The following is a 63,763-nucleotide window of genomic DNA, read 5'->3' on the forward strand; positions in this document are numbered from 1 at the left end:
TGCATCCCAGCATTTCTTTGTTTGCTGTGTATTACATATTTTTATGTTGCTCCTGTCTGTTTCCCTTTTTTTCATGGTATGGACGTATGGCTCTCAGAAATTCTCCAAAAACCTGAAAATTTAAAAACACACCAGCATTGGACACTTATACTCAAGTAACATAGATTCTTCGTCTATCAAAACATCGTTTGCAGGTGCTAATGGAAGTTCAAAGAAAAGCAGAAGTGAAAAGAAAGAGTAGTCAAGCGATGTTAAAGCTGGGAATGAAGCCTGTTACTGGTGTAAGCAGCAGGGTCACCATAAAGAGAGCCAAATAATGTTTAAATTCTCTGATTTTCTTTTCAAGTATGTGGACGTGATGAGTGGTAAAACATTAACCTAGTTTCTCTTGGATTCAGCTTCATCTCAAAAACAAGCTTTCATGAGGCAATATGCAAAAATAAAAAAATATATGTATATAAACTCTTGTATATTACAACAACTAAATAGATGTACTCATATCATAAACATCAGCACTCAAAAACATAGCTGCAGCCCTAACTAGGTACGATCCTCGAAAAGGGGGCAAAAAAAGGGTGATGTGCTACTGTTAACTATACACAACGCAATAAGTAGCATCAAGTTACAAGGCCTTTGGTGTGCTAATCAAAACTATAAACAAGATTAACATCACAGCTACCCGAAAACCAACAGCAAATGGTTTACGTGAGTGATGCACTGAAAACACCATTGACCACCGAGATGAAGTCTCTTTACGAGCTGAAACAATGGTCTTTGAACCCAAAACAATGCCGAAATCAGCATTACAACTGACAGTGATATCCTTTTCCACTACTTTTTCCTCCTGCAAGGACAACTTAATAAGGTTGGATACATATCTGGATTTGATAGCGGTTTTATACTACATCAGTCAAAAACTTCTTACCTTTGTAACAACTGATTTTGAATCATCTTCTATCTCTACATCACTCCGGTTATATATTGCATTGTCACAGTGAAGTGAGTGGACCTGAAGTTTACACTGCAGCCGTAGTCTTCTTGATGCATTACCCTGTGCCAAGGGGTTCTCAGAGTCCAGTTGACTTCGAGAAGGGCGAGACCTGGTCCTGATTCCAGTGATAGCACCATCAACATCACAAGATGTATTCATATGATTGCTAAATAATTCTCCATCACTATTTGGAACATTATAGAATGGCACTGTGCCAGAAAAGTAAACGTCCTGCATGCAAATTGGAATTCCACAATCTTGTGCGGTCCCTAGAGGAGGAACCCCGTTGACAGTGTCTGTCCCAAGCTGTAACAAAACGGAAATTCTTGATGTTAATATAAACAAAGGGTTTTACTTAATGGTTGAAAATGTAAATATGCATATCATATGAATGATCGTAATTCATACGAGCATGAGGCATAACACTTGAATGATCTTGATGCACTACAATGCTCAGTGGAAACTAGAAAGAGTATGATAAATGACATGTAACTAGTTTGCCTCTACTCACCAGCACTTGGGTCACTTCAGAACCAGATTCACTGCAAAATCCACCATCCTTGCCAATGGTCATGGTTGTATGGGTCTCAGATTCTGAATTCTTCTGACTACCAGTGTCATCACCATGGTAGTCATCCGAATTTTTAAGTATAGACTCCAGGAAGTTAGAAATATAAGGATCATTTTCGTTTGTGCCGTGTCCAAATTCCACATTGGAACAGTTTCCCACATGATCAAACATCCAAGGTGCCTGCTCTGCTTCAATCTGATTGTGTAATGGAGAAAATAGTGGCTCCATCATGGGATCGTAAAAATGATTCAAAGCTTCCTCAAGTAGATCCACCTGAAATTGAATAACATAAGTACTACAGAAATGGTGACAAAATCTAAATCAAAATACAGTTTTCTTGTTCCCTCACCTCTGCAGGGGCTATTTCAGCCACTTGGTCTATTTTATTATAATAATCATGGTTGTCACTATTGCCCTCGACTATGGGTGCAACAGCATTTGAAATCACTTCATCGGGCAAACTGGCAAGACATGTTTCACTGGTATCGCAGGCTTTCTCGGCTTCCTGTTTTACAGTAGGAGAGTCTTGAGGCACTTCTAACTCCGACACCATGTCTTCAGTAGGAGACAACACAGATGGATCAACTTCATCACCATTTATATCTTCAATGGTCTCATCTTGTTTCTTGAATAGACGACAAATTACAAAAGCATTCTGCAGGAAAAACGAAGAATACATGCAAGTAAAGAACTTCTGCTTGTACAAATTAGCAGAATTGAACTACCAATTATATGAATCAAAAACAGAAATTGATGCAAAGGGGATTCGAATTAGAATCAAACGAGAGGTATGAGAAAAGGAGGAACCTGTCCAGGTTTGGTACCATCAAGCTCATCGAGTGTAGTACGGTACTCATGCATAACCCAATTGGTTCGTTTTCCCCTTGGAGCCCTCCCGTTGTAAAACACCAGAGTTTTCTTCATGCCGATCAAGGTGGAGCCAGACTTGATCTTGCGGTCCTTACCCGTAGCTTTCCAGTAACCAGCATCGGTAGCCCTATTGAGCCTGTTGCCGGTTGGGTACTTCCGGTCGAGTGGGCAAAAGAAGAACCACTCCGGATCTTGGGTTTTTATAGCAGATAAGTCAGGCAAATCCCAGGGCTCGCATTTGCAAACATCAATTTCACGAATAATTTCAATCTCATCGTTTCTATTTCCGTTTATCTTAGACCGTAAATAAAAATCGATCAGTTCCTGGTCAGTCGGTCGGAACCGGAACCCTAATGGGAGTGAATTCAGTAAGAGAACACCCATTGCTAAAATGCTGCTAAAATGAAAAGTGAAGGGCCAAAAACATAGATTTTTAGGGAGATTTTCGAAACACCCAATAACTTTTTAATTATTTGTTGATGAAAAGAGAAGATTCAGAAAAAGGAAGAAACGGGAGATTAAATTAGTAGTTAGAAGGGTTTAGGGTAAGAGTTTAAATGAAAAGGAAGATGGCCCATTCGTCTATTCAGAGGATACTGTGAAGGAAAACGATAGGAAGGAGCTTAGAAATTCACCCTTTGATTACCCGCGCCGCGTTTTATACGCGGAATTTGTAGTTTGGATTTTGGTTACTTTTATTTTTTGGGTAAACTGCACACAAAGTCACAGATATTAAAAAGTTTACACTTTAATCATTAAATTTTAAAAATTATACGAGTAAATTCACACTCAAAAAAATAATCATTAGTAATTTTACGCTCAAAAAGTTACTTAAAGATGTTACTTTTATTTTTTAAAGCCTTCAGAATATTACGTGGTTAATATATATTATATATGATAAATAATGATTTAATTGCATCAACCAATTGTTAAATGACGTAATAATTTAGTGACTTAAATTAAATTTTTTAATAATTTAGTGATCATTTTATAATTTTTTAAAATTAAGTAGCCGAAATTTAATTAAGTAATATTAATTGTAATAATTACAACACTAATAAAATATATATTATACATTTATGAATACTTTATTTTATTAATAAAAATATGAAAATTTATCTTATACACTATCTGTTAAGTTTTTTTTTGGTGAATTATCTATTAAAGTTTTTTAACTATTCATAAGTGTCTTACAGAGTGTAGTATAAAAAATAAAAAATTAGATATATAAATAAATATGACATTTGTCACATCTATTAAATAATTACCCTAAAAATTAGGCATAATGAATTTTTTTGCCCTCCAACTTTATAAAAAAAATTATTTTTGTAACGCCCCGTACTCGAGACCTTCGCCGGAGTCGAACACGAGGTGTTAATAGACTTAATTCATTACTTAAACAGCTCAAATAATTTATTTTTAAAATTTCCAGACAAGCTGGCTAACTGCATCACAGTCGCTTTAAAAATCATATCTCAAGTTCCGAAACTCGAAATCCAATTCCATAAATTTTTCCTAAAACTAGACTCATATATATATCTAGTAATTTTTCTAGAATTTTTTGGTCGGGCCAATTAGTACAGTTTATTAGTTAAAGTCTCCCCTGTTTCAGGGTTCGACTATTCTGACCTCTGTGTATTACAGATCAGATATCTCCCTGTACAGAGCTTCAATGACTATGTCGTTTGTCTCTAATAAAACTAGACTCAATAATGAATCTGTACATATAAAGCATGACTTCTAATTATCTTTGTAAAATTTATGGTGAATTTCCAAATTCAGAATAGGGGATCCAGAAATTGCTCTGGCCCTGTTTCATAAAAATTTAAACATCTCATAAAATATAGCTCATATACCTGTTTCGCTTCTTCCATATGAAAATAGACTCATCAATCTTCGATTCCATAACTTATTCATTATTTAATTCCATTTATACTATTTTTAGTGATTTTTCAAATTCATGTCATTGCTGCAGCAATATTCTGTTTTAAGGCAAATTTCATCTTTTCATGAGTTGTTATGAACTAGATAACCTATTAAACTTCCATGATATCAAACATGATCTAAACTTAACCATCACCATGACTTATAAATATCAAACATTTTCTCAACCAATCATGGCCATATCATAAAATTATTTACACAAAATAAATATATTGCTATACATGCCATACTTAAGTTTTACAAGCCATTTACCCAGATGAAAGTCCTTTGGATAGTGTGATCGAACCTTCGACCCGTCCCGATTCCCGAGCTGGCTTGTTCAAAACTACAAGGAATGAAAAGGAGGGAGTAAGCATAAATGCTTAGTAAGTTCACATGCAAATAGCAAGTAGCATAACTATATAAGCAAACATAAAACATCATTTGCATAATCATCACCGAGATATTCATATCACATTTTCATTTATCATCTTACCATATTGTTGTTATATCGAGTTTTCAACCCGAGGGTTAAATACATACTTGTTCAAAGTATTCATTTCACAACACTTACCAATACGTCCTTTTCATCTTGAGTATTCCTCCATTTCAGTAGAACTTTACCCGTTGAACACATCGGAATATAATTCGGATACATGGAAAGTTTGCACATAAGTGCCACATATGTAGCCAAGCTACCATGTAACCCGCCCATAAGTGAACTCGGACTCAACTCAACGAGCTCGGGCGTTCGCATCCATAAGTGAACTCGGACTCAACTCAACGAGCTCGGATGCCTAGTTACATCTCTCGAACTCGGACTCAACTCAACGAGTTTGGACATTCGCATCCATAAGTGAACTCGGACTCAACTCAACGAGTTCGGATGCCCAAACATCCTAGTGACATGTCACTTGTATCCTAATGCATTCCTAAGGTTCAACGGGACCTTTTTCCCAATCATGTGTCTCAACAATCTCCTATGGAATGTCGATACCGATACTCGGTAGTATTTCACATTTCATTTTCCAAGTATATCACATAATTTGACATATTATCAAACAATTGTCACAAGTATGATATTTCACAATAATTATCATATCATTTAAATAACATAAAAACATTTAAAATAATAACTATGTTACCAACATTTACATATGAACTTACCTCGTATGCGAAAATGGCTACTTTTACCATTTCGTCCACAACTTGGTATTTTCCCCATTTTAGCTCGAATTTTAGTTTTCCTTGCTCTATCATTTAAAATATAGTCTAATTAGGACTCACATTATTCAAATTGACCCAAAATCATATTTTGACAAAATTATAGTTTTGCCCCTAAACTTTTGCATATTTACACTTTTGCCCCAAAGCTCGTAAATTAAACTTCAGCCTATTTTCTTATGTTTTATGACATGCTGATCATTCTTCCCTTCTATGGAAACATCAAATTCTCACTCTAACATGTACTTATGACTATTAGGTATTTTTACCGATTAAGCCCTTTTGCTAATTTTCGCTTAAAACCGAGTAGCACAAGTTGTCTAACATAATTTAAAACCTCATATTCTATCATAAAACACCAAAATACACAAATTTCACCTATGGGTATTTTTCCAAATATGAACCCTAGGTTGAATTATTGCTAGCATAATCGAGCTACCGGGACTCCAAAAACGTAAAGAACTTAAAAAACGGGGCTAGAATGGACTTACAATCGAGCTTGGAAGCTTGAAAAACCCTAGCCATGGTTTCTCCTTGCTATATTCGGCCATGGGGTTGAAGATGAGCAAAATTGGCTTTTAATTTTGTATTTTAATTTATTTTACCCCTAAATGACCAAAATACCCTTACTACTAAACTTTCCAAAAATTCCTTCCATGTCCTAATTTTGTGTAACACCCCCAAGCCCGAAACCGTCACCGGAGTCAAGCTTGAGGTGTTACTAAACTTATCTTACCTTTTAAACAACTCTAAACCACTTATTTTAATTTTTAGAATAAACTATTTTTCTGCGTCATGGTTGCTTAAAAATTCATTTCTCGGGATTCAAAACTCAAAATTAAGATCCGTAAATTTTTCCTGAAACTAGACTCATATATCTATCTACTAATTTTTTTCTAGAATTTTTTACTTGGCCAATTAGTACAGTTTATTAGTTAAAGTTTCCCCTGTTTCAAAACTCAACTACACTGACCTCTTCTTACTACGAGCCATGTTTCTTCCTGTAAAAAATTCATATGACTAAGACGTTTGTTTCTCTCAAAACTAGATTCAACAAGGATTCTAACCATATAAATTACACCTTCTAATTAGTTTTGTAAAATTTATGGTGAATTTCCAAATTTGAAATAGGGGATCCAGAAATCGCTCTGACCCTGTTTCACTAAAACTCAGATATCTCATAAAATATAATACCTTTACCTGTTTTGCTTATTCCATAAGAAAATATACATAATAAGATTTAATTTCATATATTATTCATCTTCAAACTATGTTTCTGCAATTTTTAGTGATTTTTCAAAGTTACGTTATTTCTGTTACTTGAATCTGTTTTTAGGTTACTTTCACATTTTTCATAATTTTCATGTGATAATCATCAATCAATCATACATATTAATAAATATGTATATCATCGGCTATTTTATTAGCTAATAACTAGCAAGTATTTACACATCATTCATTGTTCATATTATACCAAAAGTAGCTAAGTTTCTATACATGCCATACCCAAAACAAAACGTCTAGTTATACCGAGTTATTTCTTTGATAGTGTGATCGGCCTCCGGCGTTTCCTTCGATCCCCGAGTGACTAGATAAGTACTATAAGAAGAAGAAAATAAAGAGATTAAGCACTAGGCTTAGTAAGCTTACAAGCAAATAAATCACAACATTCAACATAATGGATAATTATGCATAATATCATCTAACATCATAAATTTCTTTACTTCTCAATTTGTATCTTCTTCTTTATTCCCTTACCTTCTTTCTTACCTGACCTTTCCTTTTTCATAAGTATAATCTACTTTTCCTTTGCTGTTAATTCACTGTAATTTAACTCGTATCCTGACCCGTTGAACCACTCGGAATACTAAGGATACTAGGGTCGTTCCTGTCTATCAATATCCTGCCAATGCCATGTCTTTGACATGGACTTACATGAATTATTCCTGTCTCCAATGCCATATATAATATGGACTTACATGGCTCAATCTTGTCTCCAAAGCCATATTTCTAATATGGACTTACATGGCTCATTTCTGTTCTGTCCTGTCAACTCTAATATCCTAACATTCCTAGGGTGCAACCGGGGCTTTCTAACACTTTTCCTCTATCACTCCACCTTAAATTCGACTTTACATATTTTCATAACATAAGTATATAAATGCTGGAAATTGACAATAATAATGTAAAATAAAAGAATATTGCATTTATTTACTGTAACTTACCTTGATACAAAATGTGACTAAACTTTACAATTTAGTCATTTACTTTTTCTTTTCCCCGATCTACTCTCGAATTTCGTTCTTCTTGATCTATAATAGAAAATTTAACTTATTTAATATTCAAATTTATTAAAACAGTCCTTGACCCAAACTTTTTCAAAATTATATTTTTACCCCTAAACTTTCACATATTTACACTTTTGCCCCTAAGGCTGTAAATTAAACTTCATCCTATTTTCTTATGTTTTATGACATGCTGATCATTTTTCCCTTCTATGGCAATATCAAAATCACACTCTAACATATACTTATGACTATTGGTATTTTTTTCCAATTTAAGCCCTTTTACTCGTCTTCACTTAAAACCGAGTAGCATAAGTTGTTTAACATAATTTAAAACCTCATATTCTATCATAAAACACCAAAATACACAAATTTCAGCCATGGGTATTTTTCCAAATATGAACCCTAGGCTGAATTATTGCTAGAATAAGCTTAATCAAGTTACCGTGACTCCAAAAACGTAAAGATCATTAAAAACAGGGCTTGGAATCACTTACTATGAAGCTTGAAAGTTGAAGAAACCCCAGCTATGGAGGAGAGCAAAACTCGGCAGAAACTAATTGAGAAGATGACCATTTTTGTGTTATTTTTCCCTATTTAATTCATTTAATATCCAAATTACCAAATTACCCCTCCTTACTAAACTTTCAAAAATTCCTTCCATGTCCTAATTTTTGTCCATGAACTTAAAATTGGTCAAATTGTTATTTAAACCCTCCTAATTAATATTCCAAAGTAATTTCATACTAAAAACTTCTAGAATGCTAGTTTTGCAAATTATTCAATTTAGTCCCTAACCTCAACTTAAGCACTTTATGCATGAAATTTCATCACAAAATTTTCACACAATCACGCAATCATACCATGAACCTTAAAATAATAATAAAATAAATTTTTCTACCTCGGATTTGTGGTTTCGCAACCACTATTCCGTTTAGGCCCTATTTTGGGATGTTACATTTCTCTCCCCTTTTAGAGATTTTCGTCCCGAAAATCTTACCTGTGAAGAGATTTGGGTACTGTTTTCGCATAGCCTCTTCGGGTTGCCATGTAGCCTCATCTACCCCGTGTCTATTCCATAGTACTTTCACAAGTGCAATACTTTTATTCCGTAATTGCTTTACCTCTCGAGCTAGAATCTTTGCCGGTTCTTCACCGTAAGTCATGTCTGGCTGAATCTCAACCTCCGTCTGAGAAATTACATGTGATGGATTTGAACAATAACGACGTAGCATAGACACATGAAATACATTATGAATCTTCTCTAACTCAATCGGCAAAGCTAACCGATATGCTAATGGTCCGACTCTCTCAATTACTTCAAACGGTCCAATAAAACGTGGACTTAGTTTGCCTTTCTTGCCAAATCTGAGAACTTTCTTCCACGGGGATACTTTCAGAAAAACTTTGTCACCAACTTGATATTCGATCTCTTTTCTTTTTAAATCTGCATACGACTTCTGCCTGTCTGAAGCTGCTTTTAAACAATTTCTGATAACTTTCACTTTTTCTTCTGTTTCTTTAACTAGATCAACCCGTAAATCTGGCTTTCTTTAAGCTCTGTCCAATATAAAGGTGTACGGCATTTACGTCCATACAAAGCTTCATAAGGTGTCATCTTCAAACTTGACTGGTAACTATTATTATAGGCAAACTCTACCAATGGTAAGTATTTTTCCCAACTACCTTGAAATTCTAATACACAACATCTAAGCATATCTTCAAGTACCTGAATAACTCTCTCTGACTGACCGTCGGTTTGAGGATGGAAAGCTGTACTAAAACTCAACTTTGTGCCCAAAGCCTCTTGTAATTTCTTCCAAAACCGTGAAGTAAATCTTGGATCTCTGTCTGAAATAATCGATAATGGTACCCCATGTAGCCTGACTATATCTGAAATATACAACTCCGCCAACTTGTCAAGTGAATAATCCATACGAACTGGGATAAAATGAGCCGACTTCGTTAACTTATCAATCACAACCCATACTGCATCTTTCTTTCTCGGTGTAAACGGTAATCCTGTCACAAAATCCATAGTAACTCGATCCCATTTCCATTTCGGAACTAGCACAGGCTGCAATAATCCTGAGGGTACCTGATGTTCGGCCTTTACCTGTTGACAAATCAAGCATCTAGAAACAAACTCTGAAATATCTCTTTTCATTCCTACCCACCAATACAATTTTTTCAAATCATTATACATTTTTGTACTGCCTGGATGAATAGATAAAGGACTGCTATGTGCTTCCTGTAAAATCTTCCGAATAAGCTCATCATTCTTTGGTACACATATTCTGTCTCTAAACATCAAACAACCATCAGAACCAATCCAGAAATCTGATTCTATGCTTGACTCACATTGAGCTCTTTTAGCTTGTAACTCATTATCATCTTTCTGAGCTTCACAAATCTCTTCAAGAAATACCGGTTTAGCTCTCAATTCAGCTAAAATAGAACCATCATCTGACATGGCTAAATTGGTATTCAAAGCTCGCAATTAAATAAAAGTTTCCTACTTAAAGCGTCAGCAACTACATTTGCCTTACCTGGGTGATAATCAATCACTAACTCATAATCTTTAAGCAATTCCAACCATCTTCTTTGCCTCAAATTCAAATCTTTTTGGGTCATCAAGTATTTCAAGCTTTTATGATCGGTAAATATCCGGCACCTTTCACCATACAAATAATGTCTCCAAATCTTTAATGCAAATACAATAGCAGCTAGCTTTAAATCATGTGTCGGATAATTTTTCTCATGTGGCTTCAATTGTCTAGAGGCATAAGCAATTACCTTTCCTTCCTGCATGAGTACACAACCGAGCCCATTCAAGGATGCATCACTGTAACTCACAAATTCTTTACTCGGTTTCGGCTGTACTAAGATAGGAGCTTCCGTCAGCAATGCCTTTAACTTGTCAAAACTTTGTTGGCACTTCTCAGTCCATTCAAACTTAACATCCTTCCGTAGCAGTCTCGTCAACGGGGTAGCTATCATGGAAAATCCCTCCACAAATCGTCTATAATATCCGACAAGACCAAGAAAACTTCTAACTTCTGATACATTTCTAGGAAGCTTCCAATCAACAATGGCTAAAATCTTGCTCGTATCAACCTTAATACCTTCACCTGAGACAATATGTCCAAGAAAACCAACTTCTCGTAACTAGAACTCACTTTTGCTGAACTTGGCATACAACTGATTATCTCTCAGAATTTGTAAAACTGTTCTCAAATGCTCTGCATGCTCAGTCTCATCATGAGAATAAATCAAAATATCATCAATGAACACAACTACAAACTTATCTAAATACGATCTGAAAATTCGGTTCATTAAGTCCATGAAAATGGCAGGAGCATTAGTCAAGCCAAATGGCATCACAAGGAACTCATAATGACCATACCTAGTCCGAAAAGCAGTCTTCAGGACATCTGACTCTTTAACTCACAACTGATAGTATCCGGATCTCAAATCTATCTTGGAAAACACAGTAGCTCCCTTCAATTGATCAAGCAAATCATCAATTCTAGGCAATGTATACTTGTTCTTTACTGTTACCTTGTTAAGTTGCCGATAATCTATGCATAATCTCATCGATCCGTCTTTCTTTTTCACAAATAGCACTGGTGCACCCCATGGTGAACTACTGGGTCTTACCAAGCCTTTATCTGTTAATTCTTGCAACTGAGTTTTCAATTCTTTCAATTCCAACGGAGCCATTCTATAAGGAGCAATAGAAATAGGCGTGGTACCTGGAATCAACTCAATACCAAACTCAACTTCTCTAACAGGAGGCAAACCTGGTAGTTCTTCCGGAAACACATCGGGAAACTCACATACCACAGGCACTGATTCAATTTTCAATTCTGGATCTTTAGTGTTTAACACAAAAGCAAGATAAGCTTCATACCCTTTTCTCAAACATTTCTGAGCAGACATAACAGAAATTATGAGAAATAAACTATCTGACTCTTCTGAATTAACCCGAAGAATTTCACCATTTTCACACTTCATCTCAATGAATTTCTTTCCACAATTCACTATCACATCATGTGTAGTCAACCAATCTATACCAAGAATCACATCATACTCATCAAATGGCAATAGCATGAGATCAGCCGGAAAACAGTAGCCTCTAATCATTAAAGGACAATTTCTACATACTTTATCTACTAATACATGCTTGCCTAATGGATTCGATACTTTAATCACAAATTCTGTAGATTCTATAGGCATACTTATACTAGGCATCAATTTCATGCAAACATAAGAATGAGTCGAACCCGGATCAATCAGAGCAATGACATTAATATCATGTAGAGAAAATGTACCCGTAATCACATCGGGGGAGGATGCCTCTTCGCGTGCACGAATAGCATAAGTCCTTGCAGGGGCTCTAACATCTGGTCTCACAGCCGAATCTCTAAAGGTACCTCTGTTACTTGCTCCTACTCCCGGTTGCCTCGGTGATCTGCATCTAGTAGGAGCATTTCCGGATCTAGCACTCTGTGTTACTTCTCGGCTAGCCACTTCTGGACATTCTCGTACACAATAATCTGGAGCACCACATTTATAGCAAACATTTTCGCCTGCCCGACAAGGACCATAATGAAGTCTACCACACCGTGGACACCCTGATCTACCCTGTCTGACATTACCTACACTCGTAGTCGAGGTGGTCTGAGCCTTCGGATCCTTAAATCTGCTACCTCTATTCTGACTAGATTGCCCTGCCGAAAAGCTAGATCTGGTAGAAAACTCTTTGGGCCTCTTGGGTGTAGCCTGAAATGATCTGCTCATCTGTCTCTTCTTTGTATCTTGTGTCTCTATCTCAACTTTGCCTTTTCTTTTTAACAGCTCCTCTGCCTTACAGGCTCTCTCAACTAAAATAACGAACTCTTTTATTTCTAGGACACCCACTGATAGTCGGATATCATCATTTAACCCATCCTCAAACCTTTTACACATGATAGCCTCTGTGGACACACATTCTCGAGCATATTTACTAAGCCTGACAAATTCACGCTCATAATCGGTCACTGTCATAGTACCTTGTTTCAATTCCAGGAATTCCTTTCTCTTCTGGTCAATAAACCTCTGACTGATGTACTTTTTACGAAATTCCTCCTGAAAGAAATCTCAAGTGACCCTCTCATTTGGTACAACTGATACAAGTGTCTTCCACCAGTAGTAGGCTGAGTCTCTAAGAAGTGACACTACACATTTCATACATTCCTCGGGTGTACAAGATAATTCGTCAAAGACTCTGATAGTATTTTCTAACCAAAATTCTGCTATTTCTGCATCATCATCTTTTGTTGCTCGGAACTCTTCTGCCCCTTGTTTCCAGATTCTATCATCTGGTTGCTTTTCTCTTACCACTGTACCTGTGACTGGGGAAGCTTGAGCTACATGGGTAGCCTGAGAATCATGAGGGAGTGGAGGTCTAACTGCCGGATTCGTACGAACGAACTCGGAAAACAAATCATTCAAAGCTCGGAAGAGAGCTTCTCGAGTCACTCCTCCCTGATCAACTATTACTAGCCTATTCTCAGATGGCGCTGCCCCTTCTGTGGGAGCAGGCGCATTACTTTCTACATCATCATCACCAGCTCGTCCGGGATCCATTACTATAAAACAAAATATTTAAAAATCGTCAGGAGTCGTCACACTATCAAAATACAAGTATGGCATGTATAGCTAGACTTTTTCTCACACTAACTGTTCCAAGAACCGACTAAACCTGCTCTGATACCAATAATGTAACACCCCACGCCCGAAACCATAACCGGAGTCAAGCTTGAGGTGTTACTAAACTTATCTTACCTTTTAAACAACTCTAAACCACTTATTTTAATTTTTGGAATAAACTGTTTTTCTGCGTCATGGTTGCTTAAAAACTCATTTCTCGAGTTTCAAAACTCAAAATTAAGATCCATAAATTTTTCTGAAACTAGACTCATATATCTATCTACTAATTTTTTTCTAGAATTTTTGACTTGGCCAATTAGTACAGTTTATTAGTTAAAGTTTCCCCTGTTTCAAAACTCAACTACACTGACCTCTTCTTACTACGAGCCATGTTTCTTCCTGTAAAAAATTCATATGACTAAGCCGTTTGTTTTTCTCAAAACTAGATTCAACAAGGATTCTAACCATATAAACTACACCTTCTAATTAGTTTTGTACAATTTATGGTGAATTTCCAAATTTGAAACAGGGGATCCAGAAATCGCTCTGACCCTGTTTCACTAAAACTCAGATATCTCATAAAATATAATACCTTTACCTGTTTTGCTTATTTCATAAGAAAATATACATAATAAGATTTAATTTCATATATTATTCATCTTCAAACTATGTTTCTGCAATTTTTAGTGATTTTTCAAAGTTACGTCATTTCTGTTACTTGAATATGTTTTTAGGTTACTTTCACATTTTTCATAATTTTCATGTGATAATCATCAATCAATCATACATATTAATAAATATGTATATCATCGGCTATTTTATTAGCTAATCACTAGCAAGTATTTATACATCATTCATTGTTCATATTATACCAAAAGTAGCTAAGTTTCTATACATGCCATACCCAAAACAAAATGTCTAGTTATACCGAGTTATTTCTTTGATAGTGTGATCGGCCTCCGACGTTTCCTTCGATCCCTGAGTGACTAGATAAGTAAGTACTATAAGAAGAAGAAAATAAAGAGATTAAGCACTAGGCTTAGTAAGCTTACAAGCAAATAAATCACAACATTCAACATAATGGATAATTATGCATAATATCATCTAACATCATAAATTTCTTTACTTCTCAATTTGTATCTTCTTCTTTATTCCCTTACCTTCTTTCTTACCTGACCTTTCCTTTTTCATAAGTATAATCTACTTTTCCTTTGCTGTTAATTCACTGTAATTTAACTCGTATCCTGACCCGTTGAACCACTCGGAATACTAAGGATACTAAGGTCGTTCCTGTCTATCAATATCCTGCCAATGCCATGTCTTTGACATGGACTTACATGAATTATTCCTGTCTCCAATGCCATATATAATATGGACTTACATGGCTCAATCCTGTCTCCAAAGCCATATTTCTAATATGGACTTACATGGCTCATTTCTGTTCTGTCCTGTCAACTCTAATATCCTAACATTCCTAGGGTTCAACCGGGGCTTTCTAACACTTTTCCTCTGTCACTCCACCTTAAATTCGACTTTACATATTTTCATAACATAAGTATATAAATGCTGGAAATTGACAATAATAATGTAAAATAAAAGAATATTGCATTTATTTACTGTAACTTACCTTGATACAAAATGTGACTAAACTTTACAATTTAGTCATTTACTTTTTCTTTTCCCCGATCTACTCCCGAATTTCGTTCTTCTTGATCTATAATAGCAAATTTAACTTATTTAATATTCAAATTTATTAAAACAGTCCTTGACCCAAACTTTTGCAAAATTATATTTTTACCCCTAAACTTTCACATATTTGCACTTTTGCCCCAAGGCTCGTAAATTAAACTTCATCCTATTTTCTTATGTTTTATGACATGCTGATCATTTTTTCCTTCTATGGCAATATCAAAATCACACTCTAACATATACTTATGACTATTGGTATTTTTTTCCAATTTAAGCCCTTTTACTCGTCTTCACTTAAAACCGAGTAGCATAAGTTGTTTAACATAATTTAAAACCTCATATTCTATCATAAAACACCAAAATACACAAATTTCAGCCATGGGTATTTTCCAAATATGAACCCTAGGCTGAATTATTGCTAGAATAAGCTTAATCAAGTTACCGGGACTCCAAAAACGTAAAGATCATTAAAAACGGGGCTTGGAATCACTTACTATGAAGCTTGAAAGTTGAAGAAACCCCAGCTATGGAGGAGAGCAAAAATCGGCAGAAACTAATTGAGAAGATGACCATTTTTGTGTTATTTTTTCCTATTTAATTCATTTAATATCCAAATGACCAAATTACCCCTCCTTACTAAACTTTCAAAAATTCCTTCCATGTCCTAATTTTTGTCCATGAACTTAAAATTGGTCAAATTGTTATTTAAACCCTCCTAATTAATATTCCAAAGTAATTTCATACTAAAAACTTCTAGAATGCAAGTTTTGCAAATTATTCAATTTAGTCCCTAACCTCAACTTAAGCACTTTATGCATGAAATTTCATCACGAAATTTTCACACAATCATGCAATCATACCATGAACCTTAAAATAATAATAAAATAAAATTTTCTACCTCGGATTTGTGGTTTTGCAACCACTATTCCGTTTAGGCCCTATTTTGGGATGTTACATTTTGTCCATGAACTTAAAATTGGTCAAATTGCTATTTAAGATCTCCTAATTAATATTTCAATGCAATTTCATAATAAAAACTTCTAGAATGCAAATTTTTCAACTTATTCGATTTAGTCCCTACTTTCAATTTAAGCACTTTATGCATAAAATTTCTTCACGAAATTTTCACGAAATTTTCACGCAATCATGCAATCATATCATAGACCTTAAAATAATCATAAAATAATTATTTCTATCTCAGATTTTGTGGTCACGAAACCACTATTCCGACTAGGCCCAAAATCAGGATATTACAATTTTAGCCATCAAACTTGCATTTTTATCAAATCACCTCAAAATAAATGAAAAAGTTAACGTCTTCTAACTTTGCTAACGTGATACATATGTAGATTACTATGTAAATGACACACCAGCATTTCATTACTTAATTTAATTTTAAAATATTAAAAATATTTTATAATTTTTATACTTCTTAAACAATTTTAATAAATTTTTAAAATTTTTAAAAAATAATTAAATGCCAACGTGTCATTCATTAGCAATCCACGTGTATATCTAATCAGCAAAGTTAAAAAATATTAACATTTTCATCTATTTTAAATAATTTGACAATAAATACAAGTTTAAAATTAAAAAAGAGAAAAATTAAATAAAATACTAAAATATTACATATTTATCAAATTTGAAACTTTTTAAACTTGAACTATGACCCAACCTAATCCATAAGGACTTCTATTATATGCGTTAATGACTTAAAAGTTTTTGTGTGTACATGATTTTGACATAAAACAATATAACATTAAAATGGTATTGGATTAAAATGTTATGTCAAAATTTATGAAGATTAGGTGAGACCGTAAGAGTCTTTTATATGTTAATCAGTAGTTGAGAGTTAGTTATTTGTCTTATATATAAAGTAATTTTAAAACTCATGATCACTGTTTACCCTTAATAAGCCTATAAAATGCCTAACTTTTATTTTCTTTGCAAATCACTCCAACCACTTTTATTTAACAATCATAAAATTTTAAAATAGGTGATGATAACTGAAATCAGGGGCATAATAAGGGGGTTGACAAGGCCCCGATCCCGTTAAAATAAAAAAAAATTATTTAGGTTACTTACAATTTTTAAAAATTTAAATTAATAAATATAAAATTTCATTTTAACCCCCTTAAAAATGTTAAATTTTAATTTATTCTTTTAAAAAATATAAATATTAAAAATATTAAAAAATAAGATTATTTAATTTCCGCCCTAAATATTTTTTCTTGTTAGGCCGCTGATTCAAATGTGCGTTTCAATTCGACCATTCATTTCATTTGTAGAGCCCATTTTCACTCCGAAACCTGAAGCCAAACCAAGGAGCCGACATGGAAGAAAATGTGGAGAATTAAGTAATCTATCCAATAAAGCTTTGAAATGTGGAAAAAATTGTCATACTTTAAAAGCGTGGCTTCTACACAACTTACGTGGCTACCTAGGAAAGTGCAACGAACCTTACATCCCCATTGAATTGATCCGCTGTTTTTTTCTTTCTTCACTTTCTCTTTTTATTTTATTTTACTTTTTCTTCTAAACGAGATCTTTTATAATATGTTCTTGGGATAATGGCACATATGTCCCTATACTTTAGTGTATTTTTTTAATATGACATTTGTACTTTTAAAATATTCAATTTGATACTTAAAAGTTTTAGCTGATAATTATTTGGTACATTGACTGTGTAAAATTTTAACTCTATAAGTAAAATTGAAATAAAATTAAAATTTTGTCACATGTTATACTCATTTATTTTTAAAGTTTTTAAATGCAACTTAAAGATATATAACAAAAATCTTAACTCCATTTGTGAAATTAAAAATTTCCATTATTAATATACCAAATAATTATTATTAATCTAATATGTAATTCTAACTATGTCAATTTTTTTAATGATGTGACATGCATGCCAATAAAAAAAGGCAAATATCTTTTTTACTTTTGACGAAATAGTTTAAGGGTATTTAAATAATAAAATTTTAATGTAATGCTTTTACTTTCAAAATGTCTAATATTGTATCTAAAGTATAATTTTCGTCTATTAATTTGGTATCTCTTCCAAACGGGATTAATCACTAATGTCTATTGATTTGGTACCTCCTCAAAACGGGGTTAATTACTGACATATTTGATACGTGGCCCAATCATGGGCTATCATGTGGCACTGTGACAAAAAAAATCAAAAATCAAACTTAAAGAACTTGAAAATAATTATACCAATTTTTAATTTAAAATTGAAAAATTTAGAACTTATTATTTTTATTGTAAATTTTCCCTGCATTTTTTTGAGTAATTAATTTCCATTTTCTTTTCCTGATACCCTTATATTCTTCCTTCCACAACCACGCCCCTGCCTCCGCCAGCTACGGTGACCGGCCTTCTTTTCAGCCCGACAATGGCACCTAAGTGTCTCCAAACTTCCAGTTCAGCAAGACAGCACACTCCCATGGTAAACCCACCAAGACTACAAGTGAAAAATTGTTTTTATTTTTATTTTTATTTTTTTTATAGATAAAAAAAATTATTAAACTAATTTCTTAAAATTAAAATTAGGCTTACAATTATAATTATTATATTTAAGAAATAATTTACTAACTTTAATATAAAACTCACTTTCTTAACTTTTTTTTTTGGAAAATTTACTTTTAACTTTTTGTATATAATAATAGTTAGATGAAACGAATTAGTCTATATAAACACTAAAATAATTAATCTATCATTTTATTAAGATTATTTTTAAAACATATATATTTGTTCATTTAATTTAATTTAAATAAAATAAATTCTATGCGGAAAACTCAAACCGAACCCAATTATATCATTTGAATGATAACATCAACCCGAAACAGAACTAAATAATACAAAACCTGAATCCAACCGCATATATTAGTTGGAATCAATTTTTCGATATTTCAATTTCTCAGTACTAATTCACACTTTTTTTGCGGTCTTTTATGAGATTGGCTCATATTTGGGCCCAATTATTTAACCTTAAAAAGGAGACCGTCAACAATGGCTGAAAAGACGTTTCAGCAAAAAGCCCAATCTTGAATAAATCCAAAACTTAAAACAAAACAGGAGAAAATGGATGTTGTAGGAAATGTAGATCAGGGTCAGGCAACAATTCCAAAGCCTTTTCTTTCTCTTGGTACTCGAGGAAATTACATTCGGAAGTTGTGACGAAATGGAAGGAGGAAAAGAGCAAGGAATGTTGGTGGTAACCAGGTTGATGGCTCAACAAAACCCACTGGAGCAATTGCAAGCCAAGTTCAAGGAAGTTGAGAACGGGTTCAAGCTTGGCTAGACAAACAGTCCATGCCAGTCGAGGCGGCCGTGGTAACCGCCACAGGCGCCGTTCAGGGTGCTGCTATTGGTGCTTTAATGGGCAACCTCACCAAAGATGTTTCCTCTTCTTTTCCGACTCCTCCTCAGGCTTCCCTCAATCATCAGGCAATGGCTTCTCTCAAGCAAGCCCAGGTCGTTTTCCTTTTTTATTTTGGCTCTACTTTCATTTCTTATCTGCAATCATGATATTTTAAAGAACTGTAATTTCCACATATCGAAAAAGAATATGCATTAATTGTGAAGGTTCGGTTTTGGGGAAGACCATGTTCTTAGTGCATGCTAATTGAGTTCTGTTGACTAGTGTTGTTTACGAGGGATTAAATCACAACTTACAACCACTGAAGGGTTTTCTAAGTAGCATTTAATTATACATGTTTACTTTGATTACAGGCTCTATCAGGAGCTCCCTGGGTACAAGCTCGTAATTTTGCTGTGATGACTGGTGTCAATGCTGGCCTAGCTTGTGTTATGAAAAGATTGAGAGGGAAGGAGGATGTTCAATCTAGGTGGACCCTTTTAATCCTGATTTTCTTTATCTTCATTGTTTTTTCATTCTGTTGTTTTACAGCTGGTGGATATTGTTAGTTCAATCGGAATACGACATGCTAACACATGCATACAGTACAATTGTTTTTCTTTGTGTATTGTTGTTTGATTATGCTGTTTCAGAGAGATACTGTTGAGATGGGAAGAAAATCTTTGTCTTTTTTTGAGGGCCAAATCAGTCTTAGCTTACAAATGTTATGGTCAAACAGGTTTTTCCAGACCATGGAAGTGTTACGGTCATGTATCTGTGTTGGCTTTTTCTCTTTTGCTTTGGTCTAAAAGTAGCAAGTTGGATTCATTAACAAAGTAGCAAGTTATTCTCATTTGTTCCTCTGGTTTGTTGTCAAGCCATAATGTGAAGGCATTTTTCTCTTTATTTTTCCCTAAACTCTCAACTTGTTGTCTTTCCACCTTCTGGAACCAACTTAATTTCCATTTCTAGTGAAAATAGCCTGAAATTTGCCTACGTGGAGATCATGGTCCCTTTATTATTTTAATCTCTATGCATCTAATGACTAGAAACTCATCTGCAAATATTTTAAATGGTTAGTTAGAAAGGTGATCAAACATTTTAACTGGTACAGCTAGAAGGTGATTAACTGATTATATATTTTATTTTGTAGCAATTCTGATAATAGTGAAGAGCTTGCCATTTCGAACTAGCTTATTTTCCTTCAATGTAGAAACTTGGAGGTGCATTTATTGATGACAAACAGACACTAGCTTCTTTTTTTTTTTCCTCATTTGTGTAGATTCCACCTTTCACCCCACTTCTATGTTCTGCTTACTTGACCTCCTCTCTCCCATCATAAAGTAGAATTGCAATATAATTTATGTTTTGTTGAGCGTTGTAGATATTTGAGTTAGGTAAGCCGAAGATGAATAGATGATCAAAGCTTGTTGTTTGAATAAAGAACTGTAGACTTCATTTGTTTGTTTTAATATTGGTTGGCTTTATACCTTTGGTTTTCACAGTTGTTTAACGTAAATGTTCTATTATTGCAGCATGGTGGCGGCTTTTGGTTCTGGGGCCATGTTTTCTCTAGTGAGTGGCATGGGCGGCCCGAATCAGGCTGCAAATGCAGTCACTTCTGGACTTTTTTTTGCGCTCTTTCAAGGCGTGCTTTTCCAGGTTAATCAATCATCTCGTTATGCCAATCGATGTCATCATCTTGTTTTCAGCCATTTCCAGTTACTAACTGCTTAAAAAGCTGTGAATTTGATGTGCTGGAATTTGCTGAAATTTCTTTATCAATGAGCTTCTCAACTTAGTTTTCCCTTTTGACATTTGAGTATTCTGAATGAGTAACACTTCAAGATAGTGCTTTACTGGCCTGTAGTTTCTTATCTAACAGCTGTTTTTACGATTATTCAGTTTGGACAAAAGTTATCACAACCACCTGTCGAGGACATGTACTATTCCCGAACAAGATCGATGTTAAATAGTCTCGGGCTCCAGAACTACGAGAAGAATTTCAAGAAAGGCTTGTTAACTGATAACACATTGCCTTTGCTCACCGATAGGCAAGTAATTGGAGATTTTATTGTAACTTAACTTTCTGAGTAGTATTTTATGAACAGTGTCTATGCATATATTCTGATGGCCTTGAAATTGTCTAATGTGTTCCAGTGCACTTAGAGATGTGAAAATTCCACCCGGACCGAGGCTCCTTATTCTCGATCATGTTCAAAGTTTTAGCTCCACCTTCTAAGAAGGGTAATTATGACTGTCGAACTTGATCTCACTTTCATCAGGTTTGTCGTCTCTAGAGACCCAAAATTGAGAGAGAAGTGAGGAAGCCGTGGGTGAAGTTTGATCATCAAAGTCAGTTCATCATAAGGGGCGTTTTCATATATCTCGGAAACTACAGAGAAGGGGTGTGTTTTTTGTTTTGTTTTCATTGAAATGAAATTGTTTTTGTCATTGTTTTGATATATCTCCATACTAAACATAGGATGATATATTCAAGAGCTTGAATGCAACAATTTTGATATTTGCATATACGGATAAATACTTATATCCCACACCCCAAGTCTTATTCATATACGAATATCCAAGTATGGAGAGATATGAGACTCCTCGTACATAGAAATCTTGAAAGAAAATTAAACACACAGATAGCATCGAATGTATACTTTTATATGATTACCCCATGAAACTGCTTGATTAACTACACCCTCATAGGCTCTCAGCCAATACAAATGTCGTCGGAATATTGAAATTTCAAGAAATTTGGGTTCTGCAATCAATGAATATTCTTCCCTTGGAATAATTAACTTCTTATAATAACTCTGGCATTGTATATGAATAAAGATGAAACTATTCGAGTTATATTTTTACGATGAAACCATGTGACTTGTGCACACACATGTATTTATACATTGTGATCAAAATCAGCTATATTACTATGTAAGAAATTAAAATGAAAATATATGATTAAAATTCTATTCGAGAAGGTGGCAAATACATCAATCGTATCGAAATATTAATATCTATTAAAGGATGTCAGTATATAAGTGGGTCGTGGATATAGAAGGAAGGAAAGAAAGCAACCTATACCCAACGTGTTGCGCGGAAGCGTGTGAAAGAGTAAAATTATTGTACTGAAAAATCACACTAAGTTCAATTCCCAGGAAAGAGAGGTGGATCACGAGGATCGCTTACATACCAGATCTTTCCTAGCCAGAATATTCCTCTATCGTAATTTAATAGCACAATAAATCACTACAATGACACTTGCAAAATATGCAGAACAAAAATAAAGAACACTAGAATTTTAACGAGGTTCAGCAAATTTTGCCTACGTCCTCGGGCACTACCAAATATATTTCACTCCAAAAATACAAGTGAAAGTTTACAAATAGGGAGAGAGAACAATTGCCTTAAGTAGAGAATGGCAAGTGTGGGATGAAGAAAGTAAGAAATGGTTAGGCCTATTTATAGTTGAGGTTCAAGGATCAACTTGCAATGTCCCTATACAATTAGGGACCAAAATTGCAATTATCCCATGCCAACTTTTAACCCAACTTGCCAACCAATTTTACTTTCTACTTTCGGTGCCCACCCTTTTGACTTTTCAAACAATGGGTGGGTTCCACTAATCTCCACCTTGAAGATTTGATTAGGATAATCTTATCTTCACACAATTCTTTCTGCCTTTGACAACAATACTTGATAGTGCCTTCTTCAACTGTTAAACTTGCAGGATATTAATCAAGTTCAAACAATGTTCGAACTTGGTTGCTGTTACCACCTTGGTCATCATGTCTGCGGGATTATTTGCAGTCTTGATCTTCTGAAGACAAATTTTCTCCTCTTCAATAATTTCCCGCACAAAATGGAATCGTACGTCGATATGTTTTGTACGTGCATGATAGACTTGATTCTTTGCTAAATGAATAGCACTTTGACTATCACAATACACGTTAATATGCTCCTGAACCAACCCCAAGGTTTTAGCCATACCTTGTAACCAAATAGCCTCCTTTACAGCCTCTGTTACAGCCATGTACTCGGCTTCTGTGGTTGACAATGCAACTGTAGACTGTAGTGTAGACTTCCAACTTATTGGTCCTCCAGCAAGTGTAAACACATAACCGGTGGTTGATCTTCGCTTGTCCAAATCACCAGCATAGTCAGAATCAACGTACCCAATAACACCTTTACCAAGTGTATTATCCTGCTTGAACAGTAATCCAACATCCACGGTCTTCTGAATATACCGTAGAATCCATTTCACAGCTTGCCAATGTCCTTTTCCAGGATTATGCATATACCTGCTCACTATACTAACTGCCTGTGAAATGTCGGGTCTTGTACACACCATTGCATACATCAAGCCACCCACTGCATTAGAATACGGAACTTGCAACATGTATTCTCGTTCCGTATTCGTCGAAGGAGATAGTTGTGCAGAAAGCTTGAAATGAGAAGCCAACGGGGTACTTACAGGTTTGGTCTGCTCGTTCATGCCAAACTGCTGTAGTACTTTCTTCAAATACTGCTTCTGAGACAAGCTAACTCTGCCATGAGCTCTATCTCTACATATTTCCATGCCAAGAATCTTCTTAGCTTCACCTAGATCTTTCATCTCAAACTCGAGATTGAGTTGAGTCTTCAATCTCTCAATCTCAACTTTGCTCTTAGATGCTATCAGCATATCATCAACATATAAGAGCAAGTATATGAAAGTTCCTTCTTGTAGCTTCTGAAAATATACGCAATGATCAAATTTACTTCTTGTGTACCTTTGCCCTTTCATGAACTGATCAAATCGCTTGTACCACTGCCTCGGAGATTGTTTCAATCCATAAAGCGACTTTGTCAGTTTGCAAACCCAATTTTCTTTATCAGCAACATTGAATCCATCAGGCTGAGTCATATAGATTTCCTCTTCCAAATCACCGTGTAAAAATGCTGTCTTCACATCAAGCTGAACTAGTTCAAGATCGTATTGCGCAACCAAGGCTAGCAAAATTCGAATAGACGAATGCTTCACAACTGGAGAAAACACTTCATTGTAGTCTATTCCTTCTTTCTGAGCGTAACCCTTTGCTACCAATCTAGCCTTGTATCGAATTTCATTTTTACCAGGAAATCCTTCCTTCTTTGCATATACCGATTTGCATCCAATTGCCTTATTTCCCTTGGGCAGTCTCACCAACTCCCAAGTCCTATTTTTATGAAGAGACTGCATTTCTTCATTCATAGCTTGCTTCCACTTTACACCATCAGAGTTACTTATTGCTTCTGTGTAAGTGGAAGGAACATCATCATCTGCAATTGGAAGTGCATAGGCCACCATATCATCAAAGCGAGCAGGCTTACGAATCTCTCTTCTTGGCCTCCTATATGCAATTGAATCTTGTTGCTGTAGAAGTTCTTGGGTCGAAACTTCTTCATCATTTGTTCTTTCAATATTAGCTAGATCATCATTAACCTTTTCAAACTCCACCTGCTGCAAAGTACTACTGGTTTTGTCATCCTTTTGTGAATCCTCGTTCTTCATCATGGTTGATTCATCAAAAGTTACATCTCTACTGAAAACAATCTTCCTTGTATCAGGACACCAGAGACGGTATCCTTTTACACCACCAGTTATACCCATGAATAATGCTTTCTTTGCTCTTGGGTCTAACTTAGATTCTTTTACATGATAATATGCAGTGGAACCAAAAACATGTAAAGAATCATAATCAGTAGCAGGTTTACCAGTCCACATCTCCATAGGAGTTTTTCCATTTATTGCAGCTGATGGCAATCGGTTAATTAGATGGCACGCATATGTAACTGCCTCAGCTCAAAATTCCTTGCCCAATCCAGCATTGGACAACATACATCGAACTTTCTCCAGTATAGTCCGATTCATGCGTTCTGCCACCCCATTCTGCTGTGGTGTATCTCGAACAGTGAAGTGTCGCACAATGCCCTCATCTTGACATACTTGTAGAAATGGATCATTTTTGTACTCAGTACCATTATCTGATCGAAGTCGTTTGACCTTTCGACCTGTCTGAGTCTCCACCATCTTCTTCCACTTCAGAAATGCATCCAAAACTTCATTTTTTCTTTTCATTAGATACACCCATACTTTTCTTGAATAATCATCAAGAAAAGTGACAAAATAGTGCATACCTCCCAAAGAAGCCACTTTGGTAGGTCCCCACACATCACTGTGAACATAGTCCAGAATTCCTTTCGTATTGTGAATTGCTGAACCAAATTTTACCCTCGTCTGCTTGCCCAGAACACAATGTTCACAGAATTCCAATTTGCAAGAATTTGCACCTTTCAACAAGCCTTGCTTCGCCAAAGTCTGCAAAGCTTTTTCACCAGCATGTCCCAATCGTCTATGCCATAACCTGGTAGCCTCTGAATCTGCATCTTTCGCAGAAGCTGTTGATGTTGATCCAATAACTGTACTTCCATTTAAATAGTACAAGTTATTTCTTCTAGTGCCTTTCATCACCGTCAATACCCCAGCTACTACCTTTAGTAATCCATCTCTCAAAGTGATTGTGAGCCCTTTAGATTCTAGGGCCCCTAATAAGATGAGATTTTTCTTCAAGCTGGGTACATAGCGAACATCTGTCAGAACTTGGATTGAGCCGTCATGGTTCTTCAATTTGATTGTACCTACACCCATTGTCTTACAGGCACTATCATTGCCCATAAAAACAACTCCACCTTCTAGTTCTTCAAGACTAGAAAACCAGTCATTATTAGGACACATATGGTAAGTACATCCCGAATCCAATATCCACTCATCCGTTTGACATGCCATTGCCATGCCAACCAAGCTAAAGTCTGACTCCTCATCATGCTCCGCTACACATGCATTAGAAATAGACTTGCCCTTTTTTAACTTAGGACAATTCTTTTTCCAATGCCCTTTCTCACGACAAAAGGCACATTCATCTTTGGCGGGTCTCCCTTTGGACTTACCCCTTCTACCAGGTTTGCTGCTGTGTGAACGACCTCTTACTGTTAAGACTTCTGCAGTTGTATCTCTGTGATCTCTTTTATCTTTCTTTCGAGTCTCAGATCTATACAACGCACTACAGACTGCATCAAATGTGATTGAATCTTTCCCATGAAGCAATGTGGTGGTAAGATGATCATATTCATCAGGAAGGGAATTCAACAACAATAATGCCTTGTCTTCATCTTCAAATTTCTCATCCAAATTTAGCAAGTCTGCTAAAATTTTATTGAATGAGTTCACATGGTCATTCATCGACATACCGGGTGCATACGTGAACCGAAAAAGTTTCTTTTTCATATAAAGCCTATTTTCAAGACTTTTCGTTAGAAACTTTTCTTCCAATGTATCCCACAGCTTCTTCGCTGATGTCTCCCTCATGACGGAGTACTTCTGCTCTTTGGCCAAACATAGGCGGATTGTACCACACGCCTGTCTATTGATCTTGGCCCACTCCTTGTCATCCATCTTGTCAGGTTTTTCTTCAAGGGCTATATCCAGCTCTTGCTGACATAAGACATCCAGGATCTCACACTGCCACATACCAAAATTATTGGTACCGTCAAATTTCTCTACTTCAAATTTTGCATTTGTCACAGTAGTCCTTGCTGATGACGATGCTGCTGCCATTTTTCTCCTCAATCCCAACTACTGTATACGTGAACAGTACCGTATACGTGAATAGTGTCGTATATGTGAATAGTACTGTATATGTGAATAGTGCCATATACGTGAATAGTACCGTAAAAGGTCGTATTCTCCAAGTACGAACCTGGCTCTGGTACCAATTGTTGCACGGAAGCGTGTGAAAGAGTAAAATTATTGTACTGAAAAATCACACTAAGTTCAATTCCCAGGAAAGAGAGGTGGATCACGAGGATCGCTTACATACCAGATCTTTCCTAGCCAGAATATCCCTCTATCGTAATTTAATAGCACAATAAATCACTACAATGACACTTGCAAAATATGCAGAACAAAAATAAAGAACACTAGAATTTTAACGAGGTTCAGCAAATTTTGCCTACGTCCTCGGGCACTACCAAATATATTTCACTCCAAAAATACAAGTGAAAGTTTACAAATAGGGAGAGAGAACAATTGCCTTAAGTAGAGAATGGCAAGTGTGGGATGAAGAAAGTAAGAAATGGTTAGGCCTATTTATAGTTGAGGTTCAAGGATCAACTTGCAATGTCCCTATACAATTAGGGACCAAAATTGCAATTATCCCATGCCAACTTTTAACCCAACTTGCCAACCAATTTTACTTTCTACTTTCGGTGTCCACCCTTTTTAACTTTTCAAACAATGAGTGGGTTCCAATACAACGCAATAGATGCGAGAGCAAGGAAGTGGGCCAAAAAGATTGGTGGAGAAATGGATGAGGAAGCCACTGTCACTGTGCAGTTACTTGGAGGCAAAGGCAGATATGGCAATATCCCGTTGTTTGTTTTTATAAAATGATGTGGTTGGTGCGCTGTTTATATTAATGCACGCCCCTTGGTTTTCCCCCCAATGGAAGTTTCTGGTATTAGTACTGGCCATGGTGGCCCTCGTGGCTGCTCCACTCCACAAATCATATGTGGACCGTATTTGTCTCAATCTCCACACTCTCTGACACGTAATTATAAAGTTACTATAAAAAAATCATAGTGATTGAAATTGGATTGAATTGGAGATTAGAATAAAAAAATTAATTTATAAATAGATTGAATTAAATTTTATAATTTTTTAAATGAAATTAGACTTACAGTTGAATAAAAAATCAGTGACTTGATAATCAAATTATAATTTAAAAATACAATACGTAGTAAAAAGTTTTAACCGGAAAATTGCATTTAAAAAATGTATATATATAGTCTAAGAATTTTAAGTATTTCACATTATTGCCATTATTAAAGAAATAAAATGTGAAAACAGATTACATAATAAAATCAATTTTAAATTAGTATTAACTAATTTTGTTTGGGTAAAAATTTTGAAATATCATCCTGTATATGTGTGGACTAACTGGTAAAAGAAAATTAATTTATAATTTTTTTTTATAATTACATGAAAACAAATATAATCGTTAATTTTAAAATATTAATGCATTGAGACGTAGCGATATGTGGATGGCTACAATAGTAATAATGTTGATATAAAGGGAAGGATTGCTCTCTCCCTTCCGATTTCAAGTAATACTACCAAATTAAAAATCAGCAGTGTTTTGGAGTGCCCTCTTCTATAAGCTTATAGACCTTTCCCTGGGGTCCACCTTGTCTGAAAACCTCAAAAACACACTGTTAGAGTCCATCGCCCGTAGTTAATTAAAGAAAGACAAATGGCTATCTCTATGATTATGAGAGAGAGAGAGAATATGAATGAATGGCCGGCCATCGTCTCATAACATCAATGCATTCATACATTCTGGAAAATGGTGGAAGATGCTTCTTTAGATTTCACGTTGCTTACAATTAATTAATGTAGAATATATTCTATAGTAAGTTAGTGAGAAGGGAGGTGATTATTACTGCTTACGAATGAAAATTAGTGAAAAGAAGGGCCTTTTGGTTAGAAAAAGGGTCGGTCCAAGTCTAAGACCCCACCAGAATTTTTAAACAGCTAAAAGCATTTAATAATTGCGACAAGGGAATTGTGAAACCTCCAGTGCACGTATGCATTTTTGGATGCTAAATTATGGTTATAAATCCTCCTCTCTACTCCCCACGCAATCATTCATTCTCTCCTTTTTCTTTTTTTATCCGAAGCCAATACCCCCAGAATTTTCATAAACGAAATGAGACCGCAGCCGCAGGCGACCGGTGAGCGCCTGGTGCGGTTGTCCCCGCAGCTTTCGTCAGGGGAACCAGAAATGTCTTCCACTTCAACGTCTACGTGTAGCCCCCATACTTGCAGGTGGCGGTCTTACCCAAAATCGAATGACTTGGAAGCTAATGTAGCCACGGTGTTGATCATTCTCTTTTGTGGTTTAATATGCTCTTTGGCTCTTAACGCCGCCATCCGCTGCTTCCTGCGTGGCAGTGAGGGTCGCCGCCCGCGTCATTTCCGCAACGACATTGCGGAAGCAGATGAAGAAGTTGAGCAGAGAAAGCCCGTGGGGGAGGCAGGTGCGGCACTCATGGTGGCGGCGCCGACGCTGGTTTACACGAGTGGGATGAAGTTGGCGGGAGCGGAAGCTGAATGCGCGATTTGCTTATCTGAATTCGTAGAGGGAGAGGGAATTCAAGTGTTGGCAAAGTGTAACCATGGATTCCATGTACAATGCATCCAGCGGTGGTTATCTTCCCACTCATCTTGTCCTACTTGCCGCTGTAGTTGTCTTTCCCCACCGCCGTTATCGGAAGAAACCACCGAAAACAGTTCACAATCGACGATGCCGGAGCCGGAACCATAGCATATATCTTTCGCTGCTCTTCACAGCGTATGTATGTAAACTGTTACATTTAACAACAGTACAAATGATCGTTGGTTGAGCATAAGCAATATTCCTATCATTTATTCTTCATATTGGAGATAATTTTGGCATCTACATATTAGAGCTGCCCTTATTCCCTTTTATCTTTTCAAGGGAGAAGCTCTTCCGTTCTTGTTTTTATTTATTTATAAAGCTCGAATTCCAAATTTTATTCTTCCCTCAATTTGTAATCTAACCAAAGAATAAATGGTTTTTAAACAATCGATTTTTATTTTTTTTAGACCAAATCCAAAAGATTTAAATAAAGGGTAAATTATAAAAATAGCTATTTTTTTTGCCTAATTATATTTTAGTCACTTATGTTTGAGATGTTATGTTTTAGTCACTTATATTATCGTTTCGTTATGAAGTAATTACTTTGTCGTTAAGCTCCGTTACCTCCCTAACGACAATCCTACGTGATAGTCCAAATGAGTTTTAAATGCCAACTTGGATGTCCAATTGGGATGGGAATAATTTTTCAATCAAAATGAAAAAGAAAACTAAAAGAAAAAAGAAACGAACGGTTTTTTTTTCATTTTAAAATGTAATTAATTTAAATTTTTTAATTAATTAAATTTATTTAATTAAAAACTTATTCTCATCTCAATTAGACATTCAAGTTGGCATTTAAATCCTATTTGGACTGCAATATAGGATTACCGATAAGGAGGTAACGGAGCTTAATAGTAGAGGGATCACTTTGTAACAAAATAATAACGTAATTGACTAAAATGTAATCTGAGGTAAACAAAAGTGTCAATTTTTATAGTTTACCCTTAAATAAAATACAAATGTTCTATATTACTTGTGGCTGCTTTTTTCTTGTCCTCCTTGTATGTAAGAGGCTTTTCTTTTTCTTTTTTTTTTCTACTTCCCACATTTATTTTTTGTTTATTAATTGAGCAAAATTAGCTATATATATATATATGATAGAATAAAATGTTAATTGATGAATAGGTCAATTTTTATAAAATTTAGAGAAATAGACTATTTTTAGAGAACGTGTGAATTGAGTACATTTTTTTAACATGTTAGCAGAAAGCTCACCTAACTAAATGAGCTTTCACACACTTTCTAAAATGATGTATTTCCTCAAATTTAAAAAAAAAAAACAAACTCTTTTTTGACAGATATGGCCTATTTAACCTATTAATTCTTGAATATCTAAGAAAACTGAAAATACAAAAAATGATGACAGCTTGGTGTAGTATGCCTTCGGTTCTGGACCTGAAACTTTTACGTTATTGGACTTTGTGGCTGAACTTTTACATACATGATCAGCCCAATAAGGTAATAATTAAATGTTTAGATATTTTGAATTTTTTTAGTTTAGTAATTTTATAATACAATCAATCTTCTCTATAATAACTCCATTTGTCCGTTAATATTTTGTCTATTATTGAGAGAATTGTTATAAACCTGCCATATAATTCATATCATGAATTTTCATATAAGATTCAAATCAATAAAATTAAAAGATGTATAACATGTGTATGCGTTCTTGCTTTTATGCAATTTTTTTTTGTTATACATTCTTTCACTTCATTAATTATGAAATCCTTTTAACAAGTTCAATTAATCAATATGCATTATCAAATTAAATTGATTAATTTATCATGAATTATTAAATTCAAATAATTAATTTATAAGTTTATAATGTTTCAATTTCATAGTAGAATGTTTAATTAGAGAACTTAATAGTGTATTAAAATAATATTTTAATTAAGATTATTTTTATTTAGTAAATTATAATTAGTATGTTTGCTTATATGAAATATCTATATTTTTACTTAAAATTTTAGGTAATATGTTATTAAAAAAAATCAATTTAATAAAGAATGTACTTTATAACTATGAAGGTTATTATTATAAGTAAAAATATGATACAAAGGGTTAAAATAAAACAAAATAAATGAATTCTACTAGAAATTTGATTGTTATAACGAAATGTTATTATAAATGATAGCTATTATAAAGAAAATTACTTTTATAATTAATTGAGTTTCATCTTAACTATAACAATACGAATTTAAATGCGCTTAAGCTATTTTCTCAACTATTAAAATTATTTACGAGAGTATATAAAATAGTTTTATACTATAACTACATCTAGATTGAAGCTAAAACCTTTATTTTTATACCTTTTATTGTTTCACATACTTAGCAAGTAGCTTTTGGCCAATGCGAAGATCCTTTTGAGTCTAGCCATGCTCAAACCGTACTTTATAACCAAGAGAGTCGAATCGGAAATGTTGGTGATCTTGGAAATTATTCAGTTCGCCAAGCAACTTCATCCACTGATTCAGCAATGGGTAATATTGATAATTTGCAACAATTAGCCAGTCCGAAGAATTATATGAATGACGGTGGCGATCTCCGTACAACCAGAGTGAATGCTAGAGCCTACCAGCCTCTGCAACAATCAAATTCTGAAAAACTTCGGAACTGAAACTGGAATCAGGATTAGGATCCGTGGACCTCAGCAACGGCCAAGTCCAGACAACGTTGTAAATCAGGGTACTGCTCCAAGAAGAATACGCTTGCAAACAACTTTCTACTGGGCCAATGAAGGTGTCTGCAGGCTGTGCTGATGATGACAAAGTGAGAAGTGGCAGCCTTGATGAAGAAGAAGTTCAATCTGCTTTAACTGAGGTAGGGTAACCAGGAATAGCTAATATTGAAGTGTATTTATCTTACCTTTCTCTGCGTTTTGGATAAGATCGAGTATAATGTAGGTTAATTGAATTATATCTTTCAATGCTTGCAATGCAGATCACAGAAGCACAAGCTACAGGAGAGACTTCTAGCTCTGATGAGTCGGATAACGAGAATGAACCATTCAAGTTCGATGGCAGCGGGGGTATTGCTGAAGAATCTTCTCCTAAACCGAGACAGAGGGTGAAACAAGATGGTGAGCAAGGTAGCGGCCAAATGGGTCCATCAGTGCCATCAAAGGCAACTCCCACGCATCATCATCATCGCTCGAGCACCCTATTATTTCTTGCTGTTATCATTATGACTATTGTGATCGTTCTTGTCATGGGGAATATAGAGATAACTTATATCTTAGGTTATTCTGGATGATGTTGACACTGGCTGCAGGTAGGTTATCCATTTCCCACTGTATCATCATATGAAAATTGATCAGGCTTTGTAAATTGTATCCCAGGAGTAATGCATATGCTGTGAAGAAATAGGCAATTACTGTATAAAATAAAGTACCCAATGGGCCTTTTCTTACTACTTTAGCTTGAAGTTGTTTTTATAATAAGAGGGAAGAAGGTTACAGGAATCATAGATAAGGACAAATAGATTAAATTTTTAGTTTTTTTTCTTATTTAATTGGTTAAACCAAATAAGATTCTAATTATTTTGTTTTTTGAAAATTAGTCCGTTTGTTATTTGGGCCTGAAAAATCCATCTAGAGAAGTCTTAAACCAGTCTCAACATAAACCCAAAATAAACAAAAAAAATAACAAAACAGAAAAAAAAGGGAACAAAAAAATCATCGTCTTCTCCATCCAGCAAATTTCAGGCTTTTCTTGTGTCAAATAACTTCATCAATAAACGGCAAAAACCTCCAAATTTCGGCAATGAATCGCCCAGAAAAAGAAGCTAGTTGAGACAGTTAGCCAAATTTCAAAATTTCTCAACCTAATCGTCATTACAAAGGAAATGATTATGGTGGTCGACTAAACCGTCGACCAGAATTGACCACTTGCATAGCTTCCGAAAACAATTTAAATGTTAAATAAATATTACATATATTAATTAATTAATATATGTTATTTCCTTGTACTATTTTAGCTTATATATTAAAAAAAACCCCTAAACTATAATAATTTATTTTAAAAAGTCCTTAAATTACAATAACTTATTTAAAAAATATTTTTATACCTAAATAAACCCTTAAACTATAATGACTTATTTTAAAAAGCCCTTAAATCTAGTTAATACTCTTAAATGGGTCAATTCTCTCTTGTGCGTGATATTAAGGTCAATTCGGTTTTACTTTTTGTTCTTCCCTATTCCTTCTTATTTTATTTAGATAGATAAATTTTATGTTTATTACACTTAAATAACACTTTTATTTTTTAAATTTGTATACAAATAAACTCTTAATCTTTTAACATATATCTATAATATATATAAAAATACGAGTTTAAAAAAACTTTTAAACCAATGAAAATATTTTTTATTTTCTACCATTTTACTAAATTGACATTTAAAAATATTTATATTTTAATTTAAAATTATTAGCTATAACTCTATTTAAAAATAAATTTTGATAATTTTATTGACTCTAAATAGAGTTATAACTTGAATAAAGTCTAAGCATAGTCATTATCTTGTATAAAAAAAAACGTACTCATTACCAATAATTCAAAATAACTAATAATTAAGGTTAAAATATTATTTTAAAAAATTTTAACTTTTTTAATTTTTATAAGTAATTTTTTTTATTTTCATACTTCTTAATGTAATAAAATAAAACTATAACTTGAATAGAAGTTTAAGTATATAAATATATATTAATTTTATCTTTTAATTATTATTTAATTAGTGTTAAACTTATATATCAATTAAAATTTAAGTTTAAATCTATAAATAATATCTATAAATTTTATCTAAAAAAGTCAACAGCATAAAGAATGAAAATTATTAGCATTAATAAATAAAAAATATTTCAAAAAGGAGTATTCAAATGATAATGGCACTAAGTGAGACATGTAAAATTATTTTAATTGATGATGACATAATATAATATTATTTTTAAATTATTAGTTGTTGATTCTATGTGAAGCAAGTATTCTTTTATACTTTCTTTTTTATCTTCTTTTTATTCTTCTTCTTTTTATTATTATTAAATACATAAAATTATAAATAAATGACAGATTAAAAAAATAAAAAAAAATCACCATATAAAATTTTAATAATTATTTTTCAATCATCATGCATGTTGTTTTTTTTTTCTAATTTAAAATTTTAATTTACTTTTTATTATAGTTTTAAATTTCTAAATTATTTTCAACTTCTTTTACTTATAAAATATTATTTATCTTAAATAATAGTTACATTAAATATGTGATATATTATTTATTTTTATTTTATAAAACCTAAAATTCACCCACAAGTGAGAAAGAAATTTAATTTAAATAAAGTTGTAATCTTTTAAATTTAATTAATTCTTAATATAAATTAATCATTTCAAAAGAAAATTTATTTAATACAAATAAAAAATGTTGAACTAAAATAATAATAACTCAATATATAGTTTAATATTTTGACCTCATTATTTTTAACATTAATTTCATTTTAAGTTTTTATTATATTTACTCTTTTCATTTATATAATGTCTAAAACTATTCATTGTTCATCCCTAACATCTTAAATAGGAGAATAATGTATTCTAATACATTCAAATCTACGTCCTTTTATACTGACAACAATATTAATACTAATCAAATTAAGACTTAACCAATAATATTTTAACCTTATTATTTATATAAATACTAAGCATGTTGAGAAAGTTCCACCGGAGAAATGATGTGGCAGAACAACCAAATTACTTTATTACATTAAATTGGGGAGAAATCGTATCATATCATATACTGCACAAAGTAATAAATAATTAATTGCACAATCAATGAATGGAGAAGATGATAAGGATGAGTTCATGAGCCATCCATTTTACATATAAATAATTATCATTACATAAAACAAAACACTGTATACTTTCATGTGGGCTCGTCTTCAGTCTCCAGGTGGAGGGAACTCCTCATTTCAACCCACCACCACCACCGCCACTCTGGTAACTTCTAAGCCTTGTTGCCGCCGCCCCCTCCCTCTCCAGTAATCAGAGTGTCCCATCGGCCTTTTTCTTCACTAACACACCCAAATTTTTGTTTCTTTAGCTGTCTTGAAGTGAACTTCAGTTTTGGCCAGAGACTGATTGAACAACAAGTGTTGGAAAAGAGATGATTCTGGTGGCAGTAGTGGCGGGGTTGATGGAGGAGTACACGGTGCTGTTGGCAAGGCTGCTTGAGCAGATGTTACATGAAGCTCCTTTTCCAAGGCGAATGCGTTTCCTTATCCTTCGTAGTCTTCCTTTTGTGTACTCCACTCCCCTTCTTATCCAATCCCCTACTTAAACCCCTGTTTTTTTTTTCCCCATATGCAGACTTCGGTTATGTGTACATTCTCTGGAGCTCTGTTTGCTTCATCTATGTAATATAATTTCCATTCCAACTTGCTTGCTTTTTTCTCGGTAGATTCAATTTGATGAACTCTGTTTTCATATTCAGTTCTTCACCAACATCAGTGATTCAACCATGCTTTTATCCTTGTTTTTGGTTGGTCTCAAAATTTTCACAAAAATCGCCAAAAAGGTTTGATTCAATGAAAAGGTGGAGACCAAATTACTAGCATGGTTGCCTTGCCATCAGGGTTACTGGCATTTCCCCTATGGCACTATTTTTACTTGCATGTAATTTGTGTAGTTTTCAGTCGGTGTCCTTTTTGTTTGTCTGAATCTACATCAATTTTTTTGTTTGAATATTTCCAATTTCAATTTCAATTAATATCTTAGTTTTCGATTACATCGAACCCATCTAATAAAAATTTAAAAACCTAGTAATTAAAGGAATTTTTATAAGGGTTAATCAAGTCCGAATACGATGTTATTTCATCATTAGTATTTGTTTAGTACAATTATTGGGACCGGCCAGACCATCTAATAGGCGCTATCAATGGAGTGATTCATTTTTTCTTGCCATAAATCTGAAAGGATAAGCCATTGGACCACTCTCAGTAACATCATCACCCACAGATATTTTCTTGTTTTATATGTATGGATGTAGACTTGTGATTTTTATTTTGGGATATTTTTGTGATTGAACATAGGATTGATAAAGAGATATGGTGGGGGGAAATGTACAGATAGATGCCGAGATGATTTACTTAAACGTAAAATTCGAATTTAAGTTTCAATTTTTCTCAAATAATTAGAAAGGAAGGAAAAAAAATTATAATTTATCTTTACTTTTTAAGTAATTTTTTTTATAACCAATATATCATTTTTATCTATTTTTACCTTTTGAAATTATCATTATTTTTATATCCATTTTATAGTTTATAAAAATTGTTTTTCTTAAATCTAGTGATGATCCTTTTCAACTGGTATAAACTTAACATCTTTACTTGTTAACAATTTGGGAACTCCATCACTTTTTAACTAATGGCTCCCATCCATTAAGTTGGAATGTGGGTCGTGATTTGAATATCAGTGACATTCTTTGCCTTAAACCATAGGTAACGTGGACCCTCGGAGCATAAGAAGCTCCCTTCCCACTTTAAATGATTCTATGGTATGATTTGTGTTTTTGAATGTGATGCTTTGATCCTATCAAACATGTTATGCTTTGATAGCATAAATTCGAACCTTTTAACTAAACAATAATAGTAGTAAAGTTGCATTTTAACCCCTTATAATAATAGTGGTGCACAAGAGACCATTCGGTAATGTTGATATCATTCACAGTACTCACAAGCTTGGGAGGCCTCGATCAAGGCATGGAATGCCTAAACAATTATGTGTTAATTATTGCTATCACAATTCATTGAGTTGTAATTTAGAGTTAACTTAATTTGAATATAATGTATGTATCATTTGTCCTCTGTTATTAGAAGTTCTTATCAAGAGGTTCATTGAGTTGTTTCAAGGTTTTCCTTATTTATTCTCAATTCTTTTCACCATTGTTCCTCTTTTCCTTTTTGCTCTTTTTTGTATAATAAACGTCCCATTTCAAGTTTAGGGACACTTCATGTATAATCTCGAATAGTGGTCAGAGAAACCAAATTTTGTGATTATTCTAAAGTGGAGTGGTGAAAGTGTAATTTTTTCGTATTATGTGGTGAGATTACTGTTTAATCCAACCAAAGGTTTTCTTATCATTCATATTTTAAATTGATTTTCAATATTTAAAAAAGTTTTAATTGAATTTTTAAATATATTAATATTGTATCAATCAGGTCATTTTCTCAACTTAACCATTATTTTAGACGTTAAATGTCAACTCAAATTTGACACAGAATATATTTAAAGTACCTAAATTAAGTTATAACTTGATCCGAACAAATATTCAAGATCTAAATTGATAGAAAGTATTCGAATAATACAATTTAATGATTTAATTAAAACTTTTTTCAACTTTAAATTATAAACCCTTCCTCGCTTTAGCTAGGGTCCATGGAGTTTAAAAGTAGAAGGATTAAAAATTATGATATGAGTAATTGAGTTATAAATTAAAGGGACAGTGTTGCTGTTTTGTCGTTTTTATGATCTCAGAAATGTGTCTTGATGGCTCAGAGTATAAATGTTGTTTTCCCCATTTTCAGATAAACGAATTATGCATCCAATTGCAAGCAACAAAATGTCACTGATTTAAACAAGTATATAAAAGAAGGCATCGCATCTTGTTGAAGCATTTAGTGACGAAAAGTTGTCGCAGAATAAACTACACTGGCATAAGCCACATGGATAACATTCTTTAAGAGACATGAACATAAAATACATAACTACAAGTAGGCTATGACTAGGACAAGTACCATCCATAATATATATATATGATCAGGGTTGAGGTTTCTAAACTAGATGAGTCGACTTAATAGTATCGGTGACATTAAATTTTGGAGTTAATGAGAATTTTTTTAAAAATATATAGAATGTATTTTTTAAAATTTTGAGGATCAATGCTCTAATCTAAATTCAAAATTAAGATCTTTAAAGCTCAACTCGAATTCAATAGTGTTCCATATTTGATTTGATAAAAATATTGACTATTTGAGTTTGCTTGATAAACTCTTGAATTTTGATTCACATATATTTTTAGATATTGTATTGGTGTATGTTCAATTTTGTTTCAATTTTCTTTATACTACGTAGGATTTTACTCGAAGAGTAATACATTATTAATCTCTTCATATAAGACATTATTTGAGTTCAATTTATTCGTCGAATTGTAAACTTACTCCTATACAAAATATAAATCACTCTCCTACTAAGACTTTCTCCTTAAAAGCATAGTCGAAAACTGGACAACACGATCAACATACTTACAATAATTTGCAGTAAAATAAGTTCCTGACCAAACAAGATAAATGTTTTCTTGATCTCATACTTACAACAATTTATACTAAAACAAGCCATCTCTTGAATAAGCATATAATGGTTTGCTTAATTACAATCAATGTGAATTTTTAATTTTTAGAATTCTACTCAATATAAGTCTTTTAACATTGAATGAACCAATAGAGATCTTCCTGATGTAATCTCCTTTACAAATCAAATCTTTTCAACTAATAAAATACTATCACATTGAACGTACTCAAAATATCCTTTATTAACTTGATTTTCTCCATATTTCAACTTCATCAGAATGCTCTAAGAGTTTTGATACCAACGAAATATGACAAGTTACATCGAAATATGACAAGTTACATTGATCCACTATATGTCAACTAAATTGCAATTAGAGTTACATTTGACACTTGTAATTGACACTTGGATTATATATCATACTCGTATTCAAGTATATTTTCAGAAAACATGCACGAATATATAATAAAGAAAAAGGACTTAACGTGGTTGGCTGTAAATTTGGGAAGAATATATATAATTATCGGTGCATTTGTTCACTCTGTCAGATATTATTAAAAATCATGGACTGATATTTTTATGACTACTATTCCACTATGCAATAGTATTCCTTTCTGTAGGTTTGCATGACATCTATAGCTTGTGAGGCTTTACTTATAAAATGGAAAAACAAAAAAAACAATGTGCTAGGGAATCAAACTTTGTTAGGTTTTTCTAAATTGAATATTGCTGCATGTATGCTGTATACCCTTTATATTTTTCTAAAAGATGGTGGGTACACAAGATTTTAGGAATATATGTTCCCTTTGCATCAAAATTCAGGCTCATCCATATCCCGAATCCATCTCATATTCTTTTTTTAATAATGTTATTGCTGCTATTACTGTCAACTATTATAGACTCGATTCAATCGAAAAGACGTTTGATCGAGCATGAGAGTTTGATACTATTCCTTCTCAAAAGGTTCCAACATTATTATAGTTTTGAAATATACGTGTGAAGTACGTGTGAAATATGGCGCCCTCCCCCAACATAGATATAAGCACAACAAATGGTTCTTTCTTTTTTATAGTATCGGATTTCTTTCATATTATAGCGAGAGATTTAGAAGTCATCAAGGGAGGCCACTGCAAATGCCATAAAGGGAATACTTGTGCTGGGATTGTGTTATTCCATCGGTTTCTCTTCATCTTTTACTTTGTGATATCTATCAATGGCTAACTTAATAGAGAGAGCATTTGGGACAATTATAGCAGCCATCGCGAACAGTTTCTTTGGCTACCGAGACAACAAAAAAGGGGTCAGCAACACCAATTACTACCACAAGAAGCCAAATAAGGGTCAACCACTTTCTTTGCAGGTTCCTTTTCATCCCCCCCCCCCCGAAGTAAATATGTTTTGTTTTCTTGTCCATCTTAAGTTACTTACCTTGCTTGCCTTCACCTTTCACCATCATCTTCCCAAACTTTCCCTTCCATTTTAACGATTCCATTTGATAGGGCGGGTGTTATTTGGATTGATTTTAGGTTGGATACTTACACATGATATAAGAGTCCAAATTTTATTATATTATTAAAGTTTATATAGTATTTGAGTTTTTTTGTCTTAATTAAGTACTTATGTTTAATTTTATAAGAGCACAAGTGTCAGATATTTATTAGGCCACATGTTGTCATTTGATCTGAGTACCAAATTGAATATTGAAGCCAACTTCAAGTAACATATTGAGATAAAATAAAAAAACTAATACATGATTGAACATTGAAGCCAAACTCAAATATCAATTGATATATTCATCCTATATATTGTTAATATCTCTTTCAAGCTTGCCGCATTATCTCGTATTAGTTAAATCTTTATATTCAAGTATTGATTCTCGTCCTTTGTCATCAATTAATTTTTTAAATAAGGAGTTTAATATTTGTAATATATGTTGTTTTATACAAAAAAAAATAGAAAAATACCTTAAGAGTGAGCGAAAAGATTTCATATACCCAAGATTTCAACTCCAAACTTACAAAATGTCACCTGGTCTTAAACCTTCATGCTATGTTTCATGTCATAGCGAAATGTTTGAAGCACAAGTTTAATTTGAACAATCAATTCATTAATCTTCGACTATACCATCTTTTATGTTGCAAAAAACCATACATTTGAGTTAAACACAGCAGCTAAATAACCTTTAGTGAAGGTAGTGTCCTAGGACAAGCTCCCACAGCATTTTTGTTGGCCATGCTGATGGCTTAGAATCATATTTATTGTACCAAATTTTTTTGTTTTCTACTGTTTAAAAATAGAAGAAATGATAGCAAAAATATTAAAATTTGAATGTTATCTTATAAGAATAAGTGCATAAAGAATCTGCAAACAAATTAATAAGTTTAAAAATAAAAAAGACCCAACATGGTATTTCTTAATGCCTTGGGTTTCCTCTAACTGGATGAAGCATAAAGGGAGTTAAAAAAGAAGGAACAAAGGAATAAGAAGAAAGGTGAAGAGAATTTGTGAATAAATTAGAGTTACAAATTACAATACAAGTTGATATGGTTTTTTACAGACAGTGGATCTGAAAGTGAGGATGTGCTGCATTGGTTGTGAGAGAGTAGTCAAAAGAGCCATTTACAAGCTTAGAGGTATATACCTGGACTTTGCTTCTGCTTCAATTTCTATTTATTTCAGTATCAAAAGAAAAAAAGAATCACACGTGTCCAAATACAATTCCTTTTTTACTTCTTTATTATTATTATTATTATTATTATTATTATATAACAACGGTAAAATTTCAATTTTGATCCTTATACAATGCTCAAATTTGAATTTTAATATTTATGTTTTAATTGTTGACAGAATTTGGTACCTAAGCTTTGATAACGTCATTGGTTAGTCTAAATGTTTTATTTTTTTTGTCAAAAAACACAGCCTTTTACTCTTTTTTTTTGAGATTATATAGCAATGATTAAATATCAATTTTGGTCCCTGTATTATGCTCAAATATGAAAATTAAACTCTATATTCTAGTTTTTGACATAATTTGATATTTCAATTTTTATAATGTCATTAGTTAGTCTAAATACTTTTTCAATTTAAAATGTTTACGTGAATTTTTAATAATTGTTAACACTGTTACAATTCTTTGTTAATTTAAATTCATCACAATGTTACTTTTTTGTTACATGACTATCAAATAAATATTTTATTTTTATTTTAATATGTCATATTAACAAATTTAACAGAAAAAATTTTAACGATATTAATAACTGGACCTAAATTTTTAAATTTAAAAAATAAAAAAACTAAATTCCTAAATTCCTAAATATAAAAATATAAAAATAAAATTTCAAATATATAAAAAATAACATATTTTAACTTTCAAATTTTTTGCTTTATAATTTAATAAAAAAAATAACCCAACGCGAAGGATAAATCCATTTAACGGATTACAAGTTTATATACTAAATCGTTAACCTTTTTTAATGCAGAAAATTGTTAAAAAATTTAACATTAACTTAGTAAAAAATTAAAATTTTTAACATACAAATTTGGATTGCTTAAATTTCCTCCGGTTTGTCATGGATATAATAATGGTTAATTCGGTAATAATTAATTAAATATTTAAAAATTAATAAATGAATAAATTGATTTAATTGTGGATTGTTTGTCCTAATTTCTAGATTTTTTTTTTATCAATTCCAAACTTTTCCTACTTCTAACCATTCAATTCCTTATTCGAATAAATACATGGATTAGTCTAATTAGATCTAGTTGGAACATCCATGTGATTCTGCGAGTTGTTTTAAGATATTTTAAAATTTTAATATTTTTATGGAGCCCAAAACATTTTTCATTTCATGCTGACCGTCTGGCATAACATTTTTTATTTACCCTCGTTAATGAAAGTTGTTTTAGGTGTGAATTCGGTGGAAGTTGACTTGAAGATGGGAAAAGTAACTGTGATCGGACACATCGATCGACACAAGGTGCTGAAACAAGTAAGGAGGTCGGGAAAAAGGGCCGAGTTCTGGCCCTACCCTAATCCCCCATTGTACTTCATCTCCTCCGGAGATTACTTCAGAGACACAACAAATGAGTTCAAAGAGAGTTATAATTACTACAAACATGGGTACAATCTCGGACATCGGCATGGGAATATTCCGGTAACTCACCGAGGTGATGATAAGATCAGCAACATGTTCAACGACGACAATGTTAATGCCGCCTGTTGTCTCATGTAGAGAAACCTGAATATAAAACATTTTAGTACCCACCAATTTCCATCATGTAATATAATTTGCATTTAATGTAATATTGAATGCACTGTATATATAAATATTTCTACATATTTAACTTTTTTTTTTTTGAAATATTGTAATCTCTTTTTATTTTTTTAATTTTTAAATATCATAAAGGCCCTTGTACTAAAGATCACATTGTATTTTACTACTTCCATTTAGAAAATAGGCAAATCAGTTAATGTACATTAGATCAAAGAGTAAACCGGTCATTCTGTTAAAAAGTTCATTCATTTCTGCTATTAAAAATAAAGTACATGTAGCACGTTACATGTAATTGTTTAATTATTTCATCAATCACGTCAGTTTTTAACAGTGCAAATGAATAAAAAAATTTAACAGAAATGACCAATTACTCTTTAATCTAATTACAAGGATTAGTTTATTTATTTTTTGAATAAAATAAATAAAATATAATCTAACTCTTAATATAAATACATCTATAATACTTAAACAGTAAAAGCTGAATTTGTTATAGCATGTCAAAGGACTTGAAAACTTTTACTTGTAATCATTTGTATCATTTTTTGTAGTAGGAAATTATATATTAGAGAGTCCTTGGATCAGGCGATTTATTTTCCCCGTTTATGTACAAGGATGTAGATGATTTATAGGAGATATGAAGTGATAAAATGCATCTTTTATCTTAAAGATTTGGAAGAATATTTTAATGAGATTTACTTTGATTGGGGCTTATAGATAGGAAATACAATCCTCCATGAATAGCACAACTTGAGAGCATCAAGTTTACTCAAAAGGAGTCTTCATTTTTTATGCATTTTCTAAGATTATTTCTTTTCTAAAGACAAATATTTTGCTGCGGAAGTTGATGAGGGATCAACCCACAATTATCTTAGTTCTTATTTGATTTTTTATATTTTCATTTCATCAAATCTTTTAATGCGATATTTGCTGTTTCAATTTGATAAATGTTATGCTTCAACTTTTAATTCTGTCTATAAATTTTCTGACACAAGTTACACATTTACTTTTTAACTTGCCATGTGGTACTATTTGTCAGAAAGAAGTAATCTTTAAAGTAAAGGACCTATGATTAATTATACCAATTTTTACTTTGAAGAAAAAAAAATTATAATAAACCCAAAATAAATACTCCATTTTTTTGACGATTAAAAAACCGAAAATAATTTCTCTTTTTCACCCAAATTAAATATTCTCTAAAGGATTCTTCATCTCTCAAGAGCACAACTCAGATCCTATAGATCTCTTTCTTTCTTTCCTTATTTTCTAAACCAGATATCTCCTGACATGGTGAATGGAAGAAGACTTACAACAGTACCCCAACACCATCATTAGTAACCCATACCTAAAACCAAACCCCCCGCCCCCCAAATCTAAAAACAATAGCGCCCAAAAATAGCAAAAAACCACATTCCTGGTTATGCTCATCACAAGAAAAAAAATACATATATGTAATATAAAGAGATTTACATGTAAATTAATATAAATATTCATAAACCTTTCTATAGGTAAAGGTTGTCTCTTTTCAAAGAGACACATAAGTACTTTTTAGTAATTTACATAGATAAAAACAATGAGAATTGAAATGAATCTGAGAAAAGGATACTAGGATACTGTAAACTTCTTTTCTTGTATTTCTCTATATTTGTTTTTTTTTTGTCTGGTTTAAAATAATTTGTAGTCTCGTATAAATTGTTCCATTAAAATAAAAAGTATTGTATCCTGAAAATAGTATTTCTTAATTATTCTGCACACAAAGGAGAAATATTTATTCTTAATGCTTTTACAAAATATCGATTTGGAATCCAATTTAATTTTTCTTATACAACAGTTCATGGGTTTCTTTGTTTTGATAGATTATTCTTCAAACTTTTGTTTGTTCCACAGAAGCATACCTGATAGAAGCTTGTTTGACATAAGTTGTCACTGGTTTAACATGGTTTGAAAAAAATACCAGTTAATACTTCATAGCTTATTTGTATGTTTATTTATATGCTTAGATCTTTTTGCCATATTGAAGTGTTTCAGTTCCTATATATGAACACAATGTTATTGGACATTTCACCTCTAGGCTGGCTGTTGGTTACTACCTATGGTGGTTTAACCCTTTGTTTTTCCTATAGTATCTGAAACTGGGGAGGATATAGGTATATGATCCTTCAAGCACTGAAAGATTTTGGAAAAAGTTTAGATGTACCCATATTCAGCACTTGTACCGGAGTCTAAGAAACAGATTGCTAAATGTCCTCTTTGAGAATGGGAGTATGGTGTTTGCTATTTGATTGCGGTGTTTGCTATTTGATTGCAGTGTTAGAAACATCTCATCATGCTTTCTGTAGAATTATTTTGGGGCTAACTTCATAAAATCTCTACTATGAACAATATCTTGATGTGTGCTTTGATGGATCAAGTCTGAGCGGAAAGTAGTTGCATCTCTAGATGTGTGGATCGATATATTGAGGCCACTAGTATCGTTGGCAGAGCTATTTTTAATGCATCTCGATGACATTTCTAACCAGAATGTATAAGCTTCTAAATTTTCGATGAATTGCTAAGGATGACTGATATTTTCTGAAAATTTTCCGGGGAATATTATACCTTGCATATTAATCTTTGATTTTGTACTTTACAGCTTACAACTATTTGACTATTAAATGTTCTTTGGCCTTTGGCCATAATGGTGTTTATGGACCGCCCCTTCTACAAGAGATTAAGCCTTGTCGATGGGGTAGAATGTTTATTTTTCTGACTCTTCATTGTCCTTGAAGTGTTCTTATTCAGCATTTCTGACACCTCTAATTCGAATCAATGACCATTCAAGCGATGTTACATCCTATACACGATTTTTGATCGAATTTCATGATATCCTATAACAGGCTTTTGCAATATTTATTTAATCTACCTGCGGAACAGTGCGCAGAAAAGGAAAGCATTCCACATGGGCACTACTAAGATGTGACAAAATCAAACGCTAATTACACCTATTTCCTACTACCTACAATCGTCTTTGGTCATATTACCACAGCGGAATACTTTTCCAGCCTTGACTTTTTCTTTTTTCTCACCAAGGCTGCTGTTGTCAATCTAATATCATGAATCAACTTGTCTTTATTTTACACTGAAAAGAAACACCTTTTTTTATAGGTTATTGCTTTGCATTGATGACAAGACGTTTATTGAAAGAGACATCATGGGGCCATTTTTAAATTATCATAGTCAACTTCATTGGTGTAAATGTAATGTTAACTTAATTATATCATATTCAATATTATATGTTCCCAACCTCCCATAACAAAGAAAGGGGGGAAGAAACCTTCTCTTGCATTCCCATGAACATTATCAAAAATTACATCCCTGCTATGTTCTTTTTAAACCTTGTAAACTACGTCAAGTCCTTATTCAAAGACGCATTCACTCGTCTGGGTCTTTTCAAACAACCTCCGCCAGAAGAAGATGATCATACCGGCGACGGTTATGTCCTTTCGACCGACAGTCGAACCGGGTCAATAGTCCTGGTCCCTGTCCAGGTTGTTACAGCGATGATCATGACCAACCTGCGGGTTATTGAATACGGTGATTTCGTCAAAAGGTTTGGAGATGAAGTGATGAAGAAGGATAGGGTATGCAGTGTGTGCTTGGAAGCAATGGAGAAAAGGGATGAGATGAGAGAGCTTTGCAAGTGTAGCCATGTGTTCCACAGGGAATGTATAGATGGATGGGTAAAGGAGGGGAGGCTTACTTGTCCCTTGTGTCGCTCTGCTTTGTGTCCCGATCCGATGGATTTTGGTCGGCCACACCCCCGCAACAGTTTCTTGGACTGTGACGTCATTTATTGATTGATGTGCGTCATGTATTTAAATTTCCAGTTGAGGTGAATTTTAAGTTTGATTTTAAAGCATTTCTTTTTATAGAAATATATTAGGAAAACATTGCTTAATATATATATATTATTTAATCGGTTTATTGAGTTAATGTGAAGGCAATCAGGTAAGGAGTTATAATAATATTTTTTTATAATTAAAATAAATAATATTATTTGAGGGTGTTTTAGTTTTCACTAAAAAAATCAATAAAAAAATTCATATGATCGAATTCAAACTCATGCTAATTGCATTATTGAAACATTTAATTTATCATTCAGTTAAAGTTTTATTTTAATATTTGTATACATTTTAATTTTATTATACATGCTTTATTACCAGGGGCAAAATTAGGGGGGCAGGCATGGGCCCCGGCCCCCCCTAAAATGGGAAATTTTTATTTAGGCCCTTTAGATTTTTTTAAAATTTTAAATTAGTAAAGGTAAAATTACATTTTGCCCCCCTAAAATTATAAAAATTCAATTTAATCCTTTAAAAATTATAAATATATAGACTATAAAAAATTAAAATTTCCTTCGGCCCCCCAAAAATTTTTTTCTGGCTTCGCCCCTGTTTATTACATCCATTAGTGTTATATATATATACATAAAATCCCTAGTTAAATTGGTCTCATATGCTAACTAGATACCAACTCAATTAGGAACTGACTAATATACCCTTCTATTAAACAAAAACTATTATTATTTTTATAGTATTTTTTTTCTATACTTTTCTATAGTTTTTAAATAAAAAAACTAAAATTAACATGTCTAACCATTAAACTTATTTTTAATATATTTATAAACAAATTATTTATAACTACACCAATAATAATTTTTGAGTAAAGTTTAAAAAAAATTAATTTTTAACATAAAATGTTTTCTCTCACAAATTTTGTGTATCTATATTATTATTTAAGCTCCTGGTCGAGTTGTGTCATGAGTAACCTAGCACCAACTCGATTAGGGAAATTATGAAACTGTCCTCCCATAATTAAAATAATTTATATTATTCGAGCGTCTTTTAATCTTCTCATTTTAATAAAAACTAATAAAAATATGAATATTGTGGGATTTGAACTCCACCAATTGAATTAGTAAAACACGATTAATTGTAGTGCATTTAAAATTATTTATCTAATGTATTTATGTGTTTAAATTTCATATTTTTCGCGAGAACATATATATTGAAACTTTGAATTCTAAGATAATTCTATGAATTCCAAAGTACTTTCTTTTTAATTATATTTAAATTGACATTACCATCAACTGGCTCACCAACTCGATTAGGAAAATTATATAAATTCTCTTCTGTAAGTAAATTAAATTATATTATTTAAGGATAATTTAACCCTTTTAGTAAAAAAATCAATAAAAATATGTAAATGTTGAGATTTGAATCCACATCAATTTCAATGGTAAAACTTTTAATTTACCATTCAACTAAAGTTCTATTTTGAAATTTGTATACATTTTGATTTTTTTATGCACATTTTATTACTTTCATCAATTGCATATATATATTTACTATTAATAAAAACCCACAGTGAGTTGGTGTCACGGGTTAACCGGGTACCAACTTGATTTGAAAAGGACTAATATACCCTTTTACTCATAAGTTAAACTATTTTTTAGTTTAATTCCGTACATATTACATATGTGTAGTTATTATTATTAGTTTTAAACCTTACATTTTATTATTTATTGAATGTTATTTTTAAACATACCTGCATTTTAAATATATAATTTTCACGCGAATATATGTGTTATAAAATTTCTACTATTATCCACCTTTACTGATAACGTCTCTTTCTAAGATAACCGTGCACTCAAGGTATTATGTATATGCTCTTTAAAAATATTATTTACTTATTCTAATAACTTCTTTTTTTTTAATTATTATTTACTTAAAAATTATTTTTTCAAAAAAGTTATTCTTTAAAAATAATTTTATCATATATAGACATTAAATTGTTGAATTGATTGGTCATCCTCCAATCAAAAGCACAAAGGCGATGTATACAATGCCATCAGTACATCACATGAGCAGTGATAATTTGTTTCAACAATCAAATGATTACATACCAATATATAATAAACATTATCATAAAAGTATTTATTTCATTTAATAATTTTTAAATTAAATAACTTAAACTACAAGGAAATATTAAAATCTACATATGGTTACGTTAGGAGTTAATTTTTTTTTAAATGAAGGTTCACGTATGCAAAATATATATATTAGGATAAATTTCAAAATTATATATAAATTTTAGTTTAATGTATAATTTTGTATAATTTTATATATGAAAATTTGATTTGATTCAATTCTCATAAATTATTAACATAATTATTGATATAACATTATTTTATATTTATATATTACATACACGTATAACTATATTTATTTAATATAAAAATAAATTAATGTATTTATTTCTTTAAATGTATATGATTGAATCAAAATTAAAAATTTATATATACAATTTCATCAAATTAAAATTTATGTATCAAATTATACATTAACTCAAATTTCATGTATATTTTTATGATTTATCTCAAAATTATAAGAAGATGGAAATAATTAAAGTCTATTTACACTAAACACGCGCGTATCTTGGCTAATGATGATGCATCATTGACCCTACATACATATATGCATGTTATTGCATCTATCATCCTATTCTTCAGGCCATATAGTATACTACAATTCCACATGCACCACATTAACATGCAAACATAAATGACACACATACATACACATGATGTAATAATAAATTACTCTCTTTAATCGATTGGTCTAGCTCTAGCATATATGATTTTACCTTGAAATAGAATTATTAACTCTTCAAAGCAAATTTAGCCTCCATAATTACAAGTATTTTTATATGTCTTGTTGACCAGTATTTATCACCTTAAATTAGGGGTGAGCAAAATCCAATTCGATTTAAAGAACTCGATAAAATTTTCAAATTTTGAATAAAATAGTTTGAGTTATTTGAGTTAATCAAGTTATTTAGATCAACTCGAATAAAAAAATAAGTTTTTCAGTTTAACTCGAATGTGAATTATACAATTCGAGTTATCCAAAAATCAGAATAAAAAAAGACAAAACTACGTCATTTTAATAAATGTTTACCTTTTCTAAAATTAAAAGTCAAAACCATTAAGTTAAAAGGTAAAACTAGGTTATTTTGATAAATGTTACTAATTAAGTTAAAAGGCAAAATCATTAAATTGTTTATGTTGTTAAATAATTTTATACTTCATTTACTAGTTAAATAATCAGTTCATGTAAGCGCAATATTGAGTACAAATAATAGAATTCGTTAACTCGACTCGACTTGACTCCAAATTTTTTGACTTGATTTGATTCGATTCGAAAAAAATTCAAATTGAGTTCAGTTGTTAAAATAGGATTCGTCAACTCGACTAACTCAAAATTTTTTGACTCGATCCGACTCGACTTAATCAAATACTCACCTCTACCTTAAATAGGGTTTAGCTTAAATTACTCTATCTGTTGATTGCTTGTTAAGATAACACCCAGCACTTTAATTGTTCCTCACTGTATATATTTGTTATCTACACCTCAATAAAGCAAACTCATTACTCTACAAAGTGGGCAGACTGGTCCCCAAAAAAAGCATTGGCTACTCATATCAATCCACAAAATACCGCACTTTTTTGCATTACATTGCTTCATCTTGTGGCAATAAAAATTTATTGCAACAATCAAATTTTTGCTACATTTGGCTGGCATTGGGTAGTACCTGAACCAATGTTGAAGGTATTATTGCAATATCAAATTTGATTGATGAAATACCAAAAGTTTTAAACCTGCCCCCACTTTTTCTTCCTGAGAATTTTAAATGATTTTGCAGAGCAAGAGGAAGAAATGAGACTATCTACCTAACATATAACTGTATCCTTTAAACAAGTTCATTCACCTATAAAACCCCAAGAATTTTCATGGAAAAGAAATGTCTGGTATTGAAGATTTTGTGCGTAACTTGACACTATTATTGGGTTTTCGGTGGATAAATAGTCTTAAAGGAAGAAGGAAATAGAAAAGAACTTGAAAGACAAAGAGGAAAGGGGGAAAATGGGGTATTATATTTATAATTGAGAGGGAGAGCTGAGCAAGCAACAATCACACCTCCATTGTTGGCAAATGTTGTTATTGGCTAGTGCCTGTTGCTGTTAAGGCTTTCTCTTTCTCTCAATGGGTTCTTCCTTGTGACATATAATTAAGTTTTCACAGAGTAAAAGAAAAGGAGGAAGCTTTAAGCTTTTGTTAAAGCTGAAGCCAGCAATGGGTTTGAGTAGACCTCAAAAGCCTCCCGGTGGAGTTCCCACTAGATGGGTTTCTCTCTTTTGCATTGCCAGTTTCTTCTTGGGTGTACTTGTTGTCAACAGGTTTTTTTTTTCTCTCTTCTCTAAGTGGACTATGAAATGCACAGGTTCTTGTTGGGAGTTGCCAAACTTTCAGATTTTATGTTCCATTTTAATGGTTTTTCTTAGAAGCTTTAACTATTGCAGCATTTCTCTGCCATCTTGTTTTTTAGTACATATTGGAGGGTTTTTCTAATTTGATGCAGAATTATGAAGCACTTATGTCTATGGTTTTATGGTTTCAATTTTTGAAAATCAGCTTCCAGTCATGTGCTTTTTGTTAGATATTGACCCAAATTCAGCGGTTCTTGAGCTCTAAAAGCCTGTATTATCACCAAAAAACTTGAGCTTTACTAAGGTTTCTTTTTATTTTCATTTGTTTTCTTTAGGCCATCAAATTTTGTTCTTATCAATTGCATTATATCTGCATTTCTTAATTCACTATGTTGTTGCATTTGTTTGATAGTAGCAGTTTTGTATGTAATTGTGCATTGACTAGTGGTGTATGGCGATCGTTTACAGATTTTGGGATCCAGTTGAAGTGGAAGAGGCGGCTTCTTCCGCACAGAAACATCGGAGCAACGAAGTTCATCCCATGGTTATTTGTGATAAGGTAAGATCAGAGTACAATGATGTCATAAGCTATACATTGCATGCCTAGAATTTTGATGGTGTTATGTATGTTGTAACAGGATGTTTCTGTTCGGACAGGGAACATTCTTTCTCGAGTTTCACAAACCCGGGATGTAATTAAGTAAGTTCTTATGTCTTGCCGGAGAATTCTTTGGTAGGTTATGTTACCTTTCTCCTTTAGTACATCTAGGATGTCTAAAATGCATTTAGAACTTAAGGCAGTTTGCATTATACATACTTTCAGTACATTAGACAAAACAATCTCCTCATTGGAGAGGCAGCTAGCTGCAGCTCGAGCTGCCAAAGCAGATACCGAGGAAGGATCACCGATGGTTACAAAATCAGGAACCAAGGACCTGAATGAACGCCAGAGAGTATTCTTTGTTATGGGAATTATTACAGCGTTAAGGAATATAAAACGAAGGAATTCAATCCGGGAGACTTGGATGCCTCAAGGTTTGATTCAATACTCTTTTGGCATTCTACCAGGGAAGGGATGTAGTCAAGTATTTATACGTTTCGAGGTTATTGTTCTTAGGGGAGGAATTAAAGAGGTTGGAGAAAGAGAAGGGAATTATAATTCGATTCGTCATAGGACACAGGTAAATTTGATTGAAAAGCAAAGTGTTTAACTTTAACATGGTAGTTAACTTTGTTAGAATGATAATGTATCCTTGATTCTCAGTTCAACCCCAGGCAGTGCTTTGGATCGTGCTATCAATGCAGAAGAAGAGCAACACAAGGACTTTTTGCACCTGGTATGCTCTCACTTCCAGTCCGGACCCGATTTAGAAATTCAAAACTTACGTAGAATCGAATGTTTTATTTGGCAGAATCATATTGAAGGTTACCATGAACTATCAACGAAAACTCAAGTGTACTTTTCTGCAGTGGTTGCAAAGTGGGATGCCGATTTCTATCTAAAAGTTGACGATGATGTACATGTAAATCTAGGTTAGTATTGCTACATTAAAGTTTCTCAGTACTTTCATTTCTTCTCAAACAGATCTATATCCTGGTGACTAACTTGATATCAAATTATTCAATAGGTGTGGTGAGTTCTACACTGGCCCGTCACAGACACAAACCCCATGTTTATATTGGTTGCATGAAGTCTGGACCTGTTGTGGCACAGAAGTAAGGATGAACTTCTTGTGAACAAGACTTTTAGTGTCATTTGTGTTTTCTTTCCCACCAAGTTACCCTCTTGCCTTTCGCATGCAGAGGCATCAAATACCGCGAGCCAGAATATTGGAAATTTGGTGAGGGAAACAAGTATTTCCGGCATGCAACCGGACAAATATATGCAATCTCCAAAGACTTGGCCACCTATATCTTAGTCAATCGGTAAACAATTATTCAGCAACATTTTTTCAAAAATGAACAGATCGCTTATTCATTTGTGTTTTCTGTCCAGGCACATACTTCATAGGTATGCGAATGAAGATGTCTCCTTAGGATCTTGGTTTATCGGTCTCGATGTTGAGCACATAGATGATAGAAGTCTATGCTGTGGTACCACTCCCCCTGGTAAGATATGGTAGCCATTATGCTTGAATGGTACAATGTTCACTTTGTATTCTTTGTTTTCTCCTGCAATCGAGAGTGCACAAATAATCTAATGTTTAAATTTCTTAAATAGATTGCGAGTGGAAAGCTAAATCAGGGAATCACTGCGGTGCATCATTCGATTGGAGCTGCAGTGGCATTTGCAAGTCATCAGTGAGAATGAAGGAGGTGCACCAGCGTTGTGGGGAAGGCGACCAAGCCATTTGGGATACTGGTTTCTGAAAGCATATTAGGGACCTGGTTATAGCATATTTGTGTATATTTGAACAAATTTTATGCATTGAACAATGCCGTCAGCCCCTATCTTTTTTCCTTCCAATGTTATGGGGCAATCGGTACTGGAACTGGATTACACTAGTCATTGCATGTATTCTCATTTCCAGAAAATGAAAATGAAGATATTTTAGTTTTAAAGCCTCGATTCACTTCAACTGAATTTGATGATAGCACCATTTCTATAGGGGCTTGATTTGCAACAATATTGGGAAACTCCGCAGAGACTTTAAGCTTCATTCTTTCAGGTAAAACCGCGAAACTTCTGGATTAGGACAGACAAAACTTTGAAGCCAAGTTTAATGGATCATTTTAATCAAAATTTTGACAATGAATTTTTACAGCTAATCATGCAGGTAGGGTACTTTCGTCCATAACAATCTCAACAAGCCAACTAGAGCTAAAAGCTCCAATGGTAATTTATACCTTCCGTTGCCAAAACTCACCCCACTCGGGTGGCACTTCTGTTGATGGAATTTTAGCCTTGAAAAGCAAACGCACAGCATGCATCCTTTGGAGGGGCAATGAGTTTATCTTGGTGAGATTAAAATCAATAGTGAGATATTTATTTAAATATAAATGTTGTGGTGAGAAGAGATTAAAATAAAAAATAATCATTATAGATATTAATTTATAATGTATTTATAATATAATAAATAATTAAAGTTATATTTATTTTTGACCAATCAAAACACTCATTCTTTTGCCTTCTCCTTCTTTAAAACAGCTCTAGTGAAAAATCACAATTTTAGTGCAATAGAATGCCTCAACTGAATCAAATCACAGACGAGAAATCTAACCTCATCGGAGCTAAATGGGATCTAAAGGGATCCTTAATTAAAAGCATATTGCAGTCAAACCACGAGGTGTGGCATGTTGATTACACACCTCGTCCCTTAATCATGTGGTTGAGGAGTTTAACCTCCACTCATGAAAAAAGAACACATTTCATGGTTAACCGTTTCATCTTTTCGGAGAACACCCGCTGCAGGGGGATTAATCACTTTTATTGATGTTGGAATACCTCGGTTTAAAAAAAAACATAATGATTTATTTAACTTACATTATTTGTCAAATTATCCCAAAATGAATGGAAAAATTAACTTTTGTTAAATTTACTGACGTGGCATCATGTGTATGTTATGTTAGCAATTTAATTTTTAAAAATTAAAAAATATTTTTATAATTTTTTATATAATTATTAATACTTTTAGTAGCTTTTTATTTTAAAAATAAAATTTATAGTTTTTATTAATTTTAAAAATTTTAAAAATTATTTATTTATTTATGTGGGATACACGTAGCAATCATCATTTTAAAATTTTTAAATATTTAATAATATTTTAAATGATGGTTTTTTAAAGGAAATGATAGTTTTCAAAATTGTCATTTTAATTTATAATTTATAAATATATTTTTAAAATATAACCATGAATATGTTCTTAAAGTAATGCATCTTGAAAAGTGGACAAAAATAGGAGTTTTGATTAATTTCCTTATTTTTGCATGAATAAAAAGTCCTACGGTATATTTATGAAAAAAGAGTGAGTGGTTGAGATTATATCTAATTATGGGTTAGGTCGATATAAAATTTTAGATTTGTTTTTTATTCAGTTTTAAAATTCTTTTTAAGTCCCTCTCAGATTAAAAATATTTAACTCGAGTCCAATCCACCAGTATTAATTTTTTTAGATTAATTTTTATATAAAAAGTTTTAAAAATATAGTACATCAAATCCATTAAAAACATTAAAATAAATATTTCCTAACAAATTAAAAATACATTTAAAAAAGGTTTTATACTTAAATAACGAAATGTTATCTGTAAATTAATTTTTCATACCAAATATTTCAACTAATTTAAATTCTTAAAAAATTATTGATTGATTCTTCGTTCAATTGACATGAGTATTGTTATGATGACATGTTTCAAGTGTGTTGAAGCGCATTATCCTCCTGTTTATAAATTGGAAAAAGGTTATAAATAATTTTAGACATTACGTAAAAAAAACAAATATAAATTAAAATTGTTAAAAGAAGTTCTTAAAAAATTGAAACTTTCCACCATATCAATCCACTCCAAAACTTGTATCTTAACATCTTTAGTCTGATCTCTTATTATAAAATTACAGCCTCGTTCTTATCAAAAATAAAATCTTCAAAAAGAATGTACCTGTGGAAGAAAAAATTAAAATGTTTAAAACATTGTTGTACTGCAATTGGTGGGTCAAACTGAGGCTCTGCGGCTGTTCATACCATGCCAAACTTCATATTTCCACCACTTATTTTAAAAAGAAGGTTTAATTTTGTCTTCAGTCCCTCTACTCTTCAAACTCTTAAAATTTAGAACATTTACTTTTATTTTTAGAAATTCATTTTTTTCACTTGTTTAATTTGAAATTTTAAATTGAATTGATAAATTTTTATTAAATTTAAATATGTTTCATTTGAATATTTAAAAGTGGAAATTCAATTGATGACACATATTTAAATTTAATAATATATAGTTAACATCGTTATCAATTAATTTTTAACTTTTAAATCAAATAAATTTCTAAAATAAAGTCGCGAAAATGAGGAAAAAGATTTGAAACCACAATATATATATATAAACCTATATATTAAGGTGGAATCTGGGATGTATTAGATTGAAGTGGAAGTACACACAAATTGCATGTGCAAAAGCATGGTCGGTTTATAGTGTTCTAAGTAACCGACACTAGTGGTAGTCGTCGGCGATCTCTCTCAACCCATAACTGTTATGTGTTAACGTCAAAGAGGGAAAAAAAAAGCACATATTATTAACGAATGATGTTATTGATGACATTTAAGTTAGATAAATTTTGAGACGATAGACATGATTTATAAAGAGTGGAAATCCAACTTCGATATTATTAGGATAATTATCATAAAATTTCGAATGAATTTAAGTCGAATTTTATTAACCTCATAGACCAAGTTTACTTTCTTGCAAAGTTACACGTACATAGAACCATATAAATACGTGTTAAGTCTAAAGTAGAATACATATCTACATACATAAAACCCATTAAATATGTCATATTAATAAACAGTACGCATATCATATAAATATATAAATACCACTATTTTAAAGAAACAGATAAAAACACCCAACACTCCATTTTTGCAAATACTACTAAAATCATTTTGTCTATTTATTAATAGACCATATCATGTGATTTATCGATATTATTTAAATAGGTTTATAATTAGCAAGGCGTATTTGTTATATGACACAATAACCAATGATATTAGGTTGTGTGTTTAGGTTATAGAAGGATACTATATTTGGAATTTAGTTTTCTATTTCTGTTTTAAAGAATTTAACTTTTTTTTATTTCTCCAATTTAAAAGTTAATTGATAATATCATTAATTTTTTTAATTAAATTTAAGTTTATTACAATATATTTTTATTACATGATTATTAAATAAATATTTTTTATTTTAAAATGTTATAAAAATAAATTTAATAAAAAAATTTAGTCATAATTAATAATTAAATTTAAATTTTAAAATCTAAAAAATAAATTAACTAAATTCTTTAAAATAAAAATTAAAAAAAAACTAAATTACAAATATCCAAAAATTATACAAACTTTTGCGAGGCAAAGTGTTTTGGTTGGAGAAACGCAAGGAACATCATGCGTTTTACGTGCGAAATCATAGAAATTCCACACGAATATTCAATGGTAGTTAGGCATTCAAGATTTAGTACATGATATCTTAATGAATTTGGAAAAGAAAATGTCAAAAATACAGTTTTTGTCTTTACTTGACTTTGAGATTTTATTTTTATATTCTTATTTCATATAATTTTTTCTATTTGTATTTTTAGGCATAATTTATTTGGTTTTCTAGCTTTACAACAAAAAAATATTATAGTCTATTATTTAATTTTCAATCTATTTAAGCTATTGAATTCGTTTTTTTTGTCAAAATACCTTGAAATAAATAGAAAAATTAATGCTTGTTAACTTTGCTGACATGACAGTTCACGTGAATACCACATCAACATTTAATTAATTTTTAAAAAAATGTAAAATTATAGAATATTATTACAAATTTAGTATTAAATCAATTTTATTTTTTTGTAATTTTTATTTTTTAAATATTCTTATTTTATGGAATTTTTTATTTTTTTAATTAATTAATTGTTTATTTGACATACACGTGGGCTGCCACATCAGCAAAATTAATCAATATTAACTTATTCATCTATTTTGGGGTGATTTGACAAACAACACAAGTTGAAGGATTAAAAGTGGTGAAAAATTAAAATAAGATGACTAAAATGATTTTTTTTTATAAAATTTGAGGATTAAATGAGTCATTATGCCATATTTTTAATGTCATCAATTGATATAAATAGATAACAATGTTAAATATATTAATATGAAATCATGTTTTTTTTTATTCTTAAATTTAGATTTTGGTAAGGTATGATTGGAGTAAATCACATCATCACTTGAAATTTTTTTAAAATATATAAAATTTTATTTTTTAATTTTAAAATTTTTAAGTGATAATGTGAGGAAAACTCATAATAAATTATTTTCGTAAATATAATCTTTTCAATCATTATGCTCACACAATTTCTTATTTTTTATTTTAAGGATTGTTTATAAAAATATTTTAATCTTAATGGTTATAAATGTTAATTTTTTAGATTTCAATATATTAATTTTTTTAAAACTATTTAATATTATTATAAAAATAAATGAATAAATTATTTTAATTTAAGGTATAAAAATTAAATCTAAAATAAGACCAAAATCATATTCCAATCAAGAGTATCGTGAAGTAATTTTTGTATGGTACTCGTAACGTCTTTATTTGTGTCAAAATTTCCAACGTCCTTATTTGTGTCAAAATTTCCAAATATATAGTCACTCAAGATAGCATATAAAGTAGATTTACAGGAGAAAAATGTGCTAATATATTAATTTTTTATAATACAAATTATTTAAGTTCTTCAGAATCAATTGCATCAAATATCTCCAAATTAAGACTTTTTATTTAAAATAAGTCTTTAAATTTAAAACATTTCAATAATATCTTAAAATTATCATTGTTATATTAATAAGATACTTCCGTTACTAATATTATTAATTTAATCATTAAATGATAATTTAAAATGACTTTTTTTAAAAAAACAATTAAAATAAAAATTTTAAAGAAAATTGAATATTGTAAAAATTTTGATTATGAGATTTTCAAAGCTTTCATAAAAATTATTGTTCATTCTCTCTTTTTTAAATTTTACTTTATTTTAAATTTTTAATTTTAGGGTTTATTAGTGAACACGTGCTTGATCCATGAATTTACTATTTTTAATTATTTTATTAAAAATATATAAAAATATGAAAAGTGACGTGATAATAATATTAATTATAATTTAAAAGTAGGGATATTTTTGTAATTTTATAATGAGTTAGTAGGGATAACACCAAGTCATATTTAATTCTGTATTTATTAAGTTTTAATATAATAAAAATATTAAATGTTTCAAATCTTAGGATTATTTGGAGCAATCACATATATTGTAACTAGTCTACATCTAAATAAGTAATCATTTATTTAAATTTAATATCAAAACATTAGTTTTTTTAAATAGTTGTAATATTGAAAATTACTTTTCAACATTTTATATTTAAAATATTTTTTCATTATTTAAAATCAAATGATATTTTATTAATTAAAAAAATAAATATAAATGGTATCAAATAATTTCAAATCAAATTTTATTAGGATGAGATTATGATAACATCTTTTTTTTATTTATATTAGTTTACTTTGTGAGTGAAATTACCCCTAAATTAAAGCATCCAATAAAATCCCATAAAATTATTTTCCTTCAACCTTTTTTATTTTACTACAATCCCTTGTCAAATCAGGGGATTGCGACCCAATTCTAACTTCAATTGAAGGAAACTCTAACTCTCTTGATTCATATACTTTATTGACCTGGATTTCTGCAAGTGCTGAAGCATTGTTCAACTATGGATAAATCTTTTAGTTTAACCATAAAAAAGGTTTATTATAAACTCGAATATCTGTTTAAGGTTGATTTAGAGCAAGTCTTTGTACTCGATTGATGCTATAACATTTGCAAAAGCTTGTTCCCATGAAAGGCATCTAAACTAGAAGAGTCAAGGTTACCTTCAGTTTTAATCAAAATCGTTGACTCGATAAGTGATTGAAGCTAGAATTTGTGGAAGAAAATTGTTACAGCCTAATTGTTTTGTGGTATCGAAAAAAGCAATTTTGAAATACTATTTCAATAAACTAATTTCATAAATATTAAATATAAATATTTACGAGATTAATATAAAATTATATAGATGTTTGGTTCATTAATTTTGTAAATTAAATAGGTAATTTAGGTGCACGGAGTAAATTGTAAAAGTCCAATCATTATAGATTTTTAATTAGCCAAAAACTCAAGGATTCAAATTGCAATTAACCAAAGGTCTAATGATAGTAGAAGATGATGGGAATTCCATTAAGTTTAATTAAAAGTTAATTATGTTAAGTAAATCATAATTTAACTAATTAAAAAATTAATTAACAACTAATTGATGTATGAATAGAAAATGTTAGTGGACAATCTTTTATTTTTCTTCCCTTCGCCGTCCACCATTAATAGAAAACTTAGGAAAAGCTTCAAGTTCTTCAAATAATTCGCTAATTCATGCCTTTTTCTTGTAATTCTTATAGATTTGAGGTTATGAGAGTTTGATTTAGTTATCACATGTATCAATTTGAAAAAATGTTAAAGTTTTTTGAAAGTTTCCATTGTTGATTTATTGAATAATTAGGCTTGAAATTAGTAGATTTTAAGCTTAAATCATGAGAATGACCAGATTGTAAAATTATTTAGCTTAATTGTTAACTTTGTACATTAAGGACTAAAATGAAAAAAATATAAACTTATTGTGAAATTTCGGTATAAATAGAAAGTAGAGGATCCCTAATGAATGTATGAGAAGTCGGATTGTAAATCGAGGTCAAAAATTGAAAGTTATGGCTATTTAGAATTCAGGGACTAAATTGAATAAAATTTAAAATTCTAGGGTATAAAAAATGAGATTATATAGTTTTATTTATGTCGTGTCATAATATGAAAATATTCGGTATTGATGGATTGTATAAAAATAATTGTTTAGATTAAGAATCGTATCAAAGTAGAGCTAATCGAGGGAAAACTAAAATTATTGATTCCCGGAAGAATCAACTTGTTTGGTGTTTTGAACAAGTGAGTTCACATGGAGCATATTATTTCACTTGGAATTATATGTGCATGCTTGTGTTTAATTTAATGTATGAATATTTGAATATAATTGAAATATCTTGGAAATTGGTGTAACTGTCTAGTATTGGATTGAATTAGAATATTGTGTAAAGTTGGTTATTATGTAATAATACATGATACAAATGCGTAAATACTGATGATTACATGGTATGGAAGCGTTACATGTGACTCGTTTATAGGGTGTATACATTTAAAGAAATAAATATATTAATTTTTTATAAATTAAATAAATATAATAATTTGTGTATGCAATATGTAAGTATAAAATGGTTCTACATTGATAATTGTATTAATGATAAGCGAAAATTGAATCAAATGAATATTTTATGTATAAAATTACACAAAATTAAATTTTTATATAAAATTGCACATTAAATTAAAATTTATGTATAATTTTGAGATTTATCCCTAATTTAATAATCATAGCTTTTTTCACCTCTCAATGTTTTCATTAGAAAGGCATAATAATAAATTTAGCCCTCAATGTTTACATATTTTGTCATTATTCTTTTTTTGAACTAAAATTGACCATTAACGTTTTAAAAAGTAGTCAAATTGCCTTTCTTAATGGAAATTTTGACTAAAACGTTAATTTTTTAATGATGTTGGCGTGACAATATATGTGTGCTTCATACTAACATAATAATATTTGTCTTGTACCTCACATCAATAATAACTTTATAATTATAAAAAAATTCAAACAAAAATAACTCAAAATTATAAAAATTAAAATTTAAAAATATTAGCATTAACTACACGTGGGTTGTCATGTTTAAAAAATTAATAATTTAGTCAATATTTCTGTAAAAAAAGAAGAGGAAGCAATTTGATTGTTTAAAAAGTTGATGGTTAAATTTAACTCATTTTGAAAGGTTGTGAGTTAAATTTAACTCAAAAAAGAATAAGAGTCAAATTGACAAAATATATAGAATTAATAATCAAATGTGTGATAATGCCTATTAGAAATGTATTTTTATACAAAATTACCCCTACTTACATTCACGGTTTATGGAAACGGAAATAGTTAGGATTTATAACAATGGTGGAGCCAAGGGGGGCTAGTAGGGGCTCCGGCTCCCTAAAATGGAAAAATTTCTATTTAGGCCATTTATAATTTATAAAATTTTAAATTAGTAATGATAAAATTATACTTTAACCCTTCTAAAATAATAAAAAATTAATTTAATCCTTTAAAAAATTATAAAGATATAGAATATTATAAAAATACACGATTTAATTGTGGCGCAAAAAAATTGTTTGCCACCACGACTGGTTTATAAGTATATTTGTGTCAACTTAATCATCAAATTCATAGCTCTTTTTGTTTTGTTCATTAAATTCATAACTTTTTAATCTTTATCTGTCATTTTCTGGTTTTTGATCAGACAAATCCTCAACCAATCCCTAAGAGTATGGTTCAAAAATAAAACTCAATTCATTACTGCAGCATTCCATTTTCTTTGATTTAATATTTTACGTATTAGTATTGTATTCAAGTATATATTTTTAAAATCTTATAAATTTTGCACATTAATAATTTATACTGTGTAAATTCTTATATATATTATAATATTATAATTATTTTTTGTATTATATACCTAAATTAGAGTATTAAAGTAAATTTAACCCCTAAAATAAGATTTTATATATAAGAAGAAGAAAGAAATAAAAGATAGTAGAGATGATGAAATTTGGATGCAAACGAAAAACGCGGCAACCACAAATTTAAGTGGGAAGCGTATCAAGTTCAAACAAATACAAAACTTAGAAATTAACGGTTTTTGTTTTGTCAATTTTAAGCCAATCAATTAAGACACACAAATACCATCAATAATGCTTTCTCAACCACACCCCACTCTTTATTAACCTAACAATAATTACTTAAGTAAAATACACGAGTTTGATTAAAATGATAAAGTTGAAATAATAAAATTTATGGTGTTTTAGGTTCCATCTTCTTATGTTTATATATTGTTCTAGATTTTATATAGATACATAAAATAATACTCATTATTTTATAAAAAAATATATAAATTTTTAATAATTTTACAATTGAATGAATGGACAACACCTACTTAATTAAAATCTTGATATAAATAAAAAAATAAAAAAAATTAGAATATAATATTTTAAAGTAACAAATATAATAATATTTTTAATGCATATGGTGAATATATAAAACAGTTTAATA

General features: G+C 31.6%; 6 protein-coding genes, 1 long non-coding RNA gene and 1 other non-coding gene across 12 annotated transcripts; 7 read left to right on the forward strand and 1 right to left on the reverse strand.

Moving 5' to 3' along the window:
• Window positions 1–432: 432 nt before the first annotated feature.
• LOC107930250 (NAC domain-containing protein 91) lies at window positions 433–3,075 on the reverse strand. Its single transcript, XM_016861842.2, has 5 exons — window positions 2,370–3,075; window positions 1,912–2,217; window positions 1,503–1,835; window positions 926–1,297; window positions 433–844 (listed from the first exon to the last, which is right to left on the reverse strand). The coding sequence occupies exons 1-5, from the start codon at window positions 2,814–2,816 to the stop codon at window positions 623–625; spliced, it is 1,680 nt and encodes a 559-aa protein (XP_016717331.2). The 5' UTR covers window positions 2,817–3,075; the 3' UTR covers window positions 433–622.
• A 16,258-nt stretch (window positions 3,076–19,333) lies between these two features.
• LOC107930158 (chloroplastic import inner membrane translocase subunit HP30-2) lies at window positions 19,334–22,142 on the forward strand. Its single transcript, XR_005901322.1, has 5 exons — window positions 19,334–19,726; window positions 19,985–20,100; window positions 21,146–21,272; window positions 21,516–21,664; window positions 21,771–22,142. It is a non-coding gene; the product is annotated as a chloroplastic import inner membrane translocase subunit HP30-2 (transcript).
• A 6,969-nt stretch (window positions 22,143–29,111) lies between these two features.
• On the forward strand, window positions 29,112–30,257 carry LOC107930159 (RING-H2 finger protein ATL79). The gene has a single exon (XM_016861739.2). The coding sequence runs from the start codon at window positions 29,402–29,404 to the stop codon at window positions 30,017–30,019; it is 618 nt and encodes a 205-aa protein (XP_016717228.1). The 5' UTR covers window positions 29,112–29,401; the 3' UTR covers window positions 30,020–30,257.
• A 417-nt stretch (window positions 30,258–30,674) lies between these two features.
• On the forward strand, window positions 30,675–33,301 carry LOC121206258 (uncharacterized). The gene is made up of 2 exons (XM_041076998.1): window positions 30,675–32,734; window positions 32,855–33,301. Exons 1-2 carry the CDS (start codon window positions 32,648–32,650, stop codon window positions 33,164–33,166), a joined length of 399 nt encoding a protein of 132 aa, XP_040932932.1. The 5' UTR covers window positions 30,675–32,647; the 3' UTR covers window positions 33,167–33,301.
• Window positions 33,302–35,575: 2,274 nt separating this feature from the next.
• LOC107930184 (uncharacterized) lies at window positions 35,576–36,331 on the forward strand. Its single transcript, XR_001692987.2, has 2 exons — window positions 35,576–35,894; window positions 35,998–36,331. It is a non-coding gene; the product is annotated as an uncharacterized lncRNA (long non-coding RNA).
• Window positions 36,332–40,249: 3,918 nt separating this feature from the next.
• Window positions 40,250–43,594, forward strand: LOC107930205 (heavy metal-associated isoprenylated plant protein 30). Of its 2 annotated transcripts, none has more exons than XM_016861797.2 (3): window positions 40,250–40,599; window positions 41,797–41,872; window positions 43,137–43,594. In XM_016861797.2, exons 1-3 carry the CDS (start codon window positions 40,453–40,455, stop codon window positions 43,469–43,471), a joined length of 558 nt encoding a protein of 185 aa, XP_016717286.1. In that variant the 5' UTR covers window positions 40,250–40,452; the 3' UTR covers window positions 43,472–43,594. The 2 variants fall into 2 exon arrangements, with proteins under 2 accessions (XP_016717286.1, XP_016717287.1); XM_016861798.2 differs by having other exon boundaries at window positions 40,261–40,599; window positions 43,146–43,594.
• A 3,245-nt stretch (window positions 43,595–46,839) lies between these two features.
• LOC107930224 (E3 ubiquitin-protein ligase RHA2B) lies at window positions 46,840–47,346 on the forward strand. The gene has a single exon (XM_016861815.1). It carries the CDS (start codon window positions 46,840–46,842, stop codon window positions 47,344–47,346), a length of 507 nt encoding a protein of 168 aa, XP_016717304.1.
• A 3,730-nt stretch (window positions 47,347–51,076) lies between these two features.
• On the forward strand, window positions 51,077–54,380 carry LOC107930183 (beta-1,6-galactosyltransferase GALT31A). 4 transcript variants are annotated; one of them, XM_016861764.2, is made up of 11 exons: window positions 51,077–51,788; window positions 52,287–52,377; window positions 52,457–52,518; window positions 52,642–52,853; window positions 52,936–52,999; window positions 53,083–53,155; window positions 53,231–53,351; window positions 53,447–53,534; window positions 53,622–53,744; window positions 53,815–53,927; window positions 54,040–54,380. In XM_016861764.2, exons 1-11 carry the CDS (start codon window positions 51,685–51,687, stop codon window positions 54,186–54,188), a joined length of 1,200 nt encoding a protein of 399 aa, XP_016717253.1. In that variant the 5' UTR covers window positions 51,077–51,684; the 3' UTR covers window positions 54,189–54,380. The 4 variants fall into 4 exon arrangements, with proteins under 4 accessions (XP_016717253.1, XP_016717254.1, XP_016717255.1 ...); XM_016861765.2 differs by having other exon boundaries at window positions 51,087–52,122; XM_016861766.2 differs by lacking the exon at window positions 51,077–51,788 and having other exon boundaries at window positions 52,457–52,551.
• The last annotated feature ends 9,383 nt before the right edge of the window (window positions 54,381–63,763 follow it).

Source organism: Gossypium hirsutum, chromosome A09, assembly GCF_007990345.1.
Source record: "Gossypium hirsutum isolate 1008001.06 chromosome A09, Gossypium_hirsutum_v2.1, whole genome shotgun sequence".
NCBI lineage: Eukaryota > Viridiplantae > Streptophyta > Magnoliopsida > Malvales > Malvaceae > Gossypium > Gossypium hirsutum.

Bases quoted from the DNA above. Each gene is read 5' to 3' on its own strand.
- LOC107930250 (XM_016861842.2), bottom strand. From the start codon at position 2,816: ATGGGTGTTCTCTTACTGAATTCACTCCCATTAGGGTTCCGGTTCCGA. The intron at 2,218-2,369 runs GTTCCTCCTTTT...TTTTTCCTGCAG, and splicing joins ATGGTACCAAACCTGGACAG to AATGCTTTTGTAATTTGTCG. The intron at 1,298-1,502 runs GTGAGTAGAGGC...GTTTTGTTACAG, and splicing joins CTGAAGTGACCCAAGTGCTG to CTTGGGACAGACACTGTCAA.
- LOC107930159 (XM_016861739.2), top strand. From the start codon at position 29,402: ATGAGACCGCAGCCGCAGGCGACCGGTGAGCGCCTGGTGCGGTTGTCC.
- LOC121206258 (XM_041076998.1), top strand. From the start codon at position 32,648: ATGAAGGTGTCTGCAGGCTGTGCTGATGATGACAAAGTGAGAAGTGGC. The intron at 32,735-32,854 runs GTAGGGTAACCA...CTTGCAATGCAG, and splicing joins TTCAATCTGCTTTAACTGAG to ATCACAGAAGCACAAGCTAC.
- LOC107930205 (XM_016861797.2), top strand. From the start codon at position 40,453: ATGGCTAACTTAATAGAGAGAGCATTTGGGACAATTATAGCAGCCATC. The intron at 40,600-41,796 runs GTTCCTTTTCAT...GGTTTTTTACAG, and splicing joins GTCAACCACTTTCTTTGCAG to ACAGTGGATCTGAAAGTGAG. The intron at 41,873-43,136 runs GTATATACCTGG...CGTTAATGAAAG, and splicing joins AGCCATTTACAAGCTTAGAG to TTGTTTTAGGTGTGAATTCG.
- LOC107930224 (XM_016861815.1), top strand. From the start codon at position 46,840: ATGAACATTATCAAAAATTACATCCCTGCTATGTTCTTTTTAAACCTT.
- LOC107930183 (XM_016861764.2), top strand. From the start codon at position 51,685: ATGGGTTTGAGTAGACCTCAAAAGCCTCCCGGTGGAGTTCCCACTAGA. The intron at 53,352-53,446 runs GTTAGTATTGCT...ATTATTCAATAG, and splicing joins TGATGTACATGTAAATCTAG to GTGTGGTGAGTTCTACACTG. The intron at 53,928-54,039 runs GTAAGATATGGT...TTTCTTAAATAG, and splicing joins CTGTGGTACCACTCCCCCTG to ATTGCGAGTGGAAAGCTAAA.